The sequence below is a fragment of the Vicia villosa genome, unplaced genomic scaffold, assembly GCF_029867415.1.
Source record: "Vicia villosa cultivar HV-30 ecotype Madison, WI unplaced genomic scaffold, Vvil1.0 ctg.000163F_1_1, whole genome shotgun sequence".
Taxonomy (NCBI): domain Eukaryota; kingdom Viridiplantae; phylum Streptophyta; class Magnoliopsida; order Fabales; family Fabaceae; genus Vicia; species Vicia villosa.
The window spans coordinates 921048-993136 of record NW_026705046.1 but is presented as its reverse complement, the minus strand read 5'-3'; the positions used below and the strand labels follow the sequence as shown (position 1 = coordinate 993136).

The 72089-nt window shown below is 34.5% G+C and overlaps 4 protein-coding genes and 1 long non-coding RNA gene across 5 annotated transcripts; 3 read left to right on the top strand and 2 right to left on the bottom strand.

Annotated features, from left to right (window-relative positions):
• Positions 1 to 14688: 14688 nt before the first annotated feature.
• On the bottom strand, positions 14689 to 17927 carry LOC131624822 (uncharacterized). The gene is made up of 7 exons (XR_009290668.1): positions 17298 to 17927; positions 17113 to 17146; positions 16755 to 16965; positions 16441 to 16577; positions 16100 to 16307; positions 15377 to 15488; positions 14689 to 14781 (listed from the first exon to the last, which is right to left on the bottom strand). It is a non-coding gene; the product is annotated as an uncharacterized LOC131624822 (long non-coding RNA).
• Positions 17928 to 31829: 13902 nt separating this feature from the next.
• Positions 31830 to 34842, top strand: LOC131624855 (copper transport protein ATX1-like). Its single transcript, XM_058895776.1, has 3 exons — positions 31830 to 32008; positions 32377 to 32452; positions 34493 to 34842. The coding sequence occupies exons 1-3, from the start codon at positions 32000 to 32002 to the stop codon at positions 34636 to 34638; spliced, it is 231 nt and encodes a 76-aa protein (XP_058751759.1). The 5' UTR covers positions 31830 to 31999; the 3' UTR covers positions 34639 to 34842.
• Positions 34843 to 43538: 8696 nt separating this feature from the next.
• LOC131624854 (uncharacterized) lies at positions 43539 to 48063 on the top strand. The gene is made up of 4 exons (XM_058895775.1): positions 43539 to 44524; positions 45163 to 46560; positions 46782 to 46887; positions 47175 to 48063. Exons 1-4 carry the CDS (start codon positions 44051 to 44053, stop codon positions 47411 to 47413), a joined length of 2217 nt encoding a protein of 738 aa, XP_058751758.1. The 5' UTR covers positions 43539 to 44050; the 3' UTR covers positions 47414 to 48063.
• Positions 48064 to 49612: 1549 nt separating this feature from the next.
• LOC131624802 (uncharacterized mitochondrial protein AtMg00810-like) lies at positions 49613 to 50331 on the bottom strand. Its single transcript, XM_058895716.1, has 3 exons — positions 50258 to 50331; positions 50059 to 50177; positions 49613 to 49941 (listed from the first exon to the last, which is right to left on the bottom strand). Exons 1-3 carry the CDS (start codon positions 50329 to 50331, stop codon positions 49613 to 49615), a joined length of 522 nt encoding a protein of 173 aa, XP_058751699.1.
• Positions 50332 to 63042: 12711 nt separating this feature from the next.
• LOC131624821 (uncharacterized) lies at positions 63043 to 66835 on the top strand. Its single transcript, XM_058895734.1, has 4 exons — positions 63043 to 63971; positions 64548 to 65891; positions 66140 to 66245; positions 66516 to 66835. Exons 1-4 carry the CDS (start codon positions 63498 to 63500, stop codon positions 66752 to 66754), a joined length of 2163 nt encoding a protein of 720 aa, XP_058751717.1. The 5' UTR covers positions 63043 to 63497; the 3' UTR covers positions 66755 to 66835.
• The last annotated feature ends 5254 nt before the right edge of the window (positions 66836 to 72089 follow it).

Below are 72089 nucleotides of genomic sequence, written 5' to 3'. Positions count from 1 at the left end.
TTTGATAAGTTTCAAAATTTCATCAAAGTCATGATTGACATTGGTTCCACTGGACTGACCAACATCAGTGTTTGTATTACTGACAGGAGTTTCCACAGGATTCCCCACTGGTGTACCAACAGGATTTTTTCCGGTAGCAGGAGCAACAGGCTGCTTTGAAGGTAGTGGAGTATACACACGTCCACTTCTTGTTACACGACTTACATCAGCGATGTTCACGACAGATGAAAGAGTAGGTAAAGGAACTTCTTGTCCATTCTTTATCATTGTGGCATTGTAATTGTATGGAACTACCTTGTCAGAGTCATAAGGAACAGGTCCAGGTAGACAAATGATCAAAGGAGCAGTAAGAACCTTTGGCTTGTTGTAAGTAACTTCCATGCGCTCAGGCATGTTGAAATGAGGAACGATGACGTTAACTGTAGGCATTTCCGAGTTGATATCTGAGACTAAAAGCTCATGCGGATAACATCCTATCATGTTAACTTCATTTTCATCCCTATTTCTGTAGATCTGAATAGTACCATTATCCAACAGTACTTGGAGATCTCTTCTCACAATCGAACATCCGTGAGGATCTACACAACATATGCTACAGGAACCGTATTGATGCTGGCGAAAACTCTGCCCTCGACAGAGAGTGGCGTGCATTTGTACCAAATCGGCTCTTGAGTAATTGATATTATAGACTCGGTACGGACCAGGACATCCATACACCATGTTTACAACATGCCCTCCATGATTGGGCAACGGATTTGCTTGCACATTAGGATTCAAATTTCTGAAAGAGAGGAGATTTGATCTAACCAACCTCTGAACTTCATATTTCAAGGCTATGCAATGCTCAAGATCATGGCCAGGTGCTCCTTGATGATAAGGGCATGAGACCTCAGCTTTGTACCACCATGGGAGTTTCTCAGGTACGGGTGGTGACGCTTTAGTTTGAACAAGACCTCTTTCAATCAAAGCAGGGTACAATTCTGTGTAGGTCATTGGAATTGGATCGAACTGTGGAGCTCTTTGTACTCGATTCTGATTATTGTTAAGCTGCTGAGCCGTTTGTCGAGGCTGTTGTTGCTGAAACTGAGGAGTGAATCCCGGATTTGGTGTTGTGTTAACGACTGGTGTGATAGAAGCAACCTGTCGCTGACGATTGACATTTCCTCTTGGCCTCCCTTGGGATACCATGTCAACACTTTGTTCTTTCTTCTTTTGGAAACCACTTCCGAACTTTTTGGTTCCGCTTGAAGATCCACCTTCTTTAGTCAGACGTCCGGTTCGGACTCCTTCTTCTAGACGCATCCCCATGTTTACCATTTCGGTGAAATCACTTGGAGCACTAGCGATCATGCGTTCATAATAAAACGGACTGAGAGTATTCAAGAAGATCTTTGTCATCTCTTTCTCTTTTAACGGTGGATTGATCTGAGCAGCAGTTTCTCTCCATCGTTGGGCATACTCTTTGAAAGCTTCATGATCTTTCTGAGCCATGGACCGAAGCTGATCTCTGTCTGGAGCCATATCCGAGTTATACTTGTATTGTCGGACAAAGGCCTCACCCAGGTCATTGAATGTTCGAATATTAGTGCTATCCAAGCCTGTGTACCACTTCAGTGCGGCACCAGTTAAACTGTCTTGAAAGTAATGGATAAGCAACTGATGATTATCTGCATAAGTAGACATCTTCCTGGCATACATCACAAGATGGCTTTGTGGACAAGAACTACCTTTGTACTTCTCAAAGTCAGGGACCTTGAATTTAGCAGGTATTTGTACACTGGGAACCAAACATAGTTCCTGGGCATTCTTTCCAAACAAATCTTTTCCACAGATAGCTTTAACTTCCAGCTGCATCTTGTTGAATTGTTCTTGGAGATCTCCTACAAGGCTTCGCTGATTTGTGCTATCACCCTGATCATGATAAATCTCATTGTCTCCGTAAAGAACAGTGTGAACCATAGGAGTCGGAACCGTCATAGTGGGTTGAGAAAGTGCCATAGTGACTTGAGAAAAAGTTACCCCCTGATTTGGAGTGAACTGTGAACTTTGTGCAGCAGGCGCTTCAGTTGTGGATGTTTGAACCCCAGAAACATTATGGCGGAAACCTGTACCGAAGCTGAAAGGCGTGCCCCAACCTTCTGGCATGGAGAAAGATGGAATGCTGAACGCAACTGTAGAGACTGGAGTAGTGACTTCAGATGTTACCGCTGCTTGACTGTTGGGTGGCGGCGGCTGATTCTGTGCGGCCATTAAGGAGTCAACCAGAGTAGTGAGACTTTCCAATTTTTCCTGAAGAGTGGTCACTGTACCACGAAGCTCAATATTCTCTTGTTCAGAACTTTCCATTATTCTTCTTCTGCTTGAACGAGTATTGTATCTGTGATCTGATTGCGAGCGCGGTCGAGAAACTTTGAGACGCGACAGCTTGACGATCTAATGGAGAAAGATCCAAAAGATAAGACTCTATACAACAGACTCGATATGCAGAATGATGTATGCAAAAAAAAGTTTATGATTTTTTCCAAATATTTTAAAGATTATTTCCTTGCAAACATTTGTACACAAACTGTTCTTTTATTGAATAAATGGGAAATGTTACAACATTGGAGCATAGCTCCTTACAGAAGCAAATGATAAAATGAAAATCTAAACAAATCCTAAGCATCTTCATCAGATGAAGAACCAAATGCATTGTGTAGCTTGAGCTTCATGATTTCTTTCCCATAATAAGCTTTCAACTTGGCCTTTTCGGTCCTCAGCTTGTCAACAATATTCTTCCAATTGTCGGGCATCGGAGCATTGCTTGTTGAGCCTTCAAGATTCTTCTTGCTTTCTTTGATGTATCTTTTGATTGCAACGTCTTTCTGACGAATCTTCTCATCTTTGCTCATGAGCCATCCATCTTGACGGTAAAGAGTTTCTTCGTGATCTTTCACTCGTTTCTTCAACCTTCTGTTTTCCACATCGGTCTTACGAAACTTTTCTTCCCAAGCATCTTTCTCTATCCTCATCTTGGCTAAAGTGTCTTGGTATTCCTCCATAGTGGGAATGTTGGGCAATTGAGATACTGCAGGGAACATGGGTTTTTCATAAACATAAGGCATTTGAAACTCCTTTGCTCTTCTCTTTACCCAGCAGGTATAGGTGTCCACGGCAATGCAATTTCTCGCTTCACCTTTTTCTTTCCATCGGACGTCGTACCAAGCTCTCACCATTCTTGTTTTCAACATTTGAGGATCATCCCCTTCTTTGTAAAAGTAGCATTCCACTGCGAGACCAAAGGGTTTAGCTGAATTTGCATACCCGAGTTGTCGTCGGGCTAAAATCGGATTGTAGTTAATTCCTCCTTGTGTACCAATGAGGGGTACGTTGGCGAACTCTCCACAACTTTCAATGGTTTCTGTACCACAGTGAGCCAAGGTATACCAACGGATATCATTATTAGTAAGAGACATAAGTCTTCGAGGCCAACGCAAGCCTTCTCGGTTTTCTGTGAAAATAGGAGACTCAGGTAAGTGTGAAACAATCCATTGGAACAACAGAGGTGCACAACAAACAATGATTCCACCGCCTTGGCGATTCCTATGATGAACAGAGAAATACATGTCACCAAGCAAAGTCGGAACAGGATTTCCAATCAGAAAGATCTTTATGGCATTGATATCAACAAAGTCGTTGACGTTGGGAAACAGAACTAACCCATAGATGAGCAAGGCTAGTACAGCTTCAAAGGCTATCATGCTACCAGTTTCGATGAAATCAAAGGCTTTCTTTACCAGGAAGTGTGAAGTTAAACCTGGGAGGTTTCCTTTGGTAGTCCAATTATTTTCTACTTCAGATTTCTTCAAGTGGATACTTGCCGCAATGACGTGTGACTTAGGAATGGCTTCCAAACCATTGAAGGGTATTTTGTCAGACACAGGAATACCTAAAAGATTGGCATATTCTTCCAAGGTCGGTACCAACTGGTAGTCTGGAAAGGTAAAACAACGGTAGACGGGATCATAGAACTGAACCAGAGTTTTGAGAAGTCCTTCATCAACATGAGTATTCAGGATAGGCAAAAGCTTTCCATAACTTTTCATAAAATCCGGAGGATCTTGTACAAAAGATGGTAACTCTATCAGTTTTCCCACATCAGGCGCTTTGAAACCATATTTCTTGGTATGCCTCTTTACCTCTGCCATAACTTAATCCTAATGTTTGCAAAGAAAATTTCTCTAAATCTTTGGAAAAATCATGTTTTTATGGAAAAAGATGGTTTTTTTTTAATGAATGTATGAATGCGTGGATGCATGAATGCCACATATTCAAACATGGTAAAATAGACATGGTAACACGAACATGGTAACGCAAACATGGTAACACAAACATGGTAACACAAACATGGTAATTCACACAAGTTCGAAGGTCCAGCGTCACGAGCATGAGGTCAGAGAACCAAAAATGGGATAGTTCTAGTTAATCACCTGTACAACATGTTCTACTGATACGTCAGAGTCTACATTTTTCTTTCGGATATTACCGGCTTTCCACAATTCATCTCATGAGCCAGTAATATTCTCAAGAAAAACTCGTCTGAGTGTGGTTCTCCGCATGACAACTATCCAAGTCTTCACCTGGATCGTTTCTGCACCACGTCCTAATAAGGCCAGGATGGGTTGGGGTTCTACGGCCAACTCAGCTTCTACAGTTCAATGCAGCAATAATGTTTTCGCTACGAAACATGCTAAACATATATTACCAACAAGGAACCTCCACTGAGCGGAAGGATTCTCACGTGCGCCTGCACATGACTATACCCTCCACCTAATTTCTTATGTGTACTTAATCCGGGTTAGGATTTGTCCATAATGTATCACTTGTAACAGAACCACGCAAGTAACAGAACCAGAACCGCACATATAACAAAAAATGAAGTGAAAAATAAAGCCAATAGAATTAACCCTTCCTTTGGAAACAATAAAAAGATGGTCCCCAGTGAAGTCGCCATTTTTCTGTCGCGGGCGAAAAACCGTTTTGTTCCTCTTTTTTTGTGGGATGAGACACCTGATGCCTTCTTTGGGCTCGAGTGCTCAAAAAATGATTTTTCTTTTGTTTCGACCAAACTTTTTATTATTTCCAAAGGAGGAAAAGGAAAAAAGCTGCAATAACCTAAAAGTGGGGGGAGAGATCTTTGGGTAAGAGGGTTGGTTATACGAAGGGAAGGTATTAGCACCCAACGTATCTATAGTACTCTATAGGATTCTTTATTGTTTTTCATTCTATGTTACGGTGGAGGTTCTGTTGTGAAATAGGTGGGGCCTAAGGTGTTTGTTTGATTATGCTCGCAAAGATCATCGCGATCCTCTGCATACATATCCCTTAGAGGGAATCAGAGCATCTGTAGCTCGGGGTCTACGGGTGCTAAGGTTTGAGTGGTTTTTTTTTGTTTTGTTTTGCTCGCCAAGGATCGACCTTGTGCCTACGTATTCTCAAAGGGATGTTGAGAAAGTCAGAGCAATCGTAGTTCCCACTTATGCTAGTGGAAGCAAAGGATAAGAGACAAATGTCATCTAAATGTTCGATGTATCTAATCTATATCATCACATACATCTGTATGTTTTTTGTTTGAAAAAATCTTTTCATTATAAGCCCGGGGCCATGCCACTTAGGGTGCTTAGAATGATAAAGATGTTTTTGTTTAACCAGCCTTGTGGCAAAAGTTTCAATGAAGTCAGCCTTGTGACAAAAACTTTAATTAATCAGCCAGCCTTGTGGCAAAAGTTTCAATGAAGTCAGCCTTGTGACAAAAACTTTGATTAATCATCCAGTACGGTGGTAAAACAGTTTGATTGATTAGCCAGCCTTGTGGCAAAAAAGAAGTTTGATTTGATTGATTGTTTGTGATGATATATATGAGATACTCCTATCATAGAGATGATAAATGTCTAATCTCCTAGGGTATTTTGATTTGGATATTGGGGATGCTTATAAGAAGCCCGTGGGTCCTTGTACGAAGCCCAAGAGGAGGCTATCCGAGGGTCCTTGCATTGTAAGCCCAAGAGGAGGCTATGGGAAGGACAATCCAGGGTCCTTGCATTGTAAGCCCAAGAGGAGGCTATGGGAGGGTCACTCGTTTGTACAAAGCCCAAGGGGAGGCATGGTATAGTTGGTTTGAGCTCTTAGAGCGATTTCACCGGGAAACCATACTCTATGTCCTAACCTAAACTAGGGAGATTCTTTGCACGAAGCCCAATAGGAGGCTATGGGGAACCTAGTGTTGTACTAAGTTGAACAAGCACACATATCACACATATGAACAAACATGAACAAGTATGAACAAACATGAACAGGTATGAACAATTATATATATGACAAAGTGTGTGTATATAATGGAGTTTATGAAGGAAATATACCTGTAAGCATGATCCATTTGTATACACAGGGCTCAGGACTCACACTCGGGGAGAAGTCCACTTGAGTTTATTCAAAGCTATGTAAACAGGTATTTACAAAGGGCTTGGGACTTATACCTACATGGAGGCCCATGGTATTTTTGGGAAGATTTAAAGAAACCTTCATTTTTGGTTTGTTATTCAAAGTTAAAAAACAAACTGATCGGGGTATGTACAAAAAAGTGTATGTACAAAAAGGCGTACAATGAAATACCTAATTTCATGTACTGGAATGGGTATGTACAAAAGGGGCTCGGGACTTATACCTACATGGAGGCCCATGGTATATTTGAAAAGCTTTGAAATTGTTTTGTTAACAGACGCGTCGTTTGAAAAACGGTTTGAAAGTTTGTTTTGAAAGAAAGTTTATTTATTTTGAATAAAAAGACTGTGTAAAAAGAAAAAGGAGTGGGTCTTATACTCTCTAATATTCGAGAGGCCCCACTTCGTTTTGAAAATCAATTGATCAATCAAATAGATTTAATCAATGGTTGCTTTTGAAAATCAAAAAGAAATGGTTTATCGTTTTTGAAAAAGAATCGTGATCGCTTGTTTTTAAAATGATCTGAATTTGACAAAAGTCAACTTAATTAAGTTAAAAACAAATTGTAATGCTTAATTAAGATCTAAGTGATTAGGGTTTGATCACAAAAATATTTACAAGTGATTAGGTTAAAAATTAAATTAAAAAACAATATTTAAAGTATTTGAAAACACTTAAAAATATGTCATTTTAAACCTAATTAAAAACATATTAAATAAATCTTTTTTTGTGATTTTTTTTAATATTGTCAAAATAGGTATATTAAATAAGAAGTGTGCAAAAAATGAATAAAAAATGAGTTAATTTGATTGGTTGAATTAATGGTTGAAGTTGTGTAAAAAACCAAAGAAAATAAGTGATAAAAAGAAGGGTTTGGTCCCATAGGGACTTGAACTCGTGACCTTGAGGTCACCAACTAAAACACTTGCCAACTGAGCTGCGCGCGCAGCTTGTAATATACACGCTTTGGTTTAATTATATTTTAAAATGAATCATTTGAATTTCCTGAACAAAAAATGGCGCGAAGAACACACCCTAATTTGATTTTTTAAAATCTTTGAAACTGGATTGTTTTGATCGAGTAGATAGTCTATCTCACTCGGTTTTTCACAAGGAACGTGATGGTGATCCTTAATTTCATTTATTTCCACTCTAAGGTCATCAATTTTCTGGAAATCGTGAAGAACCCTAATTCTGAGATTGATCATGAAATTGTGTATGTGCAAGATAAATAGCAATTGATTGAGGGTTAATGATCCTCATGTGTGCAGAAACAAGATGGTATGTTCATATTTCATTTATGATGCATGGATAATAGAGTTTGAAGTTCATGAGCACTTACCTTAAAAATGGCAAAACTGAGAATCGAATTCTGCAAATGAAGAGTTCCAGTTGTTGTTTCTTGATCTGAACACCTTCAGTGGACCTTATGGAACATGTTTGGATGCTTGGAGTGTATTGAAAACCTCTTGATCAGTTGGTGGAACCCGATCTGCAGTAGGGCTTAAGTGAGGATCAAGTTAGTTGATTTTGATGTTTCAGGTCATGGATAAGGGTTGGAACAGTTCATATGAAGTATATGGAGTGTGTTTCGATGATTAACTTGGACAGATATGGCTTGGTATGAGAATTGATATGTTAAGGCTCATTTTATGCAAACATGGTGGTTAAAGAGTGATTCTGAGATTTAGGTGTTTTTGGGGTGTGTGGATGGATCAAACACATCACATTTGATGTTTATGAGATGTTAGGACCATCACTTTGGCCAGAAATTCAAAGGTTTGGAGGTTGGGATTTCTACCTCATTTTGAAACTTGAAACTTGCAACTTAAGAAAGAAGAGAGAAAACCTATAATTGTGAGGTTTTGGTGTGAATTTGGAAGTGATTTGAACCTCTATTTATAGGCCATGGATTCTGAATACAAGGCTCTTGCAAGTTGCTTCAAAGTTTGATGATTTGGCTTAAGGGATAGAAAGGAATCTTTTACATTAAATGCATATGGTTAAAGTTACTAAACCATGGTTAAATTCCAAGCTTCCTATCCTCTTCCATTCTGATCTTCAAATCAGAAAATATCATTCAATTATTGCTTCTATGCATCATTACTTGGTCCATTTGGCAATTTGGTTCATAACTTTGGCAAAATGACTTGAAATTTCAAGTGAAAAGTTCACTAATGGCAAAATTCAAAACCATAGCTACACTCCATATTTTTTCATGCTCTTGGACATTTTGGAAAGCTCATATTACACACTTCAAAACCCTAGTTGAAAGTTTCTTCAAGACCTTTAAGGAAATGGGTGAAAAAGATCCATGAACTTTGAAGAAAATGAGATTTCAAGTGAAGTTTTCAAAAAGTACCAACTTTGAAGCACCATATCTCTTAAATGGTTGATCTTATGGAAAAAATTTATATGTGTCAAAGTTGTTTATTGGATCAAAATCTACAACTTTCATGTTGGAAGTTTTTTTCAGTTTGTAGGTGAAATTTTGAGAAATTCCCTTCCAAAGTTTGGAAAAAACCATGAAAAACACTTAGAAAATTTTCTAAGTATGGAAAGTCAAACTTTGACTTTTTGATTCTTGATTGATTTTCTTGATTTTTCTTGATCAAATGACTTCATATATTACATATTGATGATTTAAAACTTCAAAAGTCATGGTTGACCAAAATTCCCCAAAAGTCAATGGTGATCTTGTACAGTTGACTTTTTCTGACGAATCGCGTTTCTGGAGATTTCAAGTGAACCAAGATATCCTCCTCAAAGTAATGGTATGAATGGATAATATTGAGGCATTAGAGGATATTGAACCATAGTTTGAGTTGTGGCCCCATGTCCTGATTAAAAAGTCAGTTGTTCAGATGAATTAGGTCAAAAACCCTAATTGTCGACCAAATGAAATTGATGACTGTAGATCTTGAATTGAGATGTAATTTCCATTGGATGTTGTCATAGGGATCATTTGAAGATGATTGAAACCTTCGATTGACTTCCTGGGGATTTTTAGGGTTTTCCAAATGTGATCCCTGATTTCAGTCCCTGATAGTTCAAAACCCTGATCTGAGGATTTGTCTGATCAATCTTTGTGTAGGAGATGTCTTGAGCCAATGGATTAGGTCAAAATGATGCACTTGGGGTCTTGAGGTCATGTCCCAAGTCATTAGGTCAAATTCTGAGCAAAAGTCAGGAGTATGCTATCTTCAGTCAAAACCCTAATCTGGTTGATTCAGAGCCTCTGAGCTTGTTGAAATGAATCTCCAAGGACCAAATGTTGATTGTTGATGAAGATGATTCTTTTGAGATGAAGGGAGAACAAAACCCTAATTGGTTGTCACTTGTACTGATGAGTGATCTCTTAATTAAACCCTGTTGAGCACAAGTAGCAAACACAAGCTATGCAATTTGTTAGAGATGCAAATGATGCATATGCAAATGATATGAGGTGGTATCTTAGGTCAAAAATTGGGGTATGACATTGTCCACAAAGCATGCAGCGCCTACCACATGCATGTACCAGCACCGGAGAGCGCGACCGCGGTGATACTGTGTGAATAGATCGTCACCCGCCTCCTCAGCCTCGGCTGCCGCGTCCAGGTGGTGCTCGAAATAGCAGCTCAGTGTGGTGAACCGGATATGAGGCCCAGATGTTGTGATGCACTCATAGTCAGCAGCTTCGAGCTCCATGCCCAAATAGAGCGCCATCCACTGACTGACTTCGACCCTCTGGATCCGGGTGTGGGCCAACAGCGGACCCCTGATCGGCAGGTGGAGAAGACACTGCATGTCATGCAAGGTGATCGTCATCTATCCAACCGGCAAGTGGAAAGAAGACGTCTCCTTGTGCCAGCGCTCCACAAAATCCCCCTGCATGCCGTGGCTGATGGTGGTGTACCCCGTCATGCAGAGCCCGCTAAGCCCTGAACCTCGCACCGCGTCGTTAAACCACTCAGCTGCTGGTTTAAACAGACTGAAAATCTTCCGGGCGTGGTTCACCATTTTCAAATGATCTCTCTCCTGTTACAAAAAAACAAATAAAAGCATATGTTAAATAGACCATTAAGAAAATATCGAATAAACGTCTAAATTATAAACGGTTAAATTAAAAAAAATACCTCTCCCTCCCAGATACGCCGAGCGACGTGATCGCGGTAGGATATCAGCACGGAAGTGTCAAAGGGCCCTCCCGGGTAGCTGTCCTCCTGCTCATCCTCCTCCCCGGATGGAGGGTCAACATCCGGTACCCCCTCCGGCTTGTGGTATGGCACTGTCACCTCCTCCTCCTGCTCCTCCTCCTCCTCTCGCTGACGGGAAGAAGATACCCGAGCCAGCCGACTCCTAGATCCAGATGAAGAGGTACCCTCTCCCACGTCCACGGGAACTCGCACACGTCGTCCCCGGCCCTGCCCCCATCCCTGTGTCGACGCCAGCTGCGCCGCCGCCCGCTCGCGTCTAGCCGACGTAGTCTGGGTCTCTCTACCATGTCTGATGCGTGCTGGTTGGTTGCCTGACATGTTCCTATAAACAATTGAAATCGATTAATATGCGAGACAAAAGAAAAAACTAAAAAAATTGCACTTCTGATACAATTCGGAAGTTCATTTCCGAAACTGGGATGGAGGTGTTTTCGGAAATGAACTTCCGAAACACCCCTGCGCAGAACTTCTCTGCAACCTCCAATGGCAGACCCCAAAATCAAACTTCAAAACAACCCATAATGCTTCTAAACAACCTAAATACTACTAACAACCTACCCCTATATCATTTATGCAATTGAAAACAACCCTAACATGCATTTGAAATATGGATCTAACAAATATAAAACTTACAAATTGAGTGATTGGAGGGCTTTTGAATGTAGTATAGCAAGGTGATTGGAGTCTTTGATGCAGCCTTGGAAGTGGGTTTGTAGAAAATCTCAGAGGAGTTGAGTTTGATATTGGTTTAGGGTAAATGATTTGGGGGGAGGGGGCTGTTTTGCTTAATTTGCAAAACGCGCAATATTTCGGAAATGAACTTCCAAAATGGTGTTTTAGGAAATGCATTTCCGAAATAAGTCAAATTTTTTTTAAAAAAAAAGGCGCTTTCGGAGATGCATCTCCGAAAACACCTTTTTCTTGCATTTCGGAAATGCATTTCCGAAGTCAGGGGTAGTTTGGGTTTTTCACCAGAGGTGGACTAGAAGGTTGGGAGGTGGCCAAAGAAATTTCCAAGAATATAATCAAAGTGTCACTACAAGAAAATTGGCTTCTCGTGACACTCAAAAAGTGTTACTAAAAGTCAATAATCTGTAGGTAAATGTTTATAGGACTTTGAGTGACACCCACCTTTGGCGTCAACTATAAGGGGGTGTTATGTGACGTCAAATTGAGTGTCACTGTAACTTTTAGCTACGGTTGAGCTTGTGGCTACAGTTTCAACAAGTGTCATTATATATTATGGAGTATTACAAGTAATAGAAATTATACCTACAAATTATATTCTTTTAGCTGTCACTAAAGCTTCAATAAATAAAAAATTTATTATATTAAAATATACTAAATTTTTACTTTTTATTTTTAAATTTAATTAACGAATATTACTAATATATAAATTAAATTACTCATTATAGATATTTTAAAATACATTAAGAACCATGACAGAGTTAAATAACTAAAATTAAAAAATTATCCTATTTTATATTAAATTCAAATATTTCAACATAGAAAATTTCATTCCATATACCTAGAATTTTACACAAAAGAAATCAAATATGTGACTCTTACAAAAGAAATCTCATATATTTATATTTTAATATTCTTGTATCTTCACTTTCATGTATTTACAATTTTGAGTGGTCTTCACTAGTACAAAAATGTTAATTTACACCCGTTTTTTATTAAATTTACACCCATTATTTTTAATAAAAATCGGGTGTATATCCACAGGGTGAGAAATGTCTAACGAATTTACACCCGTTATTTTTAACAAAAATCGGGTGTAATTGGGCGTAATTACGTTTTTAATTACACCCTGTTTTAACAAAAATCGGGTGTAATTGGGCGTAATTACGTTTTTAATTACACCCTATTTTAATAAAAATCGGGTGTCATTGGGTGTAATTACGTTTTTAATTACACCCTATTTTAATAAAAATCGGGTGTAATTTAACGTAATTACGTTTTTAATTACACCTTGTTTTAAAAAAATCGAGTGTAACTGAGCGTAATTACGTTTTAATTACACCCTGTTTTAATAAAAATCGGGTGTAAATGGGCTTAATTACGTTTTAATTACACCCTGTTTTAATAAAAATCGGGTGTAAATGGGCTTAATTACGTTTTAATTTCACCCTATTTTATTAAAAATCGGGTGTAAATATGTTCTTAATTACCCCCTATTTTAGTAAAAATCGGGTGTAAATACGCCATTTATGAATGAACAATTATATCTATTTACACCCTATTTCATAAACACCATTTAGCTATATTTTATTTTCAGTCATAATATTGTAAATACTATAAAATCATACACATAAAAATCACATTTTAACTAAGTCAAAATATTTTTAATATTAACGAAAAAGTATACAAAATCATGTACAGTCATAATATTTCAAGTATTATAAAATCATACACATAAAAATTATATTTTAACTAAGTCATAACACTTTCTTCATATATAATTTTACGCCATGCTTGACGGTTAGCTTCGGTATTCTCTAGTCCAATTGAATCCAACCGCTTTCCACATGTAGCATTGGATTCATCCATGGCCAAAATACCACGTCCTGGAGAAGCAATTGTTTTCTGTATGCAAAAAAACAAGACACAAGAAATTATTACAAGAAAGAGCCACATATATAAATAGTAACCATACCGAGCCGTTGATAGTGCCCCTCCGAGAATATGACAAAAATGCCCGTTCAAGAAACACAGAACGGGGACTATCAAAATCACTAGTTGTCTTAGAAGACCTATTCCTTGAGTGAGCTACAGTATGAGTATCTACACAACAACGTTAAACCCATTAATTTATTATCGTTTCCTCAAAACCTTGAAGCATTTCAGCTCATATAATAACCAATAAATTCTTCCCTGCTGAAAAAAATTATGTTATATGTTGGATATATTTCATGCATAAAATTATTTCATCAATTTAAATTCAACCAAGGGTTTGTCTGGATTGGGTTATTTGAGGTTATCAACAGATAAAAAAAAATAATCCAAGAAATGAAAATGTTGAGAGCGGAAGAAAAAGACTGACGAATTCGGTTGGGACATTTTATCGAACACCTTGCGAGCTAGGACAAATTCTGCATTTTTCTTCATTTCTACCGGTAAGCTCTCATCCAATTTAGATTTATGATGTTGTATACTCACTTTAATTTTAATCCAAACCAAAAACTGTACCGAAATCGAATCACAATCAAACTGTAGTAGAACCCGTAATTGAGTCGAAAACGTAAATTAAATTCTGAAACAAAACTCTATTTGAAATTGAAACAAACAAGTACAGAAAAATTGGCTCGAATGCAAAATATGAACCTTGAAAAAGCTCCGCTCGAATTCAAACTCCGCACTGAGTCGAAACCTCCAAACTCGAAGCAAAACAGAACTGGTTTCTGAACAAAAAACCTTCGCGAATACCAAACATAGCCGTGAAGCTCAAATAGAACCGCGAAACCGAAATTGAAACAATTCCAAGTCAAAAACGGAATCTGATTGTTGGTTGTTTGTTTTATCAATTTTTTCTGAAAAACTAGATGAAGAATTTGAGTGTATTGTTGTTGTTATGTGAGGAAGATGAGAGAAAAAAATAGCTTTTGGAAAATAAGCACTTTTGTCGGGTTTAGATTCAAGTTTGAAGAAAACAATAGTTTTAAGAGTAAATATACAAAATAGATAGTTAAAAAGTGAGTCAATAAAATAGATTTTGGGTTGTAAATGTGTTTAGAATAATATTAATATTTTGAGTAATAAAATTAAATAATTTTTTTAATCAATTTAAATTTACACCCGTTTTAAATTTAACGGGAGTAACTGGGATTTGATAATAATAATATTTTTAATTTACACCCATTATTTTTAAAATAGGGTGTAAATTCTCACGTGCTATTACTTAAAATGATACTATATTTATAAAATTGCCACCATATTTCTTATTTACACCCGTTTTTAGTATATCGGGTGTAAATTTTAAAATTATATTGTTGTTTTTACACTAGTGCTTGTATCTTCCCTTTCATACTTCACTTTCATGTATCTACAATTTTGAGTGGTCTTGTATCTTCCCTTTCATAAATCTGAATCAAAATTGATCCTGAAATAATAAATAAATATTTATTAAAATAATACTTTGAAAAAACTCCATTTACATAAAACCTTAAAAGGGGAAAACATCATTAGAATATTTCCTAACTAAAATTAAATCTAACAATAATTTTGTAGTGCAAGTTAAACATATGAATTTTATGTCAGAAACTAAACTGAATCAAACTTCATTAGAGGAACAAATTCTTCAAAATGATTTTTGGTTTAATTACAATTTAGTTTGTTAGTAATTTGTAATTGGGTCCTTAAGCTAAAATTAAAGTCCCTTTGAGGGTGCTTGCACTACTTTGAGGGTTATTTTGTAGGAGTGAGAATTATAATAATGGTTAGGACTCAGAAAAATAAAATAATTTATCTATATTATGGATGACTTTAGAATAAAAGGAATGGAACAAAGGCTAATTAGTAAACATATATAAACATCCCGAATGAAATAATAAATATCCATTTAATTATTCATCAGTCACCACTTTCCATCTACTATGCTTAAGAAGCTATAATCTCCCTTCCAGAAACTAAACCAATAATCGTCTTTTAAATGGAGTAGGAAAGAAATAATTTGCCTTAGAATTTAGAAAATTTACCTTTAGATACTGCTCACCACCATCAACTGCAATTTTATCAGGTTGAAGGGTTTTATATTCCTTCACATCCACCCAAGCAACAATATCAAAGCCTCAAATGAAATATATGCCACTGCCAAATACAAAATATTATTTAATTAGATATTCTTAGGCTTGCAAGTTTCCGAACCGAACAACAAGTAGAATATGTATTCCAATTCTGCATGGATTGTATGGTTCATGAGTGTTCGATATTATCTTATAAGTAACTGTTTCCTCTGTATTAAGTATAAGCAAAAGTCAAAATGTATTAGGTCCAAATTTAAAAGAAAACAATGGTATATTTGAGGCTCATAACATTGATGGAGTCCTCTTAACAAGTCTATAAAAGATCCAAAATTAGACAAACTAGTTCACTCTCTAATATCCATGCACATGCTCAAATGTGTTTACAATACTTCTAATATCTATGCACATGTTGGCCCAAATATTATTCATTTCATAAAAACCTGACATATAGTATTTATTGTATCAAAATTCTACAAGTGCAACCCGTGTAACCAGATATTAATTATACATTGACGCAATTGACTCCAAAATAGTTAGTGGCTCATAAATTCTTTATCTTCTGACATTAGGTAATCATAATAACAATCTAATTCCTGTTACATCCCAAACAATCAAGTTAAGACAAATCTATCATGGTTATGCGTAGTTTTGAAGTTGCAAACAAGAAAAACTTACCATTCCTAATGCCAACCGCTTTTCTGCTCATCAATCAGTGCCTTCATGATAATTGCTTTTTGGCGATCCAGTCCACTAATTATCATCTCAAAGCTCTTATTTGGAATCCATTTCAGGTAAGGAAAGAAATATCTTGAATCCACCTCAGTTGCACACTCCATAAAATCAACCACTAGAGTGTTATATAAGTCCTCTCTTACATTAATTCCTGAAAAACAGGACATCAATGTATCATTATAAAAGAGTGGAAATGTATTCATATAGATGCAATGTTTTCACAAACTATTTAACTATATAATGATTGGACTCATCTGATTATTAGCATATAAAATAAGGCTTACATCATATGATTAAGATTGAAATGGAAAAGGAGAGTAAACATTGTTGTAGTTCCATTTCGGATTGTCAAGGCATAATAAAATTCATCAGAAATCTCTTCTGCTACAACATCCAATGGATCAAAAAGCCCTTTGTGCTTCTGTTTATAAATTATGCATAAAAAGATAACATCATACTAGAGGTGATCAAAGAATATCATTTAAATATTCTTAAACAACTTCTTACTCCAAAAGAATATATAACTATTGGAATTCTTCTCTATGTTGAGTTCAAAATAATACAATTGAGAGTTAGTTAACAGTTTATATAATCTTACTTGTAATAGGCTGTGCACATTCAACATGAAGTCGTGAAAATGAATCCTCTTTTTTCTCAAATTAGAGGGTATGAAGAAGAAGAAAAAATAAGCATACAATAGAGCTAATCAGATACAAGGTTTGACACTCCTCGTAAGAGCACACTTGCATAAAACATTCTGAAAATTCATAGAGAAGCTGACCCAGTATTTCCCCATGTCTAGCATCAGCCTACAAATGTAGATTTATTTTTGTGCATCAGATTAGTTATGCTCCCTGCTATTACTTACTATGCAACGAAATATCCAAAATAACTTGGTCATGATAGAAAACTTGAGACTTTAGAATTAATGTTTATTAAGATGAAAATTTGATAACCTGCAAGTAGTTGACTATTTACCCTTCACATAACCTTCAAGAATCAACAAAAAAAGCAACAACCATCAAGTGTGGTAATTCAAGAATTCAATACCAAAAGCACCAATCACAAATAAGGTTCAAATACCAAAAATCCAGCAAAAAAAAAAGATATATGTAGAAGAATCACGATTCAAAACTTTTACCGAACATTTGGTGGGCATAGCGCGAAACGACAAATCTGGCACCAATTTTCCATCAATTCGTCAACCACAACCTGCAACAACAGCAAATAACAGCACAACATCAATGTTGTAGCAAGAATTGAACTGAAACAAAAGCAAAAAGAAGAAAGAACCGACAGAGGCAATTTATCGAACACTTTGCGAGCATGATAGAAAGCTGCATTTTATTCTCCTGATCACTACATCCGGAAAAATACTCGGCAAATTTATATTATGTATGCTGTCTATTTAGTTCACAACCAAGTTTGCATAGAAAACAGCTCAGAATCATAAGTTATAGCAAACCCGTAAGTGCGTCGAAACCGTAAAATAGCTTACCAAAACACTGTAGCTTAAAACCAAAATCGGAAAAACCAGAACATCAAAGCTGTGCCGATAATTCTGGAATTGCGTTTGAGAATCGCTTCCGAAATAAGCACGTTTTGGCGTTTTTTCCTTTTCACGATAAGCAATTTTCCTCGATTTGAACATGTTGTGTTTCACGTTTCCGCTTCTGTTCCTGTTTCCATTTTCCACGATTCAAACAGAAGTTGTTCCGCTTTGAGAGGGAAAAAAGCGCATCCAAAAATACATAATCGTAAAGAATGAAGATAGTGGAGAACGCGAAAAAACACTGAAAGAAAATTACATTTTGTAATTAAAATTAAGTTATGAGTTTTTAGTTGATTTGTATTTTTTTTGGAAAAATATTTTTATCTTTATATATAAAAAATTTAACAGAATAGAAAATAGTTTTAAAAAAAAGTTAAGTATTATGTTTTTTTTTAGTGAAAATAATAATTTTATAATTTATATTAAAATATTATTTGTTTAGAATATAAAACTGCTTAATAAATTTCAATGAAATAAAATATAACTTGAGGTAAAAGTAATATTTAGTGACAAAAATCAAGACATCACTAAATATGGGTGTCACAATAGGTCACTTTTCTTGTAGTGTGTATGCACCTAGACTAAAGTATCAGGGCGTAAAATATATATTTTAGGGTCTCTTTGGTTCAAATGAAGGGGAGGGGAGGGGAGGAATTTTAATGGAGGGAAGGGAAGGGGAGGGGAGAGATTTTTTGTAATTATAAATATGTTTGGTTCAAATGAGGGGAGGGGAGGGAAGGAAAGGGATTCGGTTTAAAAATATGTTTGGTTCACGAGGGGGGTGCAGTTACCGTGCATAGATAAAAATCTATGCACCATGCATAGATTATTATGGACCCTTGAATCATTGGATCAAATTCTAGATATCAATTATTATTACTCAATACTCAATACTCACCACTCAATATTCAATACTCAATACTCAGTACTGGATTAAAAACATGATCCAATGACTTATGTAGGCTTATGCATGGTGCATAAGGAAAATCCTTATGCATATTAGCCAAAGCCCACGAGGGGAGGGGAGGGATTTTAATAATAATTTACAATTTTATCCTTGTAATTTTATATAAGTGATATGATATTCAATTGTAAAAATTTCATAAATATTTTCTTGGAAATAATATTTGTATAACTGAGTGATTAAAAAGTCATAACTTATCGCATAATATTAAAAAATTGAGTACACTTGATTCGTATTATAACTCTTGACACAAAATAAACTATGTGTTGATAACAACTTTTGAATACATAAAATAAATTATAATAAAAAAATTATAGTGGTTATAATTTTTATTAGATAAAAAAATAAAAAATAATTTGAAGGTGAAGAATAATTATAATAAGTTGATGGAAGCAATAGAGAAAAAATCACAAAAAGAAAAGTAGGAACATGAAAGAAAATAATATTTTTAAAATAATAAATAAAATTGAGGATATTTTAGTAAATATATTAATTTAATTAATATTAAAACTCAAATCCCCTCCCCTCCCCTCCGAATCCCTCCGATTCGGGGTAACGCAAAAAGTGTCATTTAGAGGGATTTTGCTCCCCTCCCCTCTCTTCCTCTCCCCTCCTAAAAATTGAACCAAACACATTTCATTTTAAATATTCCATCCCCCGTGCACCGCTAATTATTGAGAGATAAAATATTTTCAAAGTAACTGACCCTTGTTCAAAACAAATGATGAAATAGAATTGTGGGAAGTATTTTCACCAAAGACAATTCTATGAGGTTGCAATGGAGGGATTTAGCCCTCCAACCCCACCAAATACCTCACACACATTCTCTTTATAGGCCTTCCACAATGTTTTTTTTTAGAATTTCTTTATTGACTCCTCTATGGGGGGTGACCCCTAGCGAAAACTCCAACTTGCCCCTGCTTCGGAGATGTATCTCTGAAGTATTTTTTTTTTTAAAGATTTTTCCAGACTTCAGAAGTGCATCTCCGAAATCTCCAAAAAATTGGTGTTTTCGGAGATGCATTTCCGAAATGGATGAAATTTCAAAAAATACGTTGTTTTTAACAGTCAGCTATTATTTCGGAAGTACATTTCCGAAATACTGTGTTCATATACCATTTTCCCTCCTTCACTATTTCATCATTTTTCTCCAAAACAAACTCAAACTCTCTCCAAAAATTCCATCAATATCAATCTATTTTTCATCTCAAAATCAAGTTTCAAACCGTTGATCACGTTAAAGGGAGCATAGAAAGCTACAATTTGAGGTAAACATCTCTCATTTCATCCCCTATTTCACTACGTTGATGTTGAATTCTGTGATGAAAACTACGATGGTTCGGAAGTTCATTTCCGAAATAACTTACCTAACAAATTTCGGAAATGCACTTCTGAAATAATGCCTGACAGTAAAAAAAAACAGTTTTGGTCATTTTTGCTAATTTTTGCATATGTTAGGTATGGTGCATCCGGACAACATTGTCGCCGATGACGTAGTAGTTCCGGAAGATGTCAGCGTTAATAACGATTCGGTTAACGATGTTAAATCCATGATCGATGCGGTGGATGTACGACAACAATTTACAAATGACCGGAGCTTTGCTTGTCGTGAACAATTGCTTGATTGGGTTCGTAGTGAAGCTAGTAAACTTGGATTTGGCATTGTTATTTTAAGGTCCGACAATGGAAATAGTAGACGGAAAGCTTTTGTCGTTTTGAATTGCGAGAGGGGTGGGAGGTATGTACCAACAAACCGGGTATTAAAACACGAAGACACGGGATCGAGAAAGTGTGGGTGTCCGTTTAAGTTGCGCATGACTCAGAGGGTTGATGATTTGTGGCGTTTAAGCGTCATTTATGGAATTCATAATCATGCCTTGGATGCCAAGCTACACGGGCATCCAACGGCGTGTCGGTTGTCCCGCGAAGAGAAGAATGTTATTTCGGATTTATCGATTATCAAAGTGGCGCCGAGAAACATACTTGCCGATTTGAAGCGAAAAAAACCGGATAGCGTTTCAAATATCAAGCAAGTATACAATGAACGGCACAATCTTAAAGTCTTGAAAATGGGCCCTCGGTCGGAAATGCAATAACTTTTGAAACTATTAGGCGATAACCAATACGTTTCAAGCTTCCGAACGTGGGACGACAAAGTTACGGTGCGTGACATTTTTTGGACTCATCCCGAAAGTATCAAATTGTTCAACACATTTCCAACCGTTCTTGTGATGGATTTGACGTATAAGACCAACAAGTATAGGCTTCCGCTTCTAGAGATTGTCGGTGTGACCTCGACGGACAAAACATTTTCGGTCGGATTTGCTTTTATGGAATGTGAAAAAGAAGATAACTTTACATGGGATTTGCAAATATGCAAGTCTTTGTTGGTTGATCAAAAGAATATGCCAAGTGTCATTGTTACCGACCGAGACAATGCTTTGATGAATGCGGTCGATATTGTCTTTTCGATATCGACCGCATTACTTTGACGGTATCACATAACGTGCAACGTGAGAAGTAAGCTCAAACCCGCGGTTGGCACGAAAGATAGGCCGGATGAAAACGATAGAGTCATCAAAGCCGGTGTTGTGGTGGATAGGATTATGGCCGCATGGAGGGAGATTTTAGATGCACATTTCGAAGAGATGTATACCGAGAAATTGATAAACTTTAGGTCTTTGTGTGTTTCTATTAAGACTTTTTGTGATCGATGTAATTTTCATCCTTTAAATAAATCGAATCGTTGTTGTTTGTTATTTTTCTTCTGTCTTAGACCTTATTTCGGAAGTACATTTCTGAATTATTCTAAGGGGGGGTGAATTCAGAGATGCACTTCCGAATTCACCTATTTTCTGGGGAAAAAAACAATATTTCAGATGTACATTTCTGAAATCAGTGTTTTTCATAAAAAAAAAACATGTTTTCAGAAGTGCATTTCTGAATTCACCTTTTTTCTCATAAAAAAAGTGACTTCGAAAATGCATTTTCGAAACAAGGGGCATTTTGGGAATTTCGCCAGGAGTGACAAAAAAAGTAGGGAGGTGGATAAAGAAATTCTTTTTTTTTAATCTCAAGAGCACTATACAATGCTCTTAAAGATTGGGACAAAACAACAATTCTTTTAAACACACTGTTTTAGGTAGAAAAGGTACAATTCTTTTAGAAAAATATTGTAATAGATAGAACAATGCTTTTAAACAAAACCATTTTAGTAGGTAGAAAAATGAGAAAAAAAAATTTTAGCAATAACCATGTTAATTGAAATACATCAATTATCAGATTTTCAAAAAAATTACTCAAATAATTAGATTTCAAAAATATTAAAGTGTTAAATATGCATACAAATTTTGAATGGTGGTGCTATATGAGATGGTGCCTAAGTGTATACATGGATCTCAAATGTCCCTTATGTGCAATATTGGTTTTTTTATAATTTTTATTTAAACAATAATAAACAATTTTGTCTAATGGAGAAAAAATTAGAGAGAAAGTGAGAAGTAAGAAGAATGGTGGAGGAATGAGATATTATTCATAGAAAACGCACATACATTCATGCGCCATATAAAATGGCGCCTCCTCACAAAAAAAGCATGTATGCGCCATCTCATATGGCTTACAGGCATTGCATGCGCAATCTCATATGGCGCCTACATGTAATTTTAGGTGCATGCGCCATCTCATGTGACTTACACACTTAATCATTTCTGAGATCTAATTATTTGAGTAATTTTTTTAAAAACCTGGTTATTGATATATTTTAATTTTAAAACACGGTTCTTGATAAAAAAAATCAAAAAATGATAGCGTTTTTTAAATTTATTTTTAGACAAAAGTGTTAACTTGCATATATTATATATTTTTTTTAAAATAAAAATAATGTTGTTGAACTCTTTGTTAGTATTCAAGGAAGTAGTGGTGGAAAATGGAAATGTCGTCCATGTTTGAGCTTGCTCTGTAAAATGGTGTAAAAATGAATGGCACGAACGGACACTGTTAAGGGCGCAGGTGTAAAACGTTGGTTCGTCCCCTAAAAAAATAACGGGGGGCAGGGCAGGCCTCTGAATATTGCAATTTTTAGTATATCAAAAAAATTTATAATAATGTTCGTGTGCACAAAAAAGAGCAGTCATGACAGACATATTAGAGAGTGCGGGTCTAAAATCTTAGTCCGCATTATAAAAAAGTTCGGCCAAATCTGGTATGCCCTACGGGTCAGGCCTGTTTCACAACTCCAAAACATCATTTTCAAATACAGATTAAGCCAACATTATTATCAAGTCCCATCAAAAACGACGGTCCTCACATACCGAACTCTAAATTATTTAGCCAGACATACTTTTAATTGAAAACAAATTAAATATGCATATTATGGTAAGAAACAACATGGTGATCAAAGTAGATAAACAAATAATAATAATAATAATAATAATAATAATAATAATAAAAATAATAATAATAACAATTAATAATAATAGTAATAAAAATAATAATAATAACAATTAATAATAATAATAATAATAATAATAATAATAATAATAATGCAAGTAAAATAGAACCTGAGAACAAGATTAAATGAAACGAAAAGCTTTATATATTAATGATGGCAAGATTTGATCCAAGCGTATACAAATTGTAGGCTAATACTAATGGTGTGGTAGTTCCTCGGAGTGAGAAACTACCACTTTTACAAGAGTGATTTCTGCCTAAAACTATGAACAGCGCTTCCGCGCACAAACTTGGATGCCTTGAAATGTGAATGTTAGGTCTATGTTATAGTGAAAACTAGTGGAAGTTACTTTAAGCATCATGTGAGAAGTAGTGAAGCTAATGGGAAGTTGGAGAAAGTGGAGATAGTGGGAGGTTGCATAAAGTGGAGAGAATTTAGGAAGTGATTGTTCCTTCTGAGGAAAAACCACGTAATTAAGTAAGTTGATATTAAATTGTGGCGAGGGGCACACTTGGTGTGTTGTGGGAGCACACACACTTTGGGACTGTGACGATCGTAACACCTTGTGTACCGAGGGGCGCACTTGGTTTTACTCTGTGGCAGACGGCACACTCACAGTGATGGGCGGCATGGTCGTCTCTCATGGGATTTTCTGCTACTTCTGCTAAAATGTATTTTTTTAGCTCATTGTTTCTTTCCACTTTCTTTCTTTCTTCACATGGAGGCTCTTTGTTAGCGTATACCTGAATTTCAATAGAAATACCGCCATAATATGACATAAATAAATAAATAACGGTATTAAAATGCATGCGAGTCAAGTCGAATAAACGATATAATTTTGCGTTATCAGAGATCCGGAGACCTTTTTAAGTCTCTGATTTGCGATTCTCAAATCTATGTAAAAGACAAAACCAATAAAAAAGAGGTAGAAGACAACGAATCAAACAACTTGCCAAAAAAAATCTCAGCACTAAGATAAACATAAAAGAGAAATATACAAAAGGTAAGTAGAACAAAATATATCTAAGAACAACGACATATTAGCAGAAAAACAACATAGATCGCTACAAAGCTGACAAATTTACAACCTATCAAATGTGTCAAACTTCCATGAATAAGAACTGAAAACAGAGAGAGAAAAATAACAGAAAGTATAGAGAAGATGAAGATTTTTTTATTCAATCGATAATTCTGTTACAAATTGTATTCAGTTAGTTCCCCAATGAACTAACTCTTATCACTATATAGCCAATAGAAAAACAGAAGGAAGGATATTCTATCCTCTAAGGTATTGTCCACTAGTTCCTATCCTACACCTCTAATACTCCCCCTCAAGTGGGAAGGTATATATCAAACATTCCCCACTTGGAAGTTAACAGCTCATATAGTGGACGCGAGAGAGCTTTTGTGAGAGGATCGGCAAGCTGCTGGGAGGACTTGACATGAATCAGCTTGAGGAACTGAGTTTGTACATGCTGGCGAATGAAATGGCAATCAATGTCGACATGCTTGGATCTTTCATGGCTCAACGGATTTGATGCCAGCTGAATGGCTGCCATACTATCACAAAACACCATAACAGACTGCAATCGTACTTCAAAGGTTCGCAAGAGCTGTTTGATCCATAGCAATTCAGAGGTAAGAGAGGCTAAAGCCCGATACTCTGCCTCAGCAGATGATCTAGCCACAGTAGGCTGTTTCTTTGATTTCCACGAGATCAATGCTTCACCTAAGAACACACAAAAGCCAGTAGTTGATTTGCGTGTTACTTTACAACTGCCCCAGTCAGCATCCACAAATGCAGTAATGCGAAAAGAAGATTTTGCTGGGAAGAGTAAGCCTTTTCCCGGAGTCCCCTTAAGGTACTGTAAGACATGATGTACCCCTGTCAAATGTGTGGTACGAGGTTGTTGCATGAATTGACTCAGTTTGTTGACCGCATATGCAATGTCAGGCCTTGAAATTGTCAAATACATGAGTTTACCTATAAGTCTTCGATAGGCAGAAGCATCTTCAAGCAGTTCACCGTCAGAATCATTGAACGATACCGTCGAATCCAAAGGCACACTCATAGGTTTAGAAGCAAGATAACCCGTGTCTTGAAGTAGCTGCAGGGTGTACTTTCTCTGACATAAGTGAATCCCCTTTTGTGAAGTGGCAATTTCCAATCCTAGAAAATAATGTAGATCTCCCATCACTTTTAATTTGAAATGTTGCTGAAGAAGACCTTCAACTTGCTTCAATCTTTGTGGATCCGGTCCTGCAAGTACAATGTCATCTACATATACTAATAATATGACTAATGACGAGGTTGTACCACTGAAGAATAAAGAATGATCCGCTGATGACTGCTCAAATCCCAGAGAAGTAATGGTGGAACTGAATTTTTGATACCATTGCCTGGATGCTTGTCTTAAGCCATACAGAGACTTATTGAGTTTACAAACCAAGTTCTCCCCCTTTATAGGATAGCCTTTAGGGAGTTGCATAAAAACTTCTTCAGAAAGATCACCATTCAGGAAAGCGTTATTAATGTCCAGTTGAATAAAATTCCATTTATGTTGAGCAGCAATAGAAAGCAAAATCCTGACCGTGGTGAGCTTTGCCACAGGAGAAAACGTGTCTACGAAGTCAACCCCAGCTTGTTGTGTGAATCCACGGGCTACCAAACGCGCCTTATACCTGTCCAAGGACCCATCAGCTCTGTATTTTACCTTGTATATCCATCTACAACCCACAGCCTTCTTGCCCGGTGGAAGAGTTTGAAGGGACCAAGTGTGATTTGCTTCAAGGGCCGCAATCTCTTCTGCCATGGCTTGTCTCCATTCAGGACTTGAGACAGCTTGATGATAAAAGGAAGGTTCATAGATATTGGACACTTGGCCTATAAACTGTCTATAATCTGGCTTCAGCTTTCCATAGGACAAGTGGTGTTGTATCGGATATTGGACACTGCATTGGTAGTCTTGAAGGTAAGAGGGAGGTCTGTGAATTCTAGATGCTCTTTGATGAGGGACAATTTGGTCAACAGGTATGGCAGCAGTGTGGTCATGATGTATATCCAGGGTATCATGTATAGGACTATGCAAGTCATCCTGTGGATGTTGAACATTACCACGAACCAAAGGATTTTGTGCATGAGGAGTGAAAGAATCCGCTATGGCTTTGGGTATCACAATGTCAGAAAAGAAACCGGACAGTGCCGTGTCATCAGCAATGGAGTGAAAAGGAAACACATTTTCTTGGAACATTACATCCCTAGTGACAAGGACTTTTCTAGTGTCTAAGTTCAGAATCTTGTAGCCTTTGACACCATGTGGATAACCAAGAAACACACAAGGTGATGCACGTGGAGTGAATTTTGACCTATATGCAGGAATGGTAGATGCATAACACAAACATCCAAAAACTCTCAGAGATTCATAGTTTGGCAACTTACTATGCAGCAGTTCAAAAGGAGATTTGTTGTCCAATCCTGGGGAGGGGACTCTATTGATTAGGTATGCACTGGTATTGACACATTCACCCCAGAATCGTATTGGCACCTTGGAATGAAACAACACAGCTCTGGCAACATTTAGTAAATGCTGATGTTTCCTCTCAACAACTGAATTTTGCTGAGGTCGATGAGGACACGACAGTTGATGTATGGCGCCTTCAGCTTGCAAAAATTCAGTAAGTTGTAGTTCCTTTGCATTATCACTGCGGACTCCTTTTATGTTAGTATTAAACTGAGTTTTTATAAACTTAAAAAACAGTTTAATCAACATAGGTGCTTCAGATTTATGTTTCATCAAATGAATCCAAGTGTATCGTGTATGATCATCAACAATAGTTAAGAAGTAATAATAGCCATCATACGTAGGTTTAGCAAAGGGACCCCACACATCACAATGAATCAAATCGAAAGGTGATTGACTACGATTATTATGTGAAATAAAAGGTAAACGATGAAACTTAGCAAGGGGGCATATTTTGCAGAATTCATTATTCTCTTTATTGGAAGGAAATACATTTGGAACTTGATGATGAATAGACTGTAAAACCTGATCAGACAAATGTCCTAATCTAGCATGCCAAATAGAAAAAGAAACATTAGCAACAGTACAAGTAGGTATATCCTCAAGAGTAGCTGAGGTATGAGTAGGTGCACATTTGAGGAAGTAAAGACCATGAGTGTAATCACCCGAACCAGTCACCTTCCCCTGCTGACTGTCCTGAATCATAAACCCAGACTTAGAAAAAACAACAGACAAATGAGGGTTTTGTAGCAACTGTCCAACAGACAATAGATTTATGCGAAAATGAGGAATATATAGCACATTTCGTAAAATCAGATGAGAACTAAGAGTAACTGTGCCTATGGCAGCCACTGGAATTTTAGCATTGTTTGGTAAAGTCACAAACTTGTGTGATAGAGATTTATATGAATCAAACATTTCTAAAGAGTGGACAATGTGTGATGTTGCCCCTGAGTCCACTATCCAAGTATTGCTAATAGGATATGAATTTTGATAAGATGAAGTAAAAACCATACCAGCTGAATCACCTGATGGAGCATCTGAGCTGGAGTGTCTTGCCATCTGACCTTGAATGTAAGCAATGAGTTGCTGGTACTGCTTTGTGTTCAAGGGTGTGTCTTCCTCCCTGATGTCCGTGTGAACAACATTAGAATGTGAAGAATTTGAACCTTTTCCCTTTTTGAATCCAGGTGGATAGCCATGAAGTTTGAAGCACTTGTCCTTGATGTGACCAAGAACACCACAGTGTGAACATAAGGGACGATCCTTCTTACCAGCTTTAAGCTTCGCACCATTAGAATCAGTAACCGCACAAGCAAAGTTTTCATTGTTTTCATTGGTAATTGCATTTACAACACGTTGTTTCTCTTCCTGAATTACCAATGAGAAAACTCGACTAACCGATGGTAAGGGATCCATGAGTAGAATTTGACTTCGAATAGGATTGAAGCTTTCATTCAATCCAAGCAAGAATGTGAGAACGTACTCACGGTTTATGTGTTCAATCAGAGGATTTACACCACCACAAACACATTGGTGAATAGGGCGAAATTCGGCGAGTTCCTCCCAAAGACCTTTGATCTTGGAGTAGTAAGCACCAACGGAGAGAGTACCCTGAGTACACGTGATGAAATCTTTGCGCAGTTGGAACAAACGAGGACCGTTGTTCTGCAAGAATCGTTCTTGGAGATCATTCCAAATCGCCGCCGCAGTGGAGGCGTAGATAACGCTGGCTGTGAGATCTTTTGATACTGAGTTCAAAAGCCACGAAGCAACGACATTGTCGTTACGTTGCCAGAGTTGGAACTGAGGATCACCGTCAGGAGGTTGCTGAATCGAGCCATCAACGAAACCAATCTTGTTCTTTGCACGAAGAGCAATGATCATTGCACGACGCCATGACGGATAGTTCTCCTCCGTCAACAGATGCGAAACCAAAACAAGACCGGGATGATCGGAATGATGAATGAAAAAGGGATTCTGCTGTTGATCATCCATGACGATGCCAAGGAAGGGAGATGACGAGCTTGACACCAAGAATCGGAAGCGGAAGTAAAATCAAAGCTTGCAATAGCAAGATTTGCAGAGAAAATCTACTGATACCATATCAAATGTGTCAAACTTCCATGAATAAGAACTGAAAACAGAGAGAGAAAAATAACAGAAAGTATAGAGAAGATGAAGATTTTTTTATTCAATCGATAATTCTGTTACAAATTGTATTCAGTTAGTTCCCCAATGAACTAACTCTTATCACTATATAGCCAATAGAAAAACAGAAGGAAGGATATTCTATCCTCTAAGGTATTGTCCACTAGTTCCTATCCTACACCTCTAATACAACCTGCTTAAGAAGAAAAAGAAAAAATAAGTTTAATAAAAAAAGACTAAATTAGATATTGGTTGAAAATGGAAGTTGAAGAATAAAATAAGTAAACTTATAAAATCTCTTATGAAGAGAATAAAAAAAAAAATGAAAAGATGGATAAAAGAAGGATGAGAAATAAATGAGAAAGAAAAAAAGTTATAAAAGAAGAAGAAGAATGAAGTTAAGAATGAGAAAGCGAAGAAAAATGAGAAAGTGAAAAAAAATGAAAAATGGAGAAGAACAGAACTATTAAAAAAGAACAAAGAGAATGTTGATTTTTTTAACATTCAGTTGCAAGTACATTACATTTGGCATTTGAATGAATTGTCCTCAGTAACAAGACATTGGAGTAAAGAAAATAGAGGCAATAGAGAGATTTCCAAAACATTGAATTTTCTGTATATTGCCATATAAATAACCTCACTCAAATTTTCGATCTCTCTAAAAACTTTTTAAATCATTATGCTTCACACTGCATTATTTTTTTTATTTTGATTTATATTATTTTTTATTATCATTATGCTTCATACTATATCATTTTTCTTTTATTTTATTTTATTTATTTATAATTATTTTCCTCCTACTAGCCCTTCAAAAGCACAAGATTTGGTAGGGATAAAGTGCTTAAAATTATAATTCTGGCCTCCAAATTTTTAGTCCAAACTCTTGAACCTCTTAAGTTTAGTATGATCTATTATTTTAAGTTTATTTTAATTGAGTTGTCAATTAAAAAAATTATTTATAAATATATTTTTCAAATGTGAAAGTTTAACTTAAAATCTTTAAAATTCATAAAATACATTAAAACTCAAAAATTTGTATTATAAATATTTCTCATCTAAGTGAATATTTGGATGTGTTGTGTATATTCCAATTTCTCCAATATAATACATTAAGACGAGGAATGAAATAATATTAAAAAATAATAATCGATATGAATCCCAATTTTGAGGATATAATTTGAGCAAATAATAAAATATTTGATTACGGCCCATTAGGCTGATTATCACTTAATAAATTAATTTTTCTAATATTTGGGGGAGGGAATAAGCAGCTGAAATCATGAACAAGAAGTTCAATGAACAATTTTATATCTTGATCCTCTTACAAATAAATATGAATCAGAAGTTTGAAATATTATTCATTTGCAAATTTTATACGTGTTCGCCTGATCATATATTCTCATTTGAATTTCGAATATTTCCCGCTCAATGCTTCGAATTTGGGCGAACGCTGTTGTCGAAAGTGTACTTGTAAATATTTCAAGAGTTCTTCTAAGTTTATACTTCGACATAAGTATTATTCCTTTCGAAGACTATTTGCACGAAATAACTTCTTTCACACCAATTTCCATAACATTTCGAATACACAATTTCAGATTACCCAACTTCAGAATTGAAATCTTCAGCTAACACCTACACGAAGACATTGGAACATAGTTAAACATATACTTCGTTATCTTAGAGATGCAAGTTACTTGTCAGATCCTCACAATGGTGGATCATAAACAAGTTATTTGTTTATATGTGATGGTACAACCATTTCATGGAGATATATGAAACAAAATCATGGCAACAACTTCATAAAATCCTGCATAACTATTAGCACTACATGAAGTCACTTCGAAGAAAACATTTTAAGTAACTACTACAAAGAATATCGTCTCACATATAAATGTAGGCATGAGGGGGGGAAATAAATATTTTCTGCACTATTTTTCCTTCACCATGGTTTTGTCCCACTGGATTTTCCGGTAAGGTTTTTAACGAGGCAGATCACATCCAAAGGATATTGTACACTTTTTCCTTCATTAAAATTTTTTCCACCGGTTTTTTCTAGTAAGGTTTTAATGAGGCATATCCTCAATGGAAGAAGAGTGTTATGAATAAATATAAAGTGGATGTCCATCTTTCCATCTTTCATCTTTCTATTTTCTATTAAGTGCTATGATTTCTCACCTTTCCAATGTCCTATATATAAGAATATAAGAACCACATTGTGATGTAAATGTAACTTCTTGAAGATAATAATACAAAATTATTTTTTCTCTTCTATTTCTCTCATTCATCTCTCCTTCATCTCTATATTATTTTGGCTAATTTCATAACAATAATAATCTTTTAAAGTTTTCAATACTTTTTCATCAAAATAATCCTTTAAAATTTGATAAAAAGGGATATACACTGACAGTGTAAAATATTTTTACACTGTTAAACAATCACAACCATGTATCCAATTAAAATGCAATTTTAATTTTAAAAAACTAATATGACATGACAAGTATAAGGATTTTGATTGGTTGTATGTGTAAAGTTAATTTACACTGTCAGTGCACTATCTTTTTTGGTTTATCACCACCAGTTTAGTCCGGTTCGGGAGTCAGTTCTGGCATCAAGTGGTTCCAGTCCTCTCCCGATCACAGTTGCAGGGGATCAAACTGTGATTCTCACTACCAAGTCCAGCGCCAATCACCACTAAACTAACTAACAATTGGTTGTCAGTGCACTATCTTTAAACTCTTAAATTTCAATTCAATGTATATTATTTTTTTTTCATAATTAAAATAGAAGTGACTAATGAGATAACATATATCCTATATGTGAAAACAAAAATGTAAAAACAAAAATAAGTAACAACAAATTCCATGTACTTGGTCGATTAATTGGAGAGATCCAACTTCACTAAATGTCTAAATCGATGGTTGAGGTTTTTTTAAGCGACAGAAAATCGACGGTTTATTTTAAAAAAACAATCGAAGACGTAATCACACACGAGCGCGTCATTTTTGCGTGTAGTTTAAGCTGTGCTTTGTTCAACCCAACGTTGTTGTCTCTTTCTTTTCTCTCTCTCACCATCTCTGAAAATTGTTTTTTCTTATCCCTATATAAACCAAACACCCTCAAACGCAATCTACATCGAATCTAATCTGCATCTATATTCTAATTTGACTTTTATCTCTTCGTTTCGTGTCTCAATTAAGTCATAACCATGTCTCAGGTGAATCTCAATCCTTACATTCACTGTTTCTCGTTGTGCTTTTCCGATTCAATTTCTTGTTGTTTCTCGTTTTGTTATCTGCATAGAGTTTTACGTTTTTCTCTCATGATTCCTTGTCCTTTTCTGTTTGATTTGTGAAAAATAAGGTTTCTGAAATTGTTGGTCTTGTTTTATGAGATTTAATGATTTTGAGAAAAATATGATTTTGTTGTTGGGGGATTAGTTACTGTGTTAATATAAATCTACATGGTTTATTTCTTATGCTTATGTTGAAATATGTGTTATTAGGATTATTTAGGAATTAAGATGATTGATTATTGTTTTTTTATTCATTATGAAATTATTGCATTGTGAATTTGTGATTGCAGACTGTTGTTCTCAAAGTTGGTATGTCATGTGAAGGATGTGTTGGAGCAGTGAAGAGAGTTCTGGGAAAATTGGATGGTATGTTTAATCCCTTGCTTTATTGTCCTGATTATATTATATAGTATTCACCATCATTTATATCATCATGCTAGTACAAATTTTCATCTGCTACCCTAAATTTGTTGTCAGATTGACATGATTCGCAATAGTTTTTGGTTTTGAATGTGTGTCTGCTGTTTCTTTAATTCTGAAACCTCGTCTCCTTTCTTTAACAATATGCTTTATGAGGGTGTGAGCTCTATGGCTTGAGTTGATAGAAGTGTAGAGCATTTTGATTTCATTTGTGATGTTGAATATGTCAAAGTCTTGGTTAGTGTTCTTCTATCTAAACGACGGGATCTCGTGCCGGTGGATTGTCTTTTGGTTTCATATTTAAAAGATTCAAACTAGACCATCAATAGTACTGTCATATGCAGTTTCTTGTTTACCTTGATTGTAATCTCGAAATTGGTTCGTCCGGTGGTTTCTACATATAGCCATTTGCAGACTTGCAGACTTCAGAAATTGCAAGTTTGATCTATCTCCCCTTTTTTCTCCACTGTCTATGTTCTTCTCTCCTGTATTGGGTATTATGATTTAGAATCTTAGATATGTTAGACTTTGAAGTGTTTTTCATGAAAATTGTTTTATAGCATTTTTGTGTGTCTTGTTCTTCTTATCTTTATTTCAACTTCCAGTGTCCACATATCTAATACCCCTTCCAGTCATTTTTGAAACCTATTTGAATGTGTCACAAAGCAAAGAGAAGGACCATTGAACATGTTAAATCACACCTTCTCTAGGATATCATCTTACCTTTACTAGTTTAATGTTGATATCCTCCTGTTCAAGCTTCTAATCATGAATAGATTAATCTTCTACAGTTACAACAACAATCCTAGTCTTATCCCACTAAGTCTGGTCCGTTACATGGATTAAATTATGCCATAAGACTCTATCTAAGACCATGTTTCTATCCAACTCATTAATCTCGATATCTTTTTTAATAGTTTCTCTTATAGTTTCTCTTATAGTTTTTCTAGGTCTACCTCTAGTCATTTGAATACTCTCCATCTAATCTACTCTCCTTACAATAGAATTCCCATGTCTTCTCTCTATATGTTCAAACCACCTAAGTCTATTTTCCCCATCTTTAATGTTATAGTGCTACATCCACTTCCTCTCTAATATTGTCATTTTTAATCTTATCTTGTATAATCTTACCATACATGTAACACCAGATCATCATCTCAATTACTTTTAGTTTGTTTTCGTGTGCTGGTTCTTTACCGTCCAACATTTGTCCTATACAACGTCGCCGGTCTTACAGCCATTCCATAAAATTTTCCCTTCAATTTGAGTGGTCTTTCATGTCACCTAAATTACTTGAGACCCTTCTCCATTTCAACCACCCAACTTAAATTTTAAAGTTTCTGTTTCCTTCTATTTAAACCGTAACTTGCACGATCTTCAACTTTCATTGAAACGCTTCTCCTTTTGCTATACTTATCTTCTTCATATTCTGACTTACTTTTGCTTAGGCGCGAATTAAAATATTTACGAGTGTTTTTTCAGTCAATAGAATAACTCCGCTTCCATTGTCTTACCCTAAATATGTGTGTTATGTTGTCGGCTTGGTTTTATTTATTAATTTAATTATACAATATAATGTAGCCGATTCCATTTAGTGGGATAAAACTTGGTTGTTGTAATTATACAATATACTGATAGGAACCCGAATTTAGAAAGCAGAGGTAATTGTATTATTGATTGAAAATATATGTATAACAGAAGGAAAACCCCTTTAACTCCAGAGCATAAGCCCTCCTCATAGAAAAGAAAATTGTGACTAATACTCTATTTGGCTCATTTGTTGGCTTAATGCCCAAACCAAGCACATAACATATACTTGTAAATTTCAAGGCCAAATTGTTTTGGTTAGTTAGTTCAAGAATGTGATAGAAGTAATCTTGCTGAGTCTAAATCTTGATATGTTGTTAAAGTCAATACGATAATAGTATATCAACCAAGGATTTCCTTGAAACATTACAGAATAATAACTAGTGTTTTTGTTTACAGGTGTGGAATCATATGACATTGATTTGAAGGAACAGAAAGTGGTAGTGAAAGGAAATGTTGAACCAGATACAGTTCTGAAGACAGTTTCCAAAACTGGGAAGCCAACTGCTTTTTGGGAAGGCGAAGCATCATCTGAGACTAAGTAAACCTGTTACTAAAATATTTGGCTCAATTTCTATGTGAGATAAGTAGTTCTGTAAATCAAATACTATTTGATGGGTTTGAATAGATAGAATATGTCCTTTGATGTATTCTTGGTGTGCTACAATAAGGCCCTAGAATGTTGGTTCTTTTCGAAGCTATGTACTGTATTGATGTGCTTTTATTGAAAATTTGACTTCCTTTGTTCAGTTGTGTCCTTGTTGCTACTAATGTTATTCTGCATATCTAATTTATGGTCATCATATATATATATATATATATATATATATATATATATATATATATATATATATATATATATATATATATATATATATATATATATATAAAGCACAAACACTATCGAAATTGAAATCATGTTTTTCTGAGTCAGGCACGCTCCCAGTATCTTCCTCGAAAGAAGTAATAACATGGAGAGGTAGTATCACCATACCTCTATATACAACCAGCAAAATCAGAATCAGAGTACTCCAATTAAAATACAATCAATTCCATAAATGATGTGCTAGTGAGATACTTTATAATGTGTTTGACTGTAGTGTAGTGATGTGTGATTATTTGGAGTTTTCTTGAAAGTAGTGAACACATAAAAAAAAAACATAATTGCAAACACTTCTACCGATTTGGGGTTATTTTCATCAAAGGTAACATAAACTGATTTTTCTATCGTTAGGGTTTGTTTATTAAAAACTTTAAAAATTTTACTCTAAGTGGAATATCCTAAGAATATACCTTCATCAACTCTAACGTCAAATTTGTCAAGGTAATATTTCGAAGACAAAACTGTCGCATTTAAAAACATTGAGGTGAGAAATATTAAACTTCCTTCCCTTGTATAATTCGTTGAGTGCCATGTTTTGAATTGGGTCTTATCAAGACACGATTCATCACCTAACAAGTAAGGCTTATTCCATTAGTCCGAAAATACTTAGGAAGATTGGTTTTATTGAGCATCGTCTTCGCAGCTCTTAAAGAAATATATTTTTTCGTTCCACTATCCTATTTTTTGGGGGGAGTTTGTGGAGAAGAGAAAGAGAGAGAGAGAGAGAGTGATATATGTCATTCTCAATACAAAAGTTTTTGAATTCCATGTTAAAATTCACCTATGTTATCACTTCAAATAGATGCAACAAACTCGTCTTTTTATGATATAAGATAAGGGTCTAGGTATAACGAGAATAGTTATCCATTATAACAAGATCATATTAATTCCCTCTAATACTCATTCTTTTGGATGAGTCAAAAAAATCCATATGGAAGAGTTGTAAATGCCTATTTGTAGAAATGAAATTTTTTTTGATTTAAAGGATGTCTTTACTTGTTTACCGTTGTGGAATTCATCATATAATCAATTTTTTTTTTACAAATGTAAGTTTGGAAAACCGATTACTAATTCCTTGCAAAAAAAAAAATGTTCAAATGACCTATGTTGATATGGGCTATTCTCCAGTGCTATAACCATGATTCATCCTATTAATTTAAAAGACAGACATCAAGTAAAATTAGTTTATTAAAATTTACGGTGTTTGTATTTTCATCTCTTAAATTAGTAAAAAAAGTTTCATTATTTTATGTTTTTATGATCCCCCTGTTAGCTGGAGTTTTCGACACCATGATTATTAGGGAATGAAAGAAAATATCTTTTGAATATATTATGAGTTTTTGACGAAACAACATGTTTGCTAAAGGTATGTGGAAGCCACTCCTTATAGAGGAAAGTGTTGGACATGGACTTAGAAATATTTTCTAAGTTTTGTAGTTGATTCGACGAAAAGGATTGTTCGACGAGGCAGTTGAGTTTGAACGAAGATGTACCTGCCTTTCGTCCTTATTCGTTTCATCAGGAAACGCGTGGAGCTTCAGGGTGAAAGGAAGGCATGCCGAGCGAAACGTGGCATGCCCTGAACGAAGGAAAGTTAGAAACGGTTATTTTTCGATTTAGAATATATAGGAGTCTTAATGTTAGGATTCGGGGTGTTCATTTTGTGTACAAAATCTCACTAAAAACACAAAGTATCTGCCTATTGAGAAAAGAGTCTTCTGAGAATATATGTGTAAACACCATTTTATCTTTTTTACAGTTTTATATAACTTATCATTTCCATAATTTACATTCTTGCAATTTACTTTTAATTGCCTTTACTTTAATTTCTTTACATATTTCAGCATTACTTTAAAAAGTTAAGTAGATCAAAATAAACATTTTAACAAGAACATGAACATAGTCGAAGTGTTCTTCATTTTCAAGAATAGGATTTAAAATTAAAAGCACATGTCCTAGGATCAATCTAATCGATCTTGTGAGTAACCAAAGATTCTTATTTTTGGAAGACTAACGCCTGTTTTCCAATTTTCATGGTAAACAAATTGGCACGCCCAGTGGGACAATGCTTTAATTATAAATTCTCCATTTTTGTTAGGTTTTTTACAAAATTCTTCATCATCATTTAGTATTTTACATTGTTGCATGAGACTTAGAAATGGTAAATTAGCCACAAACAACAAACAAATACCTAGGACGTGTTAGGAAAATAGCAAGTTAGATCCAATCAACTAATTAAAATTCCCCTAACAATAAACAAGTACCACCCTAGTCTCTTCGACAGGGGGAACTACAGTCTCAGTGTCTGTATCAAATGTTATACCGTCTTTGATAAGTTCGATGCCAGCGCATTCAAACGCTCAAGGTGTTCCTGTTTTAACTTACATGAGACCACAAGTTCCACCAGGAACCCCCCACCAATTGGAAATGTTTCCCAAAGGCCTTTAGGGCCTCGCGGTTTTTCCGTGCCTTCAAATGGTCGCGAACAACCCTATGGTATGCCAAATTCGTTTATGGCAGATTGGCATAATTCCATTTCAACATTTTCAGAGCCTAGGGTGAACGTAACTTCTGCATTACAAGGTTGTAGGTCTCCTATTAATAATATGGGTCGAATTAATCAGCCTTTTGGGGTATGTGTCGACACATTCAAACATAAACTACAAGTTTCAAAACAGCAACATATGTGTCGACCTGAAATATGAATGTGTCGATAAATAAAGGTAATTTTTAGTGCATGTGGCGACCTAAGAAGTGGTATATGTCGACACATACAAGCAGAAGCCACATGCTTCAATATTGAAGTATATGTGTCGACCTGAAGCATGTATGTGTCGGCACATGCACTTGTGTTTTGAGGGAAAATTGATTTTTCAAGCTTGCAATTGGTTTTTGGTGCTATGTAATTTATTTTTTATGCATGATACCTATTTCAAACATGTTCTAGGTGCATTCTATGATCCCTAATACAAAGGTACATATAACGACTCAGAGATACCCTTCAATGTATAGAAATGATAAAGTTTTTCCTAAGTTTTGACATCATGCAAAATGTAACACCCTGAATTTAATTAATTATTTAATTAAATTATATAAGGACTTATTTATTGGATTTATTCGAAATTTGATTTGTCGGTATAATTTTAAGAGGCTAATTGGAATGATATGTCGATCGGAGCTAGTAAGTTTAAAGTCAGATTTTTAGTCGGTTTAAGCGGAGGAATAATATTAAGAATAATATTATTTATTAGACTATTTTTATTTAAGTTAATTTGGATTGAATTGTTGTGTGGTGAATAGCAATGTGGAGGTGTGTATAAATGGCCCAATAAGACAATATAGAATTATATTATTATTTGGAATATAAGAAAATATTAGGTTATTGGTCTAAGGGATATATGCAAGTATCAGTGGAACAAAACACAAGCGTACGTAGCATTTAAGGAAAATAGGGTTTTGGGAGAAAGAGGAAAGAACAAGGAAATTGTATAAGATTGTTAGAGAACGAAGGTTTTTGCAGAAAAAATAGAATTGATCGTTGATTTTGAGGAAAGGGAAAAGGCTTGCACTCGATAGGATATTAGAGGTGATCTCCAATCCAGGTAAGGGTGGGGTTCAAATCTTATAACCGGGATAATGATAATTAGTATCCCAATACTCTTGAAAGAAAATGGCACCAAACCCATCTGGCCCCGGGGCAGAATTTGCATTAAGGCTTAAGACAGTCCTATGAATCTCCTCAGCAGTAGAAGTCATAGTGAGAATATTATTGGTTTGATCATTCACCAGCCTAGGAATGACATCCTGAATCAAATCATTGTCCTGCAACACAACTTTGTTATTAAATAAATTATAAAAATGATGCTCAATGTAATTTTCCAAAGTAGCTTTGTCGGTTACAATAATGTCATTAATGTTCGGGGAAGATATAAGGTTAGTGTTCCTTTTTATCCTAGAATAAGTGTGAAAGAATTTAGTGTTCATGTCCCCCTCAGAATTCCATTTTACCCTATCTTTCTCTTTCTAAAACTCCTCTTCCATATTTAAAGCAACCTCCATGTCATGATGGGCTTTTGTCTCCTTATCCCGCAAACAGTTATTATAGACTAAAATGTTGATCTCATTTTGAATCTCCTTAAGATTTTTTTCAGCAACCATAACCCTGGTTTTGACGTCACCAAAAATATTCTTGTTCCAATCCTTGAGCCTAGCTTTTAAAGTTCTAAGCTTTTTGTCCAGAATATACATATGACAGCTAAAAATCTTGACATCCCAAGCCTCTTTGATAACTCTGGAACATTCCTCATTAAGAGTCCACATTTTGAGGAATTTAAATTAGGACCTGGAAGAGATCTTTTCAAAATCACAAGTTAGTAAAATGGGAAAGTGATAAGACTTAAGCCTAGTGAGAGTATTGCAGACTGCAATACTACAGACACCCAGTAAATCAACATTGCAGACAACTCTGTCCAGCATTTTCTCAGTCAAGTGATTTCCTTTCCTCCCATTTCTCCAAGTTAAATTGTTGCCCACATTAGGCATATGAATTAAATGATTCAAGTCATACCAATTAAAGAAATTAGTCATAGGAGTTTTGGCAGGGGTATGACTCCCTTTATACTCATCAAAGCTAATAATGGCATTAAAGTATTCTATATAGCACCAAGGAGTTCTAGGAGGAATGTTACTAAGGTCATGCCAAAGCCTCATTCTATGCAAATAACATGTGGAAGCATAGATAAAAAAAATCCAATAGTGATATTATGACTACTAAGAGTAAAAGAAACATCTTGATCATCAATTTTAATGATATGAGGGTTAAGTTTAGTCTTACAAAAACATGAAATATTAGGAATAAAACACTCTCTTTCATTGAAAGCAAAAGAATTTAAGTCAAACCAGTTCAACCCTGTTTGAGGGAACTTGTCAAAATCCATCCAAGGTTCCGCAATAAACACAAGGTTAGGCAGATTATTATGAATCAATCTCCTAAGGGGAAGCCTAGAGGAGTTATTGGCCACACCTCTTATGTTCCAAAAGAGACTCTTCATAAGGACAAATTACGATTAATAGACTTAAGTCTAGTATTATCAATGGATTTAGCTTTTCTGTTTCTTCTTTTATTTGAGGACACAAATTGAAATTCCTTCTCAAGAATGTAATCCATACCTCTGTCATCATCATTTTATAAATCATCCATGTTAGCCCAAGATTGATGGAGAAATTCTTTGACTGGCTCCTTATGCAGAGTAACCTCTTAGGTTTCATGAACCATTTCCACCATCTCAGTGGCATTGATGTATTCACTGTCAGAAGTTCCATCATTTTCCTTTGAGGATGATTCATGGTTTAGAACAATAATGATGTTCTCCTTGTTAACAGAAGGATTGGCCTTAGATGGCTCAAGAACTTCTATGTATAAGGGGACTTGATTATTGTTCCCAACAATATTGTCAATGACAATGTTTTCTTGAATGGGGGTTCCAGTATTAGTGTTGATATTTTCTTTTGTGAAAATATTCCTTCCTGTAGTAACATACATAGCCTTATCCGGTTTCTGCACAACTTCTTTTGTTTTGCCATTAGCAGCCTCCTTCCTTTTACAGCTAGATAGAGAATGACCAATGCACGAGAACAAGGACAAAACTCCGAGACTTTTTCGTACTCAATATCAAGAAAGAAGGCAAATTTCACTCTCTCCACTAATATCTTGTAATGAAAATCCCTAGTTAGATCGAGGTCAATTAAAACTCTAACAAAATGCCTCAAAGGCTTGTCTAATGCATACATGTTTGAAGTAGAATCAATGCAGATCGTGGTTCCCACACTGCTCACAATAGCAACGAGGATTCTAGGTCTCCAATACTCTTGAGAGAGACCATGAATCCTAATCCAAACTTGCGCGGAAGTTTGCTTAAGGGTTGAGGGGAGAAAGTCTTTTGTCTGAGGGAAAAGTTTGAGCACTCCCTGAGGTAAGAACCAGGCATTAACAAATAGGACCATTTGAACATCTTCCAATGAAAAAATGCAAATTTGAAAAACCCTTTACCTAAGGATGTTACTCCCCATTTACCAATCGACGGCCAAAGCTCCATGAGTTTGCTTTTCAGATTAACCACTGTTAAAGGTGAAAAACCTTTCGACCAGATAACTCTACCATGGAGATGGTGTTTGCAAGCCTCAACTCTAAGTCTATATTCATCTTCTGGGATTGTGATGACAAGTCTATCCCCTTTTTAAGCAATGAGTTGGAAGTTGACTTAGAGGGATGTGCCTCTGAAACTGTTTGAAACGACAGACGCAAAAAACTTCACATTTTGTTGTGTGGTCTTTTTAGCAGTTGGAGGTTGAGCAATAAGGGGAACCGAGTGTGTTTCCGGGAAGAGAAATGAGGTTTTCATGGAAAAGAGAAGGTAGGAGACAAGCGGAGAAAAGACTACGGAAGTAACTAGCCGTTAACGAAAGCAACTAGTCGTTATCGATCACAGCGAAAATACTCAAGTAATTTCAAAGAATAATTGATAAAAAATATGGATCCCTTAAGTGAAAAATTAATTTTGAATAATGTGTATTTGTTTAAAGTGATAGGAGCGAACAATCAAATATTTTCCATAAATGGGTCGTACTTGACATACTATCATCCAACAATGCATTAAATTAATAGATGGTCTGGGTAAGGGGTGAAAAAATGGGTCTGTCGTATTCGACATGTCCGCCGCACTTTAGTGCGGGGCAGACTAAGAGTTTAGTTCCGCATCCTCTAATGTGTACGCGTCGCCCCGCCCTAATTTTTGTGGGTTTTCGCGGGTACGAACATTAACACAAAATTTGTATCTTTAGGCTTAAAAGATGTAGTTTCTGCAGGCTCGCCCCTTCTTGCTCTGACTTTTAGTGCGGAACGGATCAAGGTTTTTAAGCCTGCACCCTTAATTATACCCGCCCCACCCTACTTCATTTTCTTTGGACTTTTGATGGACGTGTCTAAACGGGCCAGACTGTTGGGGGAGAGTTACTAGGAGCATTGATACAAAATTGAGAATTATGCACCTTTGTGAGAGACACACCACTTATCCACCTAAAATTTTAAGGTGATAGGTGAGTGAGTTCTTCTACTTATAAATGTTCAAGTTACCACATTCCTATTCAATGTAGGACTATTTTTCCACTTACTCACATTTACATTATTATTCTAACACGGACATGTATGTTTGTCGCCCTTAATCTAAATGTTACACTATTAGATTTTCTAATAAATAATCAAATAAATTACAAAATAAAACAAAAGGGAGGATTGTCTTTTAAGTTTGACATAAATTTCCTTCAGGAAAGCTTTGCCTCTGTATTAATATATATTTAAAAATTTTAAAGAAAGAAACACATAAATGCAGGATAAAAATTTGACTTAATCTTTTTATTTTATTTCTCAACTTTATATGATGTGTCATCATTAATTAGGTTTTGGATAACATTGAAATCATACTAATATTTCAATTGAATTCTAATTAATTTAATATTTTTGTTGATTTATATTTTCATATTTGTATTGAAAAAGGCAAAATTTTATTTATTTATATTTTTGGCTAAAAGACATAAATTTAATTAAATTGTTGATATACATTTTTTTGGTCAAAAAAGTTATGGTACATCATTATTACATCATTAAAATAATGTCACTTTATTAAAAAAAAGTAAAAGAAAAAAATTAGAAAAATATAAAAAAGGCAAAATATTCAAAGACCAAAACAAATAGTCAAAAAATTCAGTTTTTTAAAAACAAAAAAATCATCAAAATTTAATTTTAAACAAAATTAGAAGAATACTCTTTTTGTTTCAAATAAAAAAAAAATGAAATCAACATTTACATATAGTAAAATGTTTTAATATAATTATACTATGCCAAATGTACCCCCTATATTAATTAATTTAATTCTTGTTAGCACAACAATCGCGGGAGGGTCGAGTCGGGAGCATTGTTTAATTTTTGGGACATTTTGCTTGAGCAACACACCTTTGTGAGAGACACACCACTTCTCCACCTAAAATCTTAAGGTGATATGTGAGTGGATTTTCCCACTTATATATGCTCAAGTCACCACAGCATCTCCAATGTGAGACTATTATCCAAACTCACACTTAATTCTCAACCATTCTTATATTTTTAAAATAAAATAAAAATAAAATATAAAAAATATATATTTTTAACTTTTGTTAGAGAGTTTAGAAGGAAAAAAAAGTGGAGGTAAATTTTCTTAAAGAATGTATTTTAATTTTTTCGATTTACTACCAAAAGTGAGTATATTTTAACCAAAACATATTCAAAGATAAACCGAATGTAGCTTATTGAGCGACAACATTGAAGGAGATAAGTAGTAAGAACGAAACCATGTAGTCAAATGTCAAATAATCCACGGCACATTTTATTTGCAACATTCAAAACATTCTTTCTTGACAATTTTACCCTCAAAATCCCGACACTGTAAGTTTGTAACTGTTTCCTAAATTCACACAACACATTGTTTAAGGATAATCTCGTCTTCGCACAACCCACTTCAGTCTCACGTGTCTTACCATATCTGTCATGTGCCCTGCTTCTTATACCTGAAACACTCTAGAAACTCTTGTTTCTCTTCTATCCACCGTCCATTTCTTCATCCAACAGTTCTTATCATTTTGTAGCTACTCCGTATCTTTGTCTCGGATCTTGTTTTCTAACCTTTATAAACCCTAACCCCACACTCTCTCTCTCCACTCTCTCGCTCTCTTTCCCGCTTCCCCCCCCTCTCTCTCTAAACCTCAGCCCGTTTTTCTCTCTTCTTAGATCTTACACTGATTCGTTTCTGTAATTTAATCCCGTTTCGATTTAATCTAGTTTTCTGGTCTTACAAAGTGGTCGACGTTTAGTTTCAGTAACTCTTGTTGTTGTTGTTGTTGTTTTTTTTCGATTGTGTTTTTGTCTTCATTTTCTGTAATTTTTCAATTCTGATCCTGAAATTCCTTAAATTCAATTCGTTTACGAGTTGAATTAACTCTCTGCAACTGTAAATTTAAACTTGTGAAGAGGTTGAATTGTGAAAATGCCATCGTCTGAGATGAGGCGAACAACCAGAGTATTTGGGGTGGTGAGAGGCGAAGACACCTCAAGTGTGTTAAGGTCGGGACGCAGGTTGTGGCCGAATAGCGATGAAAGAGGCAGTAGAATGACAATTGGAGATGATTGCGGAAAGAAACCGGAGACGAAGAAAGTGAATGATGACGATAAATTTTTCGGGACAGTGTATAACCGAAAGAAAAAAAGAATTGTCGAGGATGAAGGTCTTGAGATTTCCGGGTTTCGGTTTCGACGGGAACAAAGGATGATGATTGATCCGTCTGTGATTGTGGCTGTTGTGAAGCCTTGTTACGATGACATTAGTTTGTTTTCGTTTTTCTTGTTTGCAGCGTTGAGAAGCATTATGAAGTTCGGACTCACATTTGTGGATCTATGTGCTTTTGTTCTCTCAGAACCCATTTCTTCTGTCTATGCATCAAGAGGAATTCAATTCTTACAGGTAAAAATCATAGCTTTTTTATATTAATATTTTTTTTATTATAAAGTTCATGTTAATCCTTGAATCAAGGAAATTTTGCTAAAGTTTGTCTGTCTATGATATATGAACGTGTTTCTTAGCTTCTCTTTAGTTTCTGATGTATTTTGTTTGAGGATTTTTTTAATATATGTTTAATACATTAATGTGATTTATTTAGTGGGGGACAATTTTGTTAATTTTATATGTTTGGTATAAAAAAATTTATATTAATGTTTTTCTTTTTTTTAAATATTGTTTTTCATCCCTATCCCTACATTGTTGATTTATTTACTGGGATTTATTATTTATGGTAAAAAAGTAAGTGGAATTTTCTTGTTATATTTTGGTACCGTAAAAGGTGTCATAAAAAATTGAAAAATAATTGAATCTCAATAGTTGTTGTCTGCATAGGGTTTGGTCCAGTCCACCACTTGATTAACTTTCTGCTATTGACAATATATGATTTTGATTTCTAATTAATTGAGATTGCTAGGTTTTATTTATTACCAAAGGTAAAAGTAAAAAATAATAATAAATTCCAGTATCTATTTGGTGATTTATTTTACTGTTTCTATCTACCATGTGATCTTGCATAACAGATGAGTTTAATCTTCTTTCAGGGTTCTGTTACTGCAAGTGTTGGGATTTGCCAGTTTTTTGGGGTCTCACAGTACTTGGCATCGTTCTGTGTTGATTTTTCTGCTATTCCTCTCTGTTTCAAATCTCTGCATTCTGCGTTGCACTTAAGATATATGTTCAGGTCATGTTTTCTTGTATACAATCCGGTACATGTTTGTAAAGATGTCGAGGACGAGGAGGAGATTGATCTTCCAGCTGTCGAGGAGGAAATTGATCTTTCATCTGACGAGGAGGAAATTGATCTTCCAGCTATCCTGATGGAACTGCGGAGTCTGTGCAATTCCTACAAGAAAGAAGCTTCTGAAAGGAAAACTATCAATATCGCCCCTGAAGTTATCGTAATCAGTGACGATGACGATCTATCTTCACATGTGTCTGTTAAGTGTTCCAAGTTAGCCGCTCAAAATGTACAAAGTGAAAACGTGAACTCTAACCTCGTTCAGACGAGGAGAACTTCACTTAGGATAAGGGAAGCTCAAAATCGTTCTATGAAGAACAGAAGTAACAACACAGTACCTTCTGATTCAAAGGGCAGTGGCGGACAGGAAAAAAGTTGCACAGATGTTGCCTCTGATAAGAAACTTAGAAGTTCGACCGACAGTTGCACCGGTATAAGCCTTTCAGAGGCAAAATCTACCAAGGAGGATTCAAAAGAAGCAATTGTTCCATCTTATTGTTGTACAAATATACTGATTGTCGAAACCGACAGATGTTACAGAGTAGAAAGAGCTGTTGTCATTTCCGAAGAAATGTCTGACTCAAGAGAATGGCACCTCGCAGTAAAGAAAGATGGATTAACTCGCTGCACTCTCAAGGCTGGAAGGGTAATGAGACCCTGCTCTACCAATCGGTACACACATGTTAAAATGGTCTCACTGATAAACGGGTGGAAGCTTGAGTTTGCTAATCATCAAGACTGGCTTGCCTTCAAGAATCTTTATAAGGACTGTTCGCAACGTGAAATTCCAATTCCTGCTGCAAAATTTATTCCTGTACCAAGTGTCTGTGAAGTTCCTGACTATGCAGACCGTTATACTTCTCTCTTCAACAGACCGGAATATTATATATCCACAAATGGTGATGAGTTTGAACGAGCAATAACAAGGAAAACTGGAAATTATGACATGGATTCAGAAGATGAAGAATGGCTGAACAAGTTCAATACTGAGTTTCAAGAACATGTTTCACAGGATAATTTTGAGTCTACTGTTGATGCTTTGGAGAAGACTTATCATTATAATGCTGATGATTGTTATGATGAAAAATCTATGATTTATTGGTGTCAGAATCCTGTTAGCAAGAAGGTTATAGAAGCTGTACATAATTATTGGATTAAAAAACGGAAACAAAAATATTCAGGGCTGCATAGGATTTTCACGGTAAGTTTCCATCATTCTAATGCATATTTTACACAGTAAGTTATCAATGTTTTAATTTCAATGGTTGATCTAGAACATTTCAATGTTCACCGAATAGTTTTTAATGCCATGTTTTGTCCGAATCTAAGTTTGCTGTTATATACCAAACTGGGTTTATTGTTGTAAACTGCAATTCAACCTTATCATATGACTGACATACTTGTTTTAATTTATCGTGTCAGAGTTATCAATCAAAGATATCTCCATTTGTTCCCAAGCCGTTGCGGCAAAAGAAGAGATCGTTTAGGAGACGCCCTAGTAACAGCCAACTTCAACGTATTTTCCAATGTAAGTTTAATGATTTCATGTTGTTAATAGGAATGTACAATGCAAATTTCTCTAGTGTCAAAACATAGTTAATTTGATATTGTTATAGGTATTTACACCTGTTGTGAAATTCTGGTGTCTACGTAGATAATTAATCGTATTTCCACCTTTGTTTCTGGAATATCTGTCGTGATATGTTTGAGGTGACAATTGATCAAAGGGGTTTAAGCATTGAATTGTACCTATGATATATGCTTTGGTCTATAGATACATGCTTTAGAAACTCACGTTGATCTATTTATTTACAGCCATTACAAATGATCAAGATGTTTTGGATGAATATAAAGAAGCCTTGGCTAAGGTGGAAGCTGCTAAAGAGGCTGCAAATAAAGCGATGGAACTTGCCATACAGAAACGCACAAAAGCTCAATCTCTTGCGCAAAATGCAGACCTAGCGATGTACAAAGCCACAATGTTAATGAGAATAGCTGAAGCAATTCAAGCTGGAGCATCAGCAGATGAAGCGGCAGAACATTTTCTAAATTGACCGGTAGAAACTATTCCTTATTATAGTTGTAAGTATAATAATTAAGCATCTAACCCAATTTTCTTTGCAGAAAGCCTTACACCCAATTCTTATTCATTTGTTTATTTATTCTTAATTGTAATTATATAGATACATTTTTTACTTCTAGTTGTATGTACATATTTTTTTGGATAGATTAGTTGAGTAACTTGGATAATAGGGGAACCAGAATATTAAGTTTAAGCTATATTTTTGTTCCATTATATCTCTTTGAATTTATTTTTTAAACAAATACTTTAAAAAAATCTTCAAGTAACATAGATTTTGACAATTAAAATTATTGAAAAGTAATGTTATCATTTGGATTTAGTACCATACCATAGGCAGACTTAATAATCACACTACCAAAAGGGCAGGGGCTTTGCAATCGATAATGAGCATTACTGGCTTTTCACGATTTAACCCCAAACTTAAGCAACATGCCCCCTTTGACCTTTGTTCACCCCAAACAAAAGAGAGCCTATCCATATTCATTGAGTGTTGTATACGGTCATCAAAAATGAAAAATGAAAAAAATGGTTAATTTAATGTTTTGTTTGTATATAAAAGGTTTTTAAAGTGTATATAGATTTTTTTCATTTGAATTAATTTTTTATTAACGATTATATTAAAAAAGTATTGTGTTTTTATTTGCATGGTTTCTAAAAGGAAATACGCAATATAAAATATTATTTTGAATATCCTTTTTTAGAAAAATTATGAAAACATGGCCGTAGGGTAAATATATACCAAAAATGATTTAATTATATATCACATAAATTATAAAAATATTTATTAATTAAATTCATTTATTATTTTCAAACTCTTATTATAGAAGAAGGTTAACAATCCGTTTGAAATGGGAAATAAAATAATATTTTTGTCAGCACTAAAGGTTAAAACATTAATATAAGACATACGGTGGTGATTGTGATTTGTACTCTTAGATTAATAGGTCGTAAGGTTGAAAATTAAAATCTAAAATAAATAAATAAAATTAAGAAATTGATTTTTCTTTAAAAATATTTTTGTAATATTTGAAAAATATTTTTTTTCTAATTTAATAGGTTACCGGTCAGCATTTAGTATAAATTGTTGAATGATATTTAATTTCTATTTTTCTTTAATATAACCTGTTTTTATTTAACGTTGTCTTTTTGATGGATTGATGCAGGAGCTTCTCAATTCAAGAAATGGAGCATGATATGATGGCCCAACTTGAATGTGAATAGTAATTGTAATAATAATACATGAGCTTGTAAATGCTCTTTTTCTTTTCAAAAAACTTGCAAGTGCTCTTAATTTTTTATGAGATTTTATTTTATTTGGAAGGTTTGTTCTAAGGCAAACATTTTTTTGCCTTGTTGGAATGAGGAAGACTTATCATTCAAACTTGTTTATGGAATAATTTATGGAATAAGTTTAGTACTCTCACAATGTGATTTCGATTATTTTAATTTTGTATTATTTTGGTGGATTTTAAAAGATTGTGAATGTATGAATTTTTTCCGTATATTTTAGTTGTTTGTAAGATTTTTCAAAATTTAAAACTCTTTTATCTGTTACGACCTGTCTTCATTTTCCTTTAATTTATTTTGACCTTGTCTGCTTCACCATATCTGATCCTACAACAATAGTATCACCATTTTGATATCAATATAAAGAAGTTTGACACTTAAGTTCGTATTAAGCTTCTTACTCTATCATTTCAATACTTGCATGTGAATTGTTATTGTAGGTAAATGTAAAATCTAATGGTGATACACCATTGTTAACAAGAAAATGCAGAAGATTCAAAGGATAAAAGAAGGAAGTTTTTGATATCATTTATTGCTCACAAAATCTGATCTTTACAAGATGATAACTTGGCTTATATACACACCACATAATAGGCATAAAGCTAAACAACCAATAGCATAAAAACAGTTGGAAAAACAATTGGAGCTTCTAGTGCTTAGCTGCTAACCCAACATGACAATCTATCTCTATATGCTTCGTTCTCTCATGAAAAATTGGGTTAGCAGCTATGTGTAATGCTGACTTATTATCACAATAGATGATAACGGGCTTAGGATGTTCTATTTGAAAATCCTGCAGCAAAATTTTGAGCCATTGTCCTTCACAAGTCGTGTGAGCCAAGGCCCTATATTCTGCTTCTAATGAGGACCTTGACACTACAGTTTACTTCTTACTTTTCCAGCTAATTAAAGAGTTTCCAAGAAAGAAGCAAAAACTTGTGGTAGATCTTATGGTGTCTGGACAAGCCCAATCTGAGTCTGAAAAACCTTTAAGGTAAAGAGGCGAATCAGCACTGAAAAACAATCCTTGTCTAGGGCATTGTTTGAGATATCTGAGAGTGTGTAATCCTGCCAGCATATGTTCATTGGTTGGTGCATCAAGGGACTGACTAAGTTTGCTTACAGTGTAAGCAATGTCAGGCCTGCTGTGAGTCAAATACAGCAATCTTCCAATGAGTCTTCTATATGCTGTAGGATTAGAGATAGTTTCTCCTGAAGATTTGTGTAGTTGCATCTATGGTTGCATGGGTGTGTTGCAGGGTTTTGCACCAAGTAAGCCTGCATCTCGGATCAAATCTAATGTGTATTTACTTTGGCATAAGGATATACCAGCTTTTGTCCTTGCTACTTCAAGTCCCAGAAAATATTTGAGAACTCCCAAATCCTTAATGCTGAATTTTTCATCTAGTAAAGTTTTGATGTGTTCAATCTCTTTAACATCAGTCCCCCTAAAACAAGATCATCTACATACACCAAGATAATTGTAAATCCTGCAGATCTTTGTTTTGTGAAAAGGGAATAGTCAGACTTTGATTGAACATAGCCAGAAGAAGTAGAAGATGAAGCGGAAGTCAATGGTGGAGATATTGCTCCTGATACCATGTAAAATCTAATGGTGATACACCATTGTTAACAAGAAAATGTAGAAGATTCAAAGGATAAAAGAAGGAAGTTTCTGATATCATTTATTGCTCACAAAATCTGATCTTTACAAGATGATAACTTGGCTTATATACACACCACATAATAGGCATAAAGCTAAACAACCAATAACATAAAAACAGTTGAAAAAACAGTTAGAGCTTCTAGTGCTTAGCTGGCAAGTCTATTTCATTTCTTCCTTCATCTTGCACTTTTACTGTAAATTCGATAAGAGATGATAAATCATCCAAACTTCCTCGATTATTCAATACAAGAACACTTAGTAATTCCTTTAAGATTTGAATAGTCTTTTATGTTTGTCTATCTATCTAATGTTGATAGGCATAATTCAACTTTAATTTTAATTTAGACTATTTACAATGGTTTACATATTCAACACTCTCCTTTTTTATTTTATACATTTTATATCATCTTCTCTCTCTTCTATCTAATAATTCAATACTCATTCAACTTTTATTCACTACAATGATTTTTGTTTAATAAAATTCAACACCCTACTCCACCACTTTTATTTCATATTTTTATGTTCTTTTATTATTTTATTTTTTGTGATTATATATTAATAACAATTAAAATAATTAAGACTTAAATATTTTATTTTAATGTTTTTCTAATTTAATAATTTAATTTAATTTTATTATTCTAGTTTTATAGTCTTAATTAATTTTGAGTGTTAAAAGGGTTATTGTTGGGATCCATTTCACTAAAAAAGATGTTTAAAACTATAAACAATAATTTAGGAGGTTAAATAGAAAAATTAGAGAGAAAAAAGTAGATTTTTTTTGTGTCCAAATCAAATGAACCAAATCTCTATTTATAGACCCAAAAATGATGAATTTTGGTAAAAATAAAAATAAATAAATAATTGATTTCTTATAAAATAATTGTTCCAAATAATTATGATGAAATAAAAATCTAAATAATCAAAACTACCCATAAAATTTTGCAAGAATATATGTTGTAATCCTCACTCCTTTCTCATTTAACATGTATATATTTAACATCAATTAATCCACCTCACATTCAACACCCTATTGAAAACAATCTGATGTTGAAAAACTTATTCAAGAGCCCATTACAATTGCAAGGGATCTTAGTGCCAAAAGCCTCATGTAACACTCACTTACAGAAATACTTCAAATCATGACCTGACATAATTCCTGCATTTTGTCAATCTCCTAAATAAGATTTCTACGAGGTTTGTCACGTTAAATTTAGTAAGTATTGGTATAAAAGGAACTGACTTTGTTAATTTATTCTCAATTATCTAAGTAGAGTAAAAAAAATTTTGGATTTTTGTTATAGGTGTCAAAAATAAAAAGTCTACATAATAAAATCCTATTTATTAAATCTCTTTGACCTAGACTTCCTAAAATCTAAAAACTTAAATAGGTGGGTGGGTGTGTGTGGCTTAAGCCTCTATTTTTTCTTTGAAAAATTTGTTTGAAACAAAAGATTTTATTTTATTTTTTAAAATTTAGATTTTTTTTAAAACTAGTAGTTAAACAATATCTTATTGAAATATTTTTTTTGTTTTTAAAATTATTTATGAACATAATCTTTTCATAAAATAAAACAATTTCTAAAATTTTAATAAAGAAAAAATGTTTTTTTCTTTTAAAAAAATGTTTATTAAAAACTTTGGATAAAAAAGTTGAGCATTTGAAACCCAACTTTTATTTTCGAGCCTAGTAATAAGAGGTATCCTAACCAATCGGTTATGGTCATCACCATCATGAATTGGTTACATATTCTAATTTGAAAGAGTGGAAATAATTTAGCTCCGTAAGTGGTGCCCCACTTTGTTAGGAAGTTTATTAATATTAAAATATTAGCTGCACTTTTGTTTGTTTAGCAGTTCCTAGTTTTTAGGAAAGACCTATTCTTTAGGAAGAATAGGGTTTGTTTCTTTTCTGACTATTACCACGTTTCAAGTTTGTTAGCAGTAGATTCTGTTTTGGTTGTAAGGCTATTTATAAGCCCTATTTTCTGAATGAATAATTATCCCTTCCAGCTATTTGTTATTCTAAAACTAACATTTGGTATCAGAGCTGTGCAAGGGGCCAAATTAAAAGTGTGAGCCGAATGATAACTTCAGAAAAGTTTGTGCAGCCGTCCATTCCCAAGTTCGATGGCCATTATGATTATTGGTCAATGATGATGGAGAACTTTCTAAGGAGTAAGGAAATGTGGAATCTGGTTGATGAAGGAATCCCTGCAGCAGCAATTGGGACAACATCGGCGAGCGAGGCGCAGAGAAAGACGGTGGAAGAAGCCAAACTCAAAGATCTGAAGGTCAAGAATTTTCTGTTTCAGGCCATTGACAGAGAAGTTCTTGAAACAATTCTTGACAAGGGAACCTCAAAAGCAATTTGGGATTCAATGAAGCGGAAATATCAAGGGTCTACAAAGGTGAAAAGGGCACAACTGCAGGCATTAAGAAGGGAGTTCGAGTTGCTGGCCATGAAAGAAGGAGAGAAAGTAGACACTTTCTTGGGGCGAACCTTGACCTTAGTGAACAAAATGAAGTCAAACGGCGAGACAATGGAGCAGAGTATGGTGGTCAGTAAGATACTTAGATCTTTAACTATCAAATTTAACTATGTTGTGTGTTCAATAGAGGAATCAAATGATCTAAGTACTCTGAGTATTGATGAATTACATGGAAGTTTACTAGTTCATGAACAAAGAATGCAAGGATACCAAGAGGAGGAACATGTGTTAAAAGTGGCTCATGATGATCGATCAAACAGAGGTAGAGGTCGAGGCATGTTCAGAGGAGGACGTGGCAGAGGTAGAGGGAGACAACCCATGAACAAAGCAGTCATTGAATGTTTCAAATGCCATAAATTAGGACATTTCCAATATGAATGTCCTGACTGGGAAAAGAAAGCCAACTATGCTGAATTAGAAGAAGAGGAACTTTTGTTGATGTCATATGCAGATATTCATCAAGAAAAGAAAGAAGAGATATGGTTCCTGGATTCAGGCTGCAGCAACCACATGACGGGAAACAAAGAGTGGTTCTTTGAATTGGAAGAAAATTTCAATCAAACAGTGAAGCTTGGAAATGATACGAGAATGGCGGTAGTAGCAAAAGGGAGTATAAAGGTGCAAATAAATGGCATAATCCAGGTAATATCTGATGTCTATTATATTCCTGAGCTTAAAAACAACCTATTAAGTATAGGGCAGCTTCAAGAGAAAGGATTAACCATTTTAATTCGGGATGGAACTTGTAAAGTGTATCATTCTAAGAGGGGACTGATTATGCAAACTAATATGAGTGGAAACAGAATGTTTTTTGTGTTAGCTTATATGCCACAGAGAAATTCCATGTGTTTGCAAACTGAAGATGTATCGGAGAAAGAGGCGCGCATGTGGCACAGTCGATTTGGGCACCTGAATCACAAGGGATTAAGAACATTGGCCTTCAAACAGATGGTGATTGGCTTACCTGTTCTCAAATCTCCTAATCAGTTATGTACAACATGCCTAACTGGAAAACAACACAGAGATACAATGCCAAGGAGGAGTCTGTGGAAGGCATCAAAACAGCTCCAGCTAGTACATTCAGATATCTGCGGCCCTATCAAGCCAGCATCCCACAGTGGCAAGAGGTACATTCTAAGTTTTATCGATGATTATTCTCGTAAAACTTGGATTTATTTCTTACATGAAAAATCAGAAGCTTTTATTACTTTCAAACATTTTAAAGCTAATGTTGAGAAAGAGATAGGTGCATTCATAACTTGTTTGAGGACTGACAGGGGTGGCGAGTTCACCTCAAATGAGTTTGGAGAATTCTGTAAATCACAGGGCATTAGTAGGCAATTGACAGCAGCGTATACACCGCAGCAGAACGGAGTTGCCGAGAGAAAAAATCGGACAATTATGAATGCTGTCCGATCCATGCTAAATGAAAGAAAAGTTCCCAAAACTTTCTGGTCCGAGGCTGCAAAGTGGTGCGTTCATATTCAGAATCGATGCCCGACAACAACGGTTGAAGATAAGACCCCAGAAGAGGCATGGAGCAATGAAAAACCAGTGGTAGATTACTTCCGAGTTTTCGGATGTGTGGCACATATTCATATACCAGATCAAAATAGGAGCAAATTAGATGACAAAAGCAGAAGATGTGTTCTTCTAGGAGTGAGCGATGAATCAAAAGCATGGAGGCTTTATGATCCAATCTCAAAGAAAATTATTGTTAGCAAGGATGTTGTTTTTGAAGAAGAAAAAGGTTGGGATTGGGGCAGATCTGTTGAAGAAATAAAGCAAGATATACTAGAGTGTGGAGATGAAGGAGATACTGTGGCGGATCAAAATGAAGAACTCGGTGAAACAAGCCAAAATAACTTGAGTGGCAGTCCTGGAAATTTCAGCAATTCCAGCATCTCTAACAGCAGCTCCAACAAATCAAGTAGTCTGACAATTTCACCTCAAAATGAGCCAAGTTCTAATGATAACGAATTAGTTGAAGGGAGGGACATGCGAGTAAGAAGAGAACCGGTATGGATGGCAGATTATGAAACAGGGGAAGGTCTTTCTGATGATGAAAATCTGAATGCAATGATGATGGTAACTGAGAATGACCCTACAACGTTTGAAGAAGCAGTAAAATGCAAAAACTGGAGGGAAGCAATGTCATCGGAAATTGAATCCATTGAGAGGAACCAAACTTGGGAACTTACTGTGATTCCTAAAGACATCAAACCTATTGGAGTCAAGTGGGTATTTAAAACAAAGCTGAATGGAGATGGTACTGTGGAGAAGTTCAAAGCGAGGCTCGTAGCAAAAGGGTATGCACAACGCCATGGTATTGATTATACTGAGGTATTTGCTCCGGTGGCAAGACTTGACACTATCCGTGTAATTCTTGCAATAGCTGCACAATTTAGTTGGGAGGTCTTTCAACTTGATGTAAAAAGCGCTTTTCTTCATGGTGAGCTGAAAGAAGAAGTCTATGTTGAGCAACCCGAGGGGTTTGTAAAGAAAGGAGAAGAAGAGAAAGTCTACAAACTAAAAAAGGCATTATATGGGCTCAAGCAAGCACCGCGAGCTTGGTACAGCAGAATCGAAGCTTATTTCATACGAGAAGAATTCGAAAGATGTTCTAGCGAGCATACTCTATTTACAAAATCAAAAGGAGGTAAACTCTTGATTGTAAGCCTTTATGTTGATGATTTAATTTTTACCGGGAATGATAGAAGCATGTGTGATGAGTTTAAAAATTCAATGATGTCGGAGTTTGATATGTCTGATTTGGGGAAAATGAAGCATTTTCTTGGAGTAGAAGTGAAGCAATGTGCAGGTGGAATATTCATTTGTCAAAGAAGATATGCAAAGGAGGTTTTAGCTAGATTTGGTATGGAAGACATTAATGCTGTGAAAAATCCCATTGTACCTGGTACAAAATTACGCAAAGACGAGGGAGGTGTTACCGTTGATGAAACTCTGTATAAGCAAGTGGTTGGAAGCCTTATGTATTTGACTGTAACTAGACCTGACATGATGTTTGGTGTTAGTTTAATAAGCAGGTTCATGGCTAGACCTACTATGGCACATTGGCTGGCAGCAAAGAGGATTTTAAGGTACCTAAAAGGTACAATTAATCTGGGTATCTTTTACAGGAAGCAAGAATACAATCTAAAACTGGTGGCCTTCACTGATAGTGATTATGCCGGTGACTTAGACGATTGAAGAAGCACTTCCGGATTTGTGTTTAAATTGGGAGCGGGAGCTATTTCTTGGGCCTCAAAGAAACAGCCGGTTGTCGCTCTTTCCACCACGGAGGCGGAATACATAGCAGCAGCTTTATGTGCGTGTCAATGTGTTTGGCTTAGAAGAGTGTTGGAAAAGATTGAAGTTGAGAAAAAAACAGCAACTATGATCATGTGCGACAATAGTTCTACTATACAACTATCCAAAAATCCGGTGTTTCACGGAAAAAGTAAACATATTGATGTGAAATTCCACTTTCTTAAGGACTTAGTAAACAATGGAGTTATCAAGCTGAGCTACTGTGCCTCTGAGAATCAAACAGCGGACATTATGACGAAGCCATTGAAATTGGAACAATTTGAAAAGCTTCGTGGGATCCTTGGAGTTACGGATATTACTGAAGTAAGCTAAGTTCAGATGAATTAGCTTAAGGGAGGGATTGTTAGGAAGTTTATTAATATTAAAATATTAGCTGCACTTTTGTTTGTTTAGCAGTTCCTAGTTTTTAGGAAAGACCTATTCTTTAGGAAGAATAGGGTTTGTTTCTTTTCTGACTATTACCACGTTTCAAGTTTGTTAGCAGTAGATTCTGTTTTGGTTGTAAGGCTATTTATAAGCCCTATTTTCTGAATGAATAATTATCCCTTCCAGCTATTTGTTATTCTAAAACTAACACACTTATCATTACTCACTCATTTTTTTTGTTTAAACAGAGAACATATTTAGTCACGATGGATCATTTATTCTCACCCAACCTTAATGTCTAATAATATGTATGTATAGTTCCACGTAGAAGTAGATAATTGACTATTTAATCTAATTACATGCATACTTCTTATTCAATAAACATGCTTAGTGTTAATATTCATTCATAATAATACATTAGAGAAGTCATGATGTTCATCACCTTTTAATGTTTCTACTAAACTTATGCATTCTCCCTACTAGGTATAACTAATCTTTTGCCTAACACAAATTTCTCTGAATTCTGATCCATACATTACTTTCTTATAATCACATATTTAATAATGTTTTATGGTTAGGATCATGGTAATCACTTAAGGGATGATTATCCTACTTAAATTAAGGTTAGAACATATGAATTAAGGTTTTTGGTGAATTTGAAGGCCATTAACCGATTCAGGAAAATTTTTGGATCGATTTAAAAAAAATTGAATCGATTCCAGCAAACATAACTGAAACTTGTCTTTTTTGAATCAATTTAAAGGACTTTTATCCGATTAATAACCCTGAAATCGCCCAGACTCGATTAAGTACACCCCTTAATCGATTCAAATCCTGCAACACAGAAAAATACAACATTTCACACCAAAAACTCATGCTCAAACACAACTCATTCCTCAATAATTGGAAATGTAGTTTAGTTCAATCATGATCATCATACAACTCATAAAAACATAACAATTATTCAAGAATACAATTCATAACTATAACTACAAACATGGATCATCCATCATTCTACACATAAATCCCAAGTCATCAAAATACTTGAATTCTTAAACTAATTGCATGCATGGCATGATTCATTCAATTGCATGTGAGCTTAGCGAAGTGTAGAGTTCTTCCTTCCTCTTGCTCCTTGAAGTTTCCAATTCAAGCTTAGCTTTCATAGCTCCCTTTTCTTCTACCTTGATCTTGATGGTGTTTCATATATAATCCATTCAAGTTTCTTCCCACAATATGCTAGCCCAAGAATTTTCTTTGCTTTCTTCATGCATCAATGAGATCATATATAAATGATGATGATTAGGGAAGGAAAACTTGTTAGTATGACAATGTGATCTAAGAGGGGTGAATTTTCTTTGTTTCCGTATACCTTTTTAATAGTCTTTGTCTTCGCTAACCATGTATTCCTGTACGAGGGAGTATAGTTGTAGACTGCAGTGATGTGAAAGATTATTGTTTTCACCTTTAATGACAGATCATTACTGACGAGAGGATAAATTTATTGAGATATTAGATCATAACTTAGTTTACGATGATCTTGTGATTAAGTAGACTTAACGCAAGTGTGGGTGGACATAGAGCCTATCACCCAACAATCACTTCTCATCGTGTATGATGGAGTGAGCCTGAACATACACTCTGGGTGGACACACTTGATTTTGTACCTATCTTCATTTGTTCGATCTACCCTAAAATCGACAGCGTTTAACATGTGAAACTTATTTACAGCTATCACACAATTTTCTTTTGAAGAAAATTTATCTTTATCTTTTAAATTCTCATCTGACTGCATATCAGGGTTTTAGAAAATATCTAATAACGGTTCTTCTCCGCCCATGTTGAAGTTTCTCATGTGCGAAGGTGGTGTGTAGATTTCGTTTGGAGGTATCTCATGTAGCCCATCATCTTCGGAATCATTGTTGACCATGTTATCAAACTCTAACTCTTCATCTTCCTCTTCTTCGTCAATGACATCTACTTCAGCTAGTTCTTCTTCTATGGGATCAACCACTTATGACTCAATTGGTTGTGACAATTGAGGCTCTTGGAGCATAATGTATAACTCAATCGAGTCGTACCCAGAATACTCATGATTATCAAACATATTTTGAAGGTCCTCATCATCTTGAACCTCTACCTTATCAAATTTGATTTTGTTCTCACAAAAAAACCAGGTGTTGGTAGAAGATGTGTGACACTGAACCTCGTTTAAGTTTGACCTATAAACATTTTTTGAAATACGAGAAATTCGCTATTTAAACAAAATCAGATATTATCGGTGTTTCTAAATAAAAATCCAGATTCATCATATTGGTATATCTCACAATTGAAATGTGCATTGATAACATATTATGGTGCAGATGACATTTTGTTTGCGTGTTTGAGTGTTTGGGTGTTTCTGTGTTGATAGCATATGGTTCGTGTAGGAGAATAAAAAGGTGTAGTTGAACAAAACAAGACAAAATTGCATGGCCAAACATAAGCCAAGTGGGATGGTGCCTCTATTATAAAATGGCCTAAGGCGTCAAGTGGGATGGCGCTTCCCTAGTAGGGCTATCACGTAGCCTGATTTCCTAGCTTGCACCCTATCCTGCACGTAGGTCTGTACCCTATCCTCATTCCCTAGACTGTCCCAAGCCACTTTGAATGACGCCTCCCTTTTCTTTTGCTTGTAGGCGCCATCCCACTTAGCTTATGGGTGACACGTGTTCTGCATGCAAACAACTCACCTCTATACAAGTTCGCCTATAAATATGGCGCCCCAGACACTTATTTTGCATCACCAATCCTCACTCTCTCAGATACAAATTCCTATAACCTGATATAATTTCAAATATGGTTCTTCTCACAATGGACGATTCTCATAGAGGAACAAAGACAAACATTGTCACGCTTGTAAGTTTTAATCAAATATATTTAATCATTTATATTTATAAAATAATTAATTTAGTCATATATATATATATATATATATATATATATATATATATATATATATTCACCCATGTTTCATTTATATTATTTCCATTTTGAATTTAGAATACTAAAAGATTTAGATGCCGATGACATACGTACATTGCTCCGGACCCGTTGGTCATCCCACTTCTAGAACATGTCGATTTTTGACATGTTATTAAGATCTCAAACTGCACGATTGATACTAAATTTATACTTGCAATATTGGAAAGGTGGAGACCCGAGACACACACCTTTCATTTACCAACAGGAGAATATACCGTCACATTTGAGGACGTGCATGTAACACCTCGATAATTAAATTTAATTATTTGATTATTATTTGATATTTTGATGTGATTGTATGAGTCACGGTGAATTATCGATGAGATAATATGACATGTGATGTTTACGTTGATGCGTGTGGGGTAGTGGAATTAATGTGGTAATTAGAATAATTATATAAAATAGTTCTAATTAGCATTACGATTTAAATAAAATAAAATAAGAGATATTGTGAGGTGGAGTTAGTAAAGGCATATTAGGAACTTCATAATAAAGGTCCTAAGGCAAACTAGGTAAAAAGAGGAAAAAAGAGAGAATTCTCATTATCGTTGAATTTTGGAGAAAACGTGAAAAGAAGAGAGAGCTAGAGCAAGGAGAGGAGAAGAAGAACAACACTAGAATCGAGGGGAGAATCAATCAAGCTAATAAACTTTGGTAAGGGGGTTATCATGAGTATTATTCGATTTAAGGGGTTGATAATTGTATCTTAGGGATTGGTGATATTTTGATGAGTGTGATGAACGATGATGATGAATTATGTGGATTATATGATTAATATGATGTATGATATGATTAATTGTTATATTGGTGAGTGATAACATGAACTAGAGTCAAATCCACCATGTTCATGGATTTGAAGGTCTGGATTTGATGAAGATTGTTGGAGGTATGAGGAATATTTATGTTTTTGTGATTAGAATAGTTAATCCATGTTAGAACTAGGTTAATATACCTTAAATCGCAAGAAAATTGTGATTAAAAATGTGTTTTTAGGCAAAAGTTTGGGATTGGTTTAATGCAGGTCGCACAAGTTTTTCTGCAGAATTCGGAGACCATGCTTAGCGCGATGGAGTGCGCTTAGCGCGCTTTTGAAAACAAAAATAGGGGGCGAGGCAGAATGGAGCGCGCTTAGCACGGTGGTGGGTGCGCTTAGCACGGGTTCCTAGGACGAAATTTCGTATTTTTGAAAAATGATTGCAGAACGAGGAAGCTTATATTTTACTCTAATTTCTTATAATTTACTGAAATTTACTGTGCACGTTTGGGTAGGTTTAGAGGGCAATTTGTGTGGAACTTGATTTTGTGAATTCATGTATTTCTATACTTGATTGTGATGAATGTTATTGTGTTGATTGATGACATGATTAATTGATGATTATGAGTTGAGTTGATCAAGGTGTTTATGAAGTTGTGTGTTTGAATGATGATATGATTTTGATGAATAAATGAATGGTAATGCCATTTGACTAGCCGTGGTTGTTGAATTTGTGACGTTGAGCATCATGCATTCACAACATTTGTAGGACTCCGGTCCAGTGATGTATGTAGAATCATTGGTCCAGTGACGGTCATTAATCCTAGAGATGCATCTACGAAATTACTCATAAAATTTTATGGAGATGCATCTCTAGTCCATTTTCTGGCAACTTTAGGGTGAATAGTTTACTCGTGAAGCACAAAGTGCTTTAAGAGGTTTATCGAAGATGTATCTCCGTAAATTTTTACAGATAATTTTGTAGATTCATCTCCGAACTATTTTTTGATGCACAATGCAGGAGAAAAAACTTTAATTGTATTAGTTTTTTATTTTGCTTTCCATTTTTTTATGATGTGTCATCATAATGAGGTCATGTCTTAATTTGGATAACAATAAATTTATTTTAATATCTTAATTAAATTTCATTTTATTTATCATTTTTCTTGATTTAATATCTGTATTTTTAATTCTAAGAAACCAAAAAAGTTATTTAATTTATATTTTTGGTCAAGAGATATAAACTTAATTTTGGTCAAAAAGAAGTTGTGGTACATCCTTATCATACTTGCATGGATACGAATATAAATTTATACTTTTAGGAACAAGCAATAAAAAGTGAGAAAATTAAAATTTATTTAAAATTTAATTTGGTTTTTAATTGTCATAATGGGATAGTTGGTTTAATGGAGGAGAGAGACAATTTTATTTTAAATTTTTATTTAATAAGAAAAATGTGATTGGTTGTGTGTAAATCCATGTGTTAGAGTTGTGTCCATATAAGTATTTGCCTAAAATAATATTACTTTATAAAAAACAAAGGAAAAAATTTTAAAAAGACCAAACATTCATATACCAAAACAAAAAAGTAAAAAAAAAAAAAAACCATTTTTTTAGAACAAAACAATTATTAAAATTGAATTGTAAACAAATTAAAAAGTACTCTTTTGAGTATAAAATAAATTGAAATCAATAGTCTAAAATATAAATAATTATTTTACTATAATTCTACTATTCCTAATTTATCCCTACATGAATTCTTTGAATTCTTACCATTTTTAAAGCAAATAGTAAAATTAAAAGGAGGGTATTTTTTGGATCTGAATTCACTACATTCAAATTTTCAAGCATTCATGCATTTAGTTAAATTTAAACCGTTCATGCAGAATTCAATGGTTCAAAATACATCAACAAAATTTCATTTATATATATATATATATATATATATATATATATATATATATATATATATATATATATATATATATATATATGGGTCATGCTAACGAGTGCCCCAGGGGCACTCTTTAAGCATTCTAAATAAAGAAAATATTCTTTCAAAAGTTCACCATTTCAATTTTCGATGCATTGATTACGCATATTTTCAAGAAAAACTTACTTTTTAAAGCTATTAAAGAGTGCCCCTGGGGCACTTGTTAGCATTTCCCTATATATATATATATATATATATATATATATATATAGGATAAAGCTAACATGTGCTCTTGGGGCACATGTTAAGAAACCTAAATATAGTAAATTTGTATTGGAAAACGTAATAAACACATTAATTATAAACTTTTTAGGAAAACAATGCACAATTTATTAGAAAAAATTTCTACATTTAACTCTTAACATGTGCCCTAAGGGCACATGTTAGCATGACCCATATATATATATATATATATATATATCAAGGGCCTTGGGGCTAGGTTTACTCTGCAGTCATTTTAACATCATAATCCGCGGCATATCTAACTCTTTTTATTTGTAAGATTCAAAAGATTATTTCCTTGACATTTTTACCCTCAAGATCCTAGCCCCATAGCAATTTCCTAAATTGACACAACACATTGTTAAAGGATAATCTCGTCTTTCTCCTACCAACTTCAGTCTCACGTGTCCTACCATATCTGTCGTGTGCTATGCTTGTTATACCTGACACACTCTAGAAGCTCTTCTTTCTCTCCTATCCATCGTCCATTTCTTCATCCAACAGTTCTTATCATTTTGTAGATACTCCATATCTTTGTCTCGGTTCTTGTTTTTTAACATTTATAAACCTTAACCCGACACTCTCTCTCCTGTAAATCTCGCTCGCTCTCTTTCCCGCTTTCTCCATTTCTACACCTCATTCCGTTTTTCTCTCTTCTTCGATCTTTCACTGATTCATTTCTGCAATTTAATCCCCTTTGATTGTTCCGTTTTAATCTACTTTTCTGGTCTTACAAAGCGGTCGACGTTTCGTTTCAGTAACTCTTCTTGTTGTTGTATTTGTTTATTCGATTGTGTTTTTGTCTTCATTTTATGTGATTTTTCAACTTTGATCCTGAAATTCCTTAAATTCAATTCGTTTACGAGTTGAATTAACTCTGTGCAACTGTAAATTTAAACTTGTGAAGAGGTTGAATTGTGTGAAATGCCGTCCTCTGAAAAGAGACGAAGAACAACTAGAGTGTTTGGGGTGGTGAAAGGCGGAGACACCTCAAGCGTGTTAAGGTCCGGACGGCGGTTGTGGCCGGATTGCGATGACAGAGCCAGTAGAATGTCAATGGGAGATGATTGCGGAAAGAAACCGGAGAAGAAGAAAGTGAACAATGACATTGACGACATCGATAGATTTTTCGGGACAGTGTATAACAGAAAGAGAAAAAGAATTGCTGACCATGAAGGTCGTGAGATTTCCGGGGTACAATCGATTATGATTGATCCGTCTCTGATTGTGGCTGTTGTGAAGCCTTGTTATGATGACATTAGTTTGTTTTCGTTTTTCTTGTTCGCAGTGTTGAGAAGCATTATGAAGTTCGGACTCACATTTGTTGATCTATGTGATTTTGTTCTGTCAGAACCCATTTCTTCTGTCTATGCATCAAGAGGAATACAATTCTCACAGGTAAAAATCATACTAGCTTTTTTTATACTAATATTTTTTTACTAGTTCGTATTAATCCTTGAATCAAGGAAACTATGCTAAAGTTTGTCTGTCATATTTTATTTTCTGTCAAATCTGATACATTAATTTCTGAAGTATTTTATTTGAAATTTTTTTAATATATATTAAATTCATTAATGTGATTTATTTATTTATTGATGGAAATCTTATTAGTGATGGACAATTTTGTTAATATGTTTGGTAATATTTTTCTTTTGTTAAAATATTTTTTTCATACCTATCCCTACATTTATTGATTAATTGACTGGAATTTATTATTTATGGTAAAAAAATAAAGTGGGTTTTTCTTGCTATATTTTGGTACCGAAAATGGGTTGGATACAGAGATTGCTAGATTTTATTTATTACCAAAGGTAAAAATATGATTTTGATTTCAATTTTAGATTGCTAGATTTTATTTATTACCAAAGGTAAAAGTAAAAATAAAAATAAATTCCAGTATCTATCTACTAATTTACTTTCCTGTTCTATTTACCTTGTGATCTTGCTTAACAGATGAGTTTAATCTTCTTTCAGGGTTCTGTTACTGCAACTGTTGGAATTTGCCAGTTTTTTGGGGTCACTCAGTACTTGCCATTGTTCTGTGTTGATTTTTCTGCTATTCCTCTCTGTTTCAAATCTCTGCATTCTACATTGCTCTTAAGATATATGTTCAGGTCATGTTTTCTTGTATACAATCCTGTAAATGTTTGTAGAGATGTTGAGGAAGAAATTGATCTTCCATCTATCCTGATGGAACTGCGGAGTCTGTGCAATTCCTACAAGAAAGAAGCTTCTAAGAGTCGTAATATCAATATCGCACCTGAAGTTATCGTAATTAGTGACGATGACGATGATGATAAGGGTCTATCTTCACATGAATCTGTCAAGTGTTCCAAGTTAGTCGGTCAAAATGTACAAAGTGAAAATGTGAACTCTAGCCTCGTTCAGACGAGGAGAACTTCACTTAGGATATGGGAAGCACAAAATTCTTCCATGAAGAAAAGAAGTAACAACATATTACCTTCTGATTCAAAGGCTGGGCAGGAAAAAAGTAGCGCCGATGTTGCCTCTGATAAGAAGCTTAAAAGTTCGACCAACAGTTGCGCTGATCTAAGCCTTTCAGAGGCAAATTCTGCCATGAAGGATTCAAAAGAAGCAATTGTTCCATCTTATTGTTGTACAAATATACTGATTGTCGAAACCGACAAATGTTACAGGGTAGAAAGAGCCGTTGTCATTTCTGAAGAAACGTCTGATTCAACAGAATGGCACCTGGCAGTAAAGAAAGATGGATTGACTTGCTGCACTCTCAAGGCTGAACGGGTAATGAGACCCTGCTCTACCAATCGGTTCACACATGTTAAAATGGTCTCCCTGATAAACGGGTGGAAGCTAGAGTTTGCTAATCATCAAGACTGGATTGCATTTAAGAGACTTTACAAGGACTGTTCGGAGCGTGAAATTCCAATTCCTGCTGCCAAATTGATTCCAGTACCAGGTGTCTGTGAAGTTCCTGACTATGCAGACCGTTATACTGCTCTCTTCAACCGACCGGATTATTATATATCCGCAAATGCCGATGAGTTTGAACGAGCAATTACAAGGGAAACTGGAAATTATGACATGGATTCAGAAGATGAAGAATGGCTGAACAAGTTAAACATTGAGTTTCAAGAACATGTTTCACAGGATAATTTTGAGTCAATTGTTGATGCCTTGGAGAAGACTTATCATTATAATGCAGATGATTGTTTTGACGAAAAATCTGTGATTTATTGGTGTCAGAATTATGTTAGCAAGAAGGTTATAGAAGCTGTACATAATTATTGGATAAGAAAACGGAAACAAAAACATTCGGGGCTGCATAGGATTTTCACGGTAACTTTCTCATCATTCAATTGCATATTTTATGTGGAACATTTCATTTCATATCCATGCAATATCTATGTTTTAGTTTCAATAGTTAATCTAGAACATTTCAATGTTCACTGGACTATTTTTAACATCATATTTTGTCTTAATCTAAGTTTGATGTGATATACTAAGTTGGGTTTATTGTTGTAAATTGTAGTTCAACCTTATTATCTGACTCAAGTTCACGTAGTTGTTTTACTTTATTGTGTCAGAGTTATCGATCAAAGATATCTCCATTTGTTTTCAAGGCGTTGCGGCAAAAGAAGAGATCGTTTAGGAGACGCCCTAGTAACAACCAACTTCATCGTGTTTTGCAATGTAAGTTTAATGATTTCATGTTGTTAATGGGAATGTACAATGCGAATTTCTCTAGTTCTGTTGAAACATAGTTAATTTGATGGTTTTAGGTATTTTCACCTATTTCACCTAATGCAAATTTCTGGTGTCTACGTAGATAATTTTGCAATCGTATTTGTCGTGATATGTTTGAGGTGACAATATATCAAAGGGGTTTAAGCGCACATATGATATATGCTCCGGTCTATAGATGCATGCCTTAAAAACTCATCTTGATCTATTCATTTACAGCCTTTTCAAATGATCAAGATGTTTTGGATGAATATAAAGAAGCCTTTGCTAAGGTCGAAGCTGCTAAAGAGGCTGCAAATAAAGCAATGGAACTTGCAATACAGAAACGCACAAGAGCGCAATCTCTTGCGCAGAATGCTGACCTAGCGATGTACAAAGCCACAATGTTGATGAGAATAGCCGAAGCAACTCAGGCCGGAGTATCAGTAGATGAAGTGGCGGAACATTTTCTTAACTGACTGGTAGAAAACATTCCTTATACTAATTATAATTATAATCATAAGTATCTAACCCAATTTTCATTACAGAATGGCTTACAACCCAATTCTTGTTTATGTGTTTATTTATTTATTCTTAATTGTAATTATATATATATATATATATATATATATATATATATATATATATATATATATATATATATATATATATATATATATATATATATATAAATATATATATATATTTTACTTCTATTTGTATGTATATATTATATTGTCTCAGAATCAACTTTTTGTCTGATTAGATTAGTTGATAAATTTGGAGAAAAGAGGGAAACAGAATAAAAGATATTTATTTTTAAGCTTTATTTTTGTTCCATTAGATGTGATCCCCTATTCTATTTGAACTTATTTTTGAAACAAATCCTTTTAAAAATTCTTCAAGAGAAGAATCGGGATTTTAGCAATCAAAATCATCTCAGCTATAGTTGGATTTATTACCCAACTAATTCCAGAGATGAATCGGGATATGATGACCCAATTTGAATAAGAATTTTATTTGTAATAATAATACATGAGCTAGTAAGTGCTCCTTTTCATTTTAAAAGAAAATTTAAGTGCTCTTAATTATAAGATTTTACTTCACTAGAAAGATTTATTATACTTTTGTTGGAATAAGTAAGAGATATCATTCAAACTTGTTTATGGAATAAGTTTAATACTCTTGAATGTGAGGTTGAGAATCTCATTTTCTCATGATTGTTTGAAGTTTTAATAAATTATTTCTAGGCATTTTTTATTCTTTGAAATAAAATTTACTTATAAAATTTTAAAAATTTATTTCCATGTTAGTGAGTGGGAATCTAACATTCTCATGAAAATAAAAAGTAACCACCTATAATTACTTATTTATATATTATTTTAATATTTTAATATTAATTTTTAATAATTTAAAATTATAAATAAAATAAAATTTTGAAATATTACCTAGGAACTTAAATAACTTGCCAAACAAATTGATGGGAACTATTTTTCAAGGATTAGCATTCCAAGAAATAACATTCCCAAGATTGTAAATTTAATCCATCAAACAAACATACCCTTAAATTTAAATTTGTATTATTTTTTAATTTTAAACTATTGTGAATATATGAATTTATTCATATCATTTTTTATGAGTTCTAAAAATTATTTACCTAATGTTTTAAAAATCGGACCGGTCATCAAACCGATGATGGTACTGAATCACTGATTCATCGGTCAAACCATTGGATCACTGGTCAAACTGCATGATCAAACCGTATAACTCGGTTTAATAAATATGTCATTATAACCAAACTATATAAGTATAACTCGGTTTAATAAATATCTCTAAAAAAAAATATAATTAACACTTAAATTTTTGAAAAATATATGATAAATTCACTAGTTGATAAATTAAATTCAAATTTAAACATAAGTATCATACATAACAAAAAAATGGTACAAATTACAAAGTCTAATTGCAAACAAAGTATAATTGCAACATAATCTAATTGAGTACTTTAGAACAAAAATACTCCAATATCTATTCAATTTAATTTTAAGGAGGTAAAATAATTTCAATATTGGGATCTCCTTCGATATCAAAACCATTTCCGACAAAATCAATCGCATTTGCAACATCTTCCTCGTCAATGATATCATTACTTTGATTGTTTTCTCCGGAGTTAAGTTGTACATCTCTCTCAATAATAACCCCATCCAAATTTAATTCATCTATAACAACATCAATTTAAAGAGTTTAGAAATTGAAATATTTTAATAAATTAAAATAACATAACTGTAATCACAAAAACTAATACCATACCAATATCATTTGAAATAGGTTGGATTGTCATATTAGCAATATCTTTGTGTAGTTCTTCCACCTCCTCAATGGTCAAGAATGGTGGTGAATCTCCAACATCCAATTAGAATGATCACCAAGAGTTTCAAAATTGATAGGATCATAATTTTGTTCACGACCATATGCATTACAAGTTTGACTCAAAATCCGAATAGCCAGCTTTTGCAAATTAGGCGCTTCGGTTTCATAAGTGTCCCACCATTGATCTAGAATAATGCATGTGTAAAATTACAAAACATTTTAAAATACATATTGACATTGTACAAAAATGCATAAAGTTTATCATATAATTTTACCTGACAAAACTTGATCTCGGTTTTCTACGGAGTTGTCCTTCCAAAACTACCTTCACAATTTTTGAATGAAGTCATCTCAGCGGTTAATTTAGATCGCATGTCCTTACTATCATAAGCATACTTTTCAATGACATCCAAAAGGCCTTCAAATAACCAGCTGCATGAAGAATTTTGCGAAGTTATGGATCCCAACGGTTATCCAAGATCTTCAAATAACTTTCCCATGTCTTGCAACATCAAATTAATACAGTGTGTTGCACAAGAAGACCAAAACAACTAAGAAACTCCCTTTCCAACAAATTTCCAGCAGCAACATAATTTATAGTATTATCTGTAACGATTTGAACAACATTTTTTTGTATAACATACAACATTACTTCCTTGAAAAGCTTAAATATTGTGTCTGTAGTTTTAGAAGCACCAGAGGCATCAACAGACTTTATGTAAACATTTACTTTGGGGCAATAAACTAAAAATATGATAAGATTTCTCCTACAACGATCAGTCCACCCATCTTCCATAAGAGTACAACTTGTATCCTTCAAAATAGAACGATATTACTCTATCTGTATCGTCATGTCATCAACCCACTTATTTAACAAATTACCACGAAGAGCATGCATAGTAGGAATTTTATATCCAGCATCCATGCAACAAAGAGCATCAACTGCGGGTTGAAAATAAGGTGAATTTGCTGCATTAAAAGGAATAGATGCATCAATAAACCACTTGGCAATAGCAAGATCACACTTTCTACCACTTCTTTACTTTGCATCACATTTTTTAAAGTAGGCTGAGCTCCCGGAGTTGTTCTGGGTAAAAATATAAGTACCAATTCGAGCGTCATTCTTTTTAGATGCACCAATTTGTTTGTACTTGCAATTCACCCCCCCCCCCCCCCCCCCCCGCGCGCGCGCGTAGTAAATGACTTGCTTTCAGCCACATTTGAAATTTTTCTTTTCTTGCTCCGCTCATTGAAATGTTATTTCATCTGAAAACGAATTTCTGCCAGCACTGACTTACAAATTTCAACATTTCCTACTATTCTAGCGAAGTGTTGCTTTACCCTATGAATTCCACCTCCACCAAAAAGCTTTGTGACAATATATACAAACAAGAGATTTTCCATCAGGACTTTTAGTACAATGTACCCAAGCTATATCAGTCTTTCCTCTAACATTAATTTGAACTAGAATTTGGGCTGGAGAGACTTCTTGTGATGATGGTGTTTCAAATGATGTCATTTTCTTTTAAAAGAGTCCAAAATTGTTGAAGTTTATAAATATAAATTAGCAATTATAGAGACATAGTTAAAAAAATCAAATTTGACGGAAACTAGATATATTTAGTAGTAAATATTTCTTGTTAAATAGTTTTTAATATTTTTTAAACTTAATTGATATTTTTTAAATAGCATCAACTTAACTTAATTAATATTAGAATATTCTTTTAAACCTAAGGTCACATCAAGTAAACTTTTGCTGACATAGCCCCTCCTAGACTAACACATATTTTATTAAAAATTGATATCTTGTTTATTAATACCAAACTTCATTTTTAAAGACTATAAGTTATGAAGAAATTCTATTCAAACTACTGTTGATAAGGTTTCTCGTATGTAGAAATAAATCTGTAGGTTTCAAAATCAATATTGTTGATAAGGTTTCTCTATTCAACCAACAACCTAATTAACATGAGTTTTAAAGGTGGAATATTCTAAATCAGTAGCCAAGCTCTCAATCGTAGCAGCATGTTATATACAATATCAACCATAGCAGCATGTTATATACAATATCAACCATAGCAGACTCTTATATACAATGTTACCATGATAAGTAATAACAAAAAGGTATATCATCTAATGTTTCTAATAAATTTGTATATCATCTATAAGGAAGTAATAATTAAATTTGTATATCATCTATATTTTCTAATAAAGTAATAACTAATGTCCATTACTATTTCATAATCTTCCAACCCCACAAGAATGTGCACTTAAGCAACTAAAAATATCATAAACTAAACTAAGGGAAACCTCTTAAACAAATAAGGTCTACAACATATGGTATAGTTAAGTAAAAACCTCTTAGAAGTACCGTTGCTATATCTCTCCATCAATATCACCTTTGAAACTAAAAATATCATAAACTAAACTAAGGGAAACCTCTTAAACAAATAAGGTCTACAACATATGGTATAGTTAAGTAAAAACCTCTTAGAAGTACCGTTGCTATATCTCTCCATCAATATCACCTTTGAATATTTGATAAGCCTTCACCTCTAAAACAACACAACCAAATGGGAAAATTTTGACCAGTATTCAAAAACACATAAAATGCTTCAATTAAATTGTAAACTTTCACCCTTTTATTTTGTACAACATATAAACTATCTAAATTATATTTGCCCTTTATAAAAATGCAACTTTAAAGTAAGCAAAGAGGTTATTAACAAACCCTTCATTATCATCATCACCACCATCTTTGAAACTGGAATGTTCAGAAAAACATGGGATTTGAAAACAACAAGGCCTAGCTCTCTTCAATTTCAATTTAACAATTTTAATTTCAAATTTAATTAACACTAAATTTTAACACATATCATAATCAAAAATGAAAAAACATATGGTGGTGCGGCAGGGTTGAAGATGGAGGCGCAGTGGCGGGGAAGGAAACGGCCAACGACGGTGTTGTTATGAAGATGGAGACAAGGCGCAAGTTGTTGTTCTACGTATCGTATTTTCTTTTTGAGTTCTACAGATTGAAAAGAGTGTGAGGCTTGTGGCTGAAATGAAAACCTTTTTAAAAAAAAAATTAACAACCTCAAAACGACGTCGTTTTGAATGTAAAAAATAAAATAAGAAGTTGAACCACTGATTTATAAACCACCGATTCTCCCAGTTTACACCAATTCTTTCCGGTTCAAAGGCATGGGCGATCGAGCAAGCGAACCTGACCAATCACCTTGCCAGTTCCTGGTCCAATCGGTTCGATCGGTTGATCCGATCCGAATTTTACAACACTGCTTTTACCTACTCTGAGATGTTTTTATTCTATTTTAAATCATTTTGGCCTTATCTGTCATCTGCTTTATTATATATAGTCTTATATCAATATCACCATCTTGATATCAACATATAGGAGTTTGACACTTATGTTCATATATAGCT

Coding starts and splice junctions, on each gene's coding strand:
- LOC131624855 (XM_058895776.1), top strand. Junction 32,453..34,492: donor AGTTCTGGGAAAATTGGATG/GTATGTTTAATC, acceptor TTTTGTTTACAG/GTGTGGAATCATATGACATT.
- LOC131624854 (XM_058895775.1), top strand. CDS start 44,051: ATGCCATCGTCTGAGATGAGGCGAACAACCAGAGTATTTGGGGTGGTG. Junction 44,525..45,162: donor GAGGAATTCAATTCTTACAG/GTAAAAATCATA, acceptor ATCTTCTTTCAG/GGTTCTGTTACTGCAAGTGT. Junction 46,888..47,174: donor ACTTCAACGTATTTTCCAAT/GTAAGTTTAATG, acceptor ATTTATTTACAG/CCATTACAAATGATCAAGAT.
- LOC131624802 (XM_058895716.1), bottom strand. CDS start 50,331: ATGGTATCAGGAGCAATATCTCCACCATTGACTTCCGCTTCATCTTCT. Junction 50,178..50,257: donor TCTGGCTATGTTCAATCAAA/GTCTGACTATTC, acceptor ATCTTGTTTTAG/GGGGACTGATGTTAAAGAGA. Junction 49,942..50,058: donor AGTAGCAAGGACAAAAGCTG/GTATATCCTTAT, acceptor ACAAATCTTCAG/GAGAAACTATCTCTAATCCT.
- LOC131624821 (XM_058895734.1), top strand. CDS start 63,498: ATGCCGTCCTCTGAAAAGAGACGAAGAACAACTAGAGTGTTTGGGGTG. Junction 63,972..64,547: donor GAGGAATACAATTCTCACAG/GTAAAAATCATA, acceptor ATCTTCTTTCAG/GGTTCTGTTACTGCAACTGT. Junction 66,246..66,515: donor ACTTCATCGTGTTTTGCAAT/GTAAGTTTAATG, acceptor ATTCATTTACAG/CCTTTTCAAATGATCAAGAT.